The 71,429-nt window shown below is 43.9% G+C and overlaps 15 non-coding genes across 15 annotated transcripts; 6 read left to right on the forward strand and 9 right to left on the reverse strand.

Moving 5' to 3' along the window:
• Positions 1-6,841: 6,841 nt before the first annotated feature.
• trnat-agu (transfer RNA threonine (anticodon AGU)) lies at positions 6,842-6,915 on the reverse strand. The gene has a single exon. It is a non-coding gene; the product is annotated as a tRNA-Thr (tRNA).
• A 1,592-nt stretch (positions 6,916-8,507) lies between these two features.
• trnai-aau (transfer RNA isoleucine (anticodon AAU)) lies at positions 8,508-8,581 on the reverse strand. The gene has a single exon. It is a non-coding gene; the product is annotated as a tRNA-Ile (tRNA).
• A 1,583-nt stretch (positions 8,582-10,164) lies between these two features.
• On the reverse strand, positions 10,165-10,238 carry trnat-agu (transfer RNA threonine (anticodon AGU)). Its single transcript has one exon. It is a non-coding gene; the product is annotated as a tRNA-Thr (tRNA).
• Positions 10,239-11,829: 1,591 nt separating this feature from the next.
• On the reverse strand, positions 11,830-11,903 carry trnat-agu (transfer RNA threonine (anticodon AGU)). The gene has a single exon. It is a non-coding gene; the product is annotated as a tRNA-Thr (tRNA).
• A 3,252-nt stretch (positions 11,904-15,155) lies between these two features.
• trnat-agu (transfer RNA threonine (anticodon AGU)) lies at positions 15,156-15,229 on the reverse strand. Its single transcript has one exon. It is a non-coding gene; the product is annotated as a tRNA-Thr (tRNA).
• Positions 15,230-18,483: 3,254 nt separating this feature from the next.
• trnat-agu (transfer RNA threonine (anticodon AGU)) lies at positions 18,484-18,557 on the reverse strand. The gene has a single exon. It is a non-coding gene; the product is annotated as a tRNA-Thr (tRNA).
• Positions 18,558-21,809: 3,252 nt separating this feature from the next.
• Positions 21,810-21,883, reverse strand: trnat-agu (transfer RNA threonine (anticodon AGU)). The gene has a single exon. It is a non-coding gene; the product is annotated as a tRNA-Thr (tRNA).
• A 3,254-nt stretch (positions 21,884-25,137) lies between these two features.
• Positions 25,138-25,211, reverse strand: trnat-agu (transfer RNA threonine (anticodon AGU)). The gene has a single exon. It is a non-coding gene; the product is annotated as a tRNA-Thr (tRNA).
• Positions 25,212-26,804: 1,593 nt separating this feature from the next.
• On the reverse strand, positions 26,805-26,878 carry trnat-agu (transfer RNA threonine (anticodon AGU)). Its single transcript has one exon. It is a non-coding gene; the product is annotated as a tRNA-Thr (tRNA).
• Positions 26,879-31,979: 5,101 nt separating this feature from the next.
• trnak-uuu (transfer RNA lysine (anticodon UUU)) lies at positions 31,980-32,052 on the forward strand. Its single transcript has one exon. It is a non-coding gene; the product is annotated as a tRNA-Lys (tRNA).
• Positions 32,053-37,015: 4,963 nt separating this feature from the next.
• On the forward strand, positions 37,016-37,088 carry trnak-uuu (transfer RNA lysine (anticodon UUU)). The gene has a single exon. It is a non-coding gene; the product is annotated as a tRNA-Lys (tRNA).
• Positions 37,089-37,539: 451 nt separating this feature from the next.
• trnat-cgu (transfer RNA threonine (anticodon CGU)) lies at positions 37,540-37,613 on the forward strand. The gene has a single exon. It is a non-coding gene; the product is annotated as a tRNA-Thr (tRNA).
• Positions 37,614-46,973: 9,360 nt separating this feature from the next.
• trnak-uuu (transfer RNA lysine (anticodon UUU)) lies at positions 46,974-47,045 on the forward strand. The gene has a single exon. It is a non-coding gene; the product is annotated as a tRNA-Lys (tRNA).
• Positions 47,046-48,644: 1,599 nt separating this feature from the next.
• Positions 48,645-48,717, forward strand: trnak-uuu (transfer RNA lysine (anticodon UUU)). Its single transcript has one exon. It is a non-coding gene; the product is annotated as a tRNA-Lys (tRNA).
• Positions 48,718-49,171: 454 nt separating this feature from the next.
• Positions 49,172-49,245, forward strand: trnat-ugu (transfer RNA threonine (anticodon UGU)). Its single transcript has one exon. It is a non-coding gene; the product is annotated as a tRNA-Thr (tRNA).
• The last annotated feature ends 22,184 nt before the right edge of the window (positions 49,246-71,429 follow it).

The raw sequence follows: 71,429 nt of genomic DNA on the forward strand, positions 1-71,429 counted from the left end.
AATACGTTCACCACAAGGACAAAGTAAGTTGCGTGAAAAATGGGAGCTAAGGAAGGTTTGAATAAAGTTTGACATAAAGCAAACTTCAAGGTCGGTGCCACAGAGATTTTGCCAACAATTTCTGCATTCATCATTAAATTGGGAGCATTGCTTCACAGGCTACTTGCTTGGACCTAAAGGCATGAAAGCACTGCTTAAATTTGAAGTCAGGATCTCCTGTTTACAAGACAGGCGCTTTAACCATCTAAGCCACAGCACCAATCTGCAAGACAACTTTGCAAGTGTAGAACAGATTTCAATTGTTTTGATTAAACATCGGTATTGTTGATTTCTCCTGCTGACTTTGAGAGTGCAAACTAAAATATTCATCGTCACTGGGCTTTTGAAACTGTAAAGATTGCAGTTATTTCTGAAAGTTATTAATTTAAAAGCAGTTCTGCAGGAAAGAAGTATACAAACAGGAAATATTTTGTGAATTGGGAAGTGATTAAACATGGCCAGAAAACTACAGTGGTATAATGCAGGACAAGACAAGGAGAGAGTTTTACATTCACTGAAAATCTAGCAAAAATTCTTGAAAATTCTGGACGGCTGTTGCAATTTGGCAAACACGACGTTGTCACGGTTCATCCACTTTCCCAAAAGCACCCTGCATTCTTTATTCTTTTTTCCTGTCGTTCATTGGGAACAAAAACACCTTGAGACAAAGTTGAAGCCCAGGCAGGGACTTAAACCCATCGATCTTCAGATTAAAAGTCAGATGCTCTACCGACTGCGCTTCCAGGGCCCATTCCAAACGCAGTCTTATAGCTCACTTCAAAGTCTCATATTGTATATTTTGAATTTCCTTCAATGGTAATTCAGCCTCACCAGCACATTTCCCTCGCAAGCAGACCGGCAGCCTCCCTTTGGCTTCCTTTCTCAAATTCTACAGCTTATACTCGCTTTTTACCAGTGACTTGTGATGTGACAACTGTTTACTCAGGGACCTGCACTGAGACTTCAAAACTTTGAAGATTACGTTTAGTTCGGTGAGATCTGAGTGGGAAGCTACAGAGACAAAGGTTGTATTTTCAGAGAGGGAATAAAAGGTATCATCTGGTGTTTGTTGTGGCAGAGTGTGAACGTAAATAAATTCATCTAGTAAACTAGCAAATTATGCAAATCGCAAAGTTTCAGGATATAAATAGATCTGTCAGCACCACATCATCATGGAAAATAACCCCAAACTTTATTTCGCCCGAGTCGTTCTTGCAAACGTGCAGCAACATAAATCGTTCAATATAAAAGCAAATTACTGCGGATGTAAAATCTGAAAGAAAAACAGGAAATGATGGAAAATCTCAGCGGGTCTGGTACCACCTGTGAAGAGAGAACCGAGTTAACATTTCGAGTCTGGGTTACTCTTCGTCACAGTAAATGAATTAATCATTCAATCGTTGCTCACAGATGTCGCTAAAAAACATTCAAAATGTTCCTTCAGGATTACCGGAGGTAAATCCTGTCATGCATTCAAAGAAAATACTGCGGATGTTGCGAATCTGCAGGAGAAGCTAAACATGATAGGATTGAAGCTCAAAAAATCAGAGGATATATGTGGAGCCAGACACAGAGTTAACATTTCAAATCCGTGTGATCCTTAATCAGAGCTGAAGTGAGGAGTAAATGCAATGGATTAGATGATAAAATGGAAGTTGCGTGAAAAATGGAGCTATGAAAGGTTTGACGTAAGAGGAGAGAAAACACCTTCAAGGTTAGTGCCATGGAGATTTTGCCAAGACATTCTGCATTCACAAATAAATTGGGAGCTTTTCGTCACAGGTTACCTGTTTTGACGTAAAGGTGTAAAGGCATTGCTGAGATTCGATCTCAGGATCGCCTGTTTATTAGACAGGCACTTTAACCATCTAAGCCACAGTACCAACTTGCAAATTTGCTCTGCAAGTTTGGAACAGATTTCCATTATTTTGATTACACCTCAGTATTGTTGATTTCTCATGCTGACTTTCAGAGTGCAAATTAAAATATTCATCGGCACTGGACTTTTGAAACTGTAAAAATTGCAGTTATTTCTGAAAGTTATTAGATTATAGCATTCTGCAGGGAAGAAGTAAACAAACAGGAAATATTTTGTGAAATGGAAGTAATTAAACATGACCACAAAACTATAGTGTTATAATGCAGGACAAGACCAGGAGAGAGTTTTTACATGAACTGAATATCTAGCAAAAATTCTTGAAATTTGTCGACGGCAATTGCAATTTGACAACACGACGTTGTCACGGTTCATCCACTTTCCCAAAATCACCCTGCATTCTTTATTTTTTTTTCCTGTCGTTCATTGGGAACAAAAACGGCTTGAGACAAAGTTGATGCCCAGGCAGGGACTTAAACCCATCGATCTTCAGATTAAAAGTCAGATGCTCTACCGACTGCGCTTCCAGGGCCCATTCCAAACGCAGTCTTATAGCTCACTTCAAAGTCTCATATTGTATAATTTGAATTTCCTTCAATTGTAATTCAGCCTCACCAGCACATTTCCCTCGCAAGCAGACCGGCAGCCTCCCTTTGGCTTCCTTTCTCAAATACTTCAGCTTGTACTCGCTTTTTACCAGTGACTTGTGATGTGACAACTGTTTACCCAGGGACCTGCACTGGGACTTCAAGACTTTGAAGATTACGTTTAGTTCGGTGAGATCTGAGTGGGAAGCTACAGAGACAAAGATTGTATTTTGAGAGAGGGAATAAAAGGTATCATCTGGTGTTTGTTGTGGCAGAGTGTGAACGTAAATAAATTCATCTAGTAATCTAGCAAATCATGCAAATCGCAAAGTTTCAGGATATAAATAGATCTGTCAGCACAACATCATCATGGAAAATAAACCCATCCTTTATCCCGCCCGAGTCGTTCTTGCAAAGGTGCAGCAACATAAATCGTTCAATATAAAAGCAAATTACTCGGATGTAAAATCTGAAGGAAAAACAGGAAATGATGGAAAATCTCAGCGGGTCTGGCACCACCTGTGAAGACAGAACCGAGTTAACATTTCGAGTCCGGGTCACTCTTCGTCACAGTAAATCAATTAATCATTCAATCGTTGCTCACAGATGTCGCTAAAAAACATTCAAAATGTTCCTTCAGGATTACCGGAGGTAAATCCTGTCATGCATTCAAATAAAATACTGCGGATGTTGCGAATCTGCATGAGAAGCGAAACAGGATAGGATTGAAGCTCAAAAATTCAGAGGATATATGTGGAGCCAGACACAGAGTTAACATTTCAAATCCGTGTGATCCTTAATCAGAGCTGAAGTGAGGAGTAAATGCAATGGAGTAGATGAGAAAATGGAAGTTGCGTGAAAAATGGAGCTATGAAAGGTTTGACATAAGAGTAGGGAGAGCATCTTCAAGGTTCGTGCCATGGAGATTTTGCCAATAAAATCAGCATTCACCATTAAATTGGGAGCTTTTCATAACAGGTTACTTGTTTTGACGTAAAGGTATAAAGGCACTGCTGAGATTTGAACTCAGGATGTTCTGAGTTCAAATCAGGCGCATTAACCATCTAAGCCACAGCACCTACTGGCAGACCAGCTCTGCAAGTTTGGAGCAGATTTCCATTATTTTGATTACCGCTCAGTATTGTTGATTTCTCATGCTGACTTTGAGAGTGCAAATTTCATTGGCACTGGACTTTTGAAACTGCAAAAATTGCTGTTATTTCTGAAAGTTATTAGATTATAGCATTCTGCAGGGACTAGTAAACAAACAGGAAATATTTTGTGAATTGGAAGTAATTAAACATAACCACAAAACTATAGTGGTATAATGCAGGACAAGACCAGGAGAGAGTTTTGACATTAACTGAAAATCTAGCAAAAATTCTTGAAAGTTGTCGGCGGCAATTGCAATTTGGCAAACACGATGTTGTCACGGTTCATCCACTTTCCCAAAATCACCCTGCATTTTTTACTTTTTTTTCCTGTCGTTCATTGGGAACAAAAACACCTTGAGACAAAGTTGAAGCCCAGGCAGGGACTTAAACCCATCGATCTTCAGATTAAAAGTCAGATGCTCTACCGACTGCTCTTCCAGGGCCCATTCCAAACGCAGTCTTATAGCTCACTTCAAAGTCTCATATTGTATAATTTGAATTTCCTTCAATTGTAATTCAGCCTCACCAGCACATTTCCCTCGCAAGCAGACCGGCAGCCTCCCTTTGGCTTCCAGTCTCAAATTCTTCAGCTTGTACTCGCTTTTTACCAGTGACTTGTGATGTGACAACTGTTTACCCAGGGACCTGCACTGGGACTTCAAGACTTTGAAGATTACGTTTAGTTCGGTGAGATCTGAGTGGGAAGCTACAGAGACAAAGATTGTATTTTGAGAGAGGGAATAAAAGGTATCATCTGGTGTTTGTTGTGGCAGTGTGTGAACGTAAATAAATTCATCTAGTAATCTAGCAAATTATGCAAATCGCAAAGTTTCAGGATATAAATAGATCTGTCAGCACCACATCATCATGGAAAATAACCCCATCCTTTATCCCGCCCGAGTCGTTCTTGCAAACGTGCAGCAACATAAATCGTTCAATTTAAAAGCAAATTACTGCGGATGTAAAATCTGAAAGAAAAACAGGAAATGATGGAAAATCTCAGCGGGTCTGGCACCACCTGTGAAGAGAGAACCGAGTTAACATTTCGAGTCCGTGTCACTCTTCGTCACAGTAAATCAATTAATCATTCAATCGTTGCTCACAGATGTCGCTAAAAAACAATCAAAATGTTCCTTCAGGATTACCGGAGGTAAATCCTGTCATACATTCAAAGAAAATACTGCGGATGTTGCGAATCTGCATGAGAAGCTAAACAGGATAGGATTGAAGCTCAAAAATTCAGAGGATATATGTGGAGCCAGACACAGAGTTAACATTTCAAATCCGTGTGATCCTTAATCAGAGCTGAAGTGAGGAGTAAATGCAATGGAGTAGATGAGATGGAGTAGATGAGAAAATGGAAGTTGCGTGAAAAATGGAGCTATGAAAGGTTTGACATAAGAGTAGGGAGGGCATCTTCAAGGTTAGTGCCATGGAGATTTGGCCAATAGACTCTGCATTCAACATTAAATTGGGAGCTTTTCATAACAGGTCACTTGTTTTGACGTAAAGGTATAAATGCACGGCGGAGATTTGAACTCAGGATCTCCTGTTTACTAGACAGGCGCTTTAACCATCTAAGCCACAGCGCCTACTTGCCCATCAGCTCTGCAAGTTTGGAGCAGATTTCCATTATTTTGATTACCGCTCAGTATTGTTGATTTCTCATGCTGACTTTGAGAGTGCTAATTTCATTGGCACTGGACTTTTGAAACTGCAAAAATTGCAGTTATTTCTGAAAGTTATTAGATTATAGCATTCTGCAGGGAAAAGTAAACAAACAGGAAATATGTTGTGAATTTGAAGTAATTAAACATGACCACAAAACTATTGTGATACAATGCAGGACAAGACCAGGAGAGAGTTTATACATTAACTGAAAATCTAGCAGAAATTCTTGAAAGTTGTCGACGCCAATTGCAATTTGGCAAACATGACATTGTCACAGTTCATCCACTTTCCCAAAATCACCCTGCATTCTTTATTCTTTTTTCCTGTCGTTCATTGGGAACAAAAACGGCTTGAGACAAAGTTGAAGCCCAGGCAGGGACTTAAACCCATCGATCTTCAGATTAAAAGTCAGATGCTCTACCGACTGCGCTTCCAGGGCCCATTCCAAACGCAGTCTTATAGCTCACTTCAAAGTCTCATATTGTATATTTTGAATTTCCTTCAATGGTAATTCAGCCTCACCAGCACATTTCCCTCGCAAGCAGACCGGCAGCCTCCCTTTGGCTTCCTTTCTCAAATTCTTCAGCTTGTTCTCGCTTTTTACAAGTGACTTGTGATGTGACAACTGTTTACCCAGAGACTTGCACTGGGACTTCAAGACTTTGAAGATTACGTTTAGTTCGGTGAGATCTGAGTGGGAAGCTACAGAGACAAAGATTGTATTTTGAGAGAGGGAATAAAAGGTATCATCTGGTGTTTGTTGTCGCAGTGTGTGAACGTAAATAAATTCATCTAGTAAACTAGCAAATTATGCAAATCGCAAAGTTTCAGGATATATATAGATCTGTCAGCACCACATCATCATGGAAAATAACCCCATCCTTTATCCCGCCCGAGTCGTTCTTGCAAACGTGCAGCAACATAAATCGTTCAATATAAAAGCAAATTACTGCGGATGTAAAATCTGAAAGAAAAACAGGAAATGATGGAAAATCTCAGCGGGTCTGGCACCACCTGTGAAGAGAGAACCGAGTTAACATTTCGAGTCCGGGTCACTCTTCGTCACAGTAAATCAATTAATCATTCAATCGTTGCTCACAGATGTCGCTAAAAAACATTCAAAATGTTCCTTCAGGATTACCGGAGGTAAATCCTGTCATGCATTCAAAGAAAATACTGCAGATGGTGCGAATCTGCATGAGAAGCTAAACATGATAGGATTGAAGCTCAAAAATTCAGAGGATATATGTGGAGCCAGACACAGCGTTAACATTTCAAATCCGTGTGATCCTTAATCAGAGCTGAAGTGAGGAGTAAATGCAATGGAGTAGATGAGATGGAGTAGATGAGGAAATGGAAGTTGCGTGAAAAATGGAGCTATGAAAGGTTTGACATTCGAGGAGGGAGGGCATCTTCAAGGTAAGTGCCATGGAGATTTTGTCAATAAACTCTGCATTCACCATTAAATTGGGAGCTTTTCATAACGCGTTCCTGGCTTTGACAGAAAGGTATAAAGGCACTGCTGAGATTTGAACTCAGGATCTCCTGTTTACTAGACAGGCGCTTTAACCATCTAAGCCACAGCGCCTACTTGCACACCAGCTCTGCAAGTTTGGAGCAGATTTCCATTATTTTGATTACGCTCAGTATTGTTGATTTCTCATACTGACTTTGAGAGTGCAAATTTCATTGGCACTGGACTTTTGAAACCGCAAAAATTGCAGTTATTTCTGAAAGTTATTAGATTATAGCATTCTGCAGGGAGAAGTAAACAAACAGGAAATATTTTGTGAATTGGAAGTAATTAAACATGACCACAAAACTATTGTGATACAATGCAGGACAAGACCAGGAGAGAGTTTATACATTAACTGAAAATCTAGCAGAAATTCTTGAAAGTTGTCGACGCCAATTGCAATTTGGCAAACACGACGTTGTCACAGTTCATCCACTTTCCCAAAATCACCCTGCATTCTTTATTCTTTTTTCCTGTCATTCATTGGGAACAAAGACGCCTTGAGACAAAGTTGAAGCCCAGGCAGGGACTGAAACCCATCGATCTTCAGATTAAAAGTCAGATGCTCTACCGACTGCGCTTCCAGGGCCCATTCCAAACGCAGTCTTATAGCTCACTTCAAAGTCTCATATTGTATATTTTGAATTTCCTTCAATGGTAATTCAGCCTCACCAGCACATTTCCCTCGCAAGCAGACCGGCAGCCTCCCTTTGGCTTCCTTTCTCAAATTCTTCAGCTTGTTCTCGCTTTTTACCAGTGACTTGTGATGTGACAACTGTTTACCCAGGGACCTGCACTGGGACTTCAAGACTTTGAAGATTACGTTTAGTTCGGTGAGATCTGAGTGGGAGGCTACAGAGACAAAGATTGTATTTTGAGAGAGGGAATAAAAGGTATCATCTGGTGTTTGTTATGGCAGAGTCTGAACGTAAATAAATTCATCTAGTAAACTAGCAAATTATGCAAATCGCAAAGTTTCAGGATAAAAATAGATCTGTCAGCACCACATCATGATGGAAAATAACCCCATCCTTTATACCGCCCGAGTCGTTCTTGCAAACGTGCAGCAACATAAATCGTTCAATATAAAAGCAAATTACTGCGGATGTAAAATCTGAAAGAAAATCAGGAAATGATGGAAAATCTCAGCGGGTCTGGCACCATGTGTGAAGAGAGAACCGAGTTAACATTTCGAGTCCGGGTCACTCTTCGTCACAGTAAATCAATTAATCATTCAATCGTTGCTCACAGATGTCGCTAAAAAACATTCAAAATGTTCCTTCAGGATTACCGGAGGTAAATCCTGTCATGCATTCAAAGAAAATACTGCGGATGTTGCGAATTTGCATGAGAAGCTAAACATGATCGAATTGAAGCTCAAAAATTGAGAGGATATATGTGGAGCCAGACACAGCGTTAACATTTCAAATCCGTGTGATCCTTAATCAGAGCTGAAGTGAGGAGTAAATGCAATGGAGTAGATGAGATGGAGTAGATGAGAAAATGGAAGTTGCGTGAAAAATGGAGCTGTGAAAGGTTTGACATTAGAGTAGGGTGGGCATTTTCAAGGTTAGTGCCATGGAGATTTTGCCAATAACCTCTGCATTCACCATTAAATTGGGAGCTTTTCATAACAGGTCACTTGTTTTGACGTAAAGGTACAACTGCACTGCTGAGATTTGAACTCAGGATCTCCTGTTTATTAGATAGGCGCTTTAACCACCTAAGCCACAGCGCCTACTTGCACATCAGCTCTGCAAGTTTGGAGCAGATTTCCATTATTTTGATTACCGCTCAGTATTGTTGATTTCTCATGCTGACTTTGAGAGTGCTAATTTCATTGGCACTGGACTTTTGAAACTGCAAAAATTGCTGTTATTTCTGAAAGTTATTAGATTATGGCATTCTGCAGGGAAAAGTAAACAAACAGGAAATATGTTGTGAATTTGAAGTAATTAAACATGACCACAAAACTATTGTGATACAATGCAGGACAAGACCAGGAGAGAGTTTATACATTAACTGAAAATCTAGCAGAAATTCTTGAAAGTTGTCGACGCCAATTGCAATTTGGCAAACATGACATTGTCACAGTTCATCCACTTTCCCAAAATCACCCTGCATTCTTTATTCTTTTTTCCTGTCGTTCATTGGGAACAAAAATGGCTTGAGACAAAGTTGAAGCCCAGGCAGGGACTTAAACCCATCGATCTTCAGATTAAAAGTCAGATGCTCTACCGACTGCGCTTCCAGGGCCCATTCCAAACGCAGTCTTATAGCTCACTTCAAAGTCTCATATTGTATATTTTGAATTTCCTTCAATGGTAATTCAGCCTCACCAGCACATTTCCCTCGCAAGCAGACCGGCAGCCTCCCTTTGGCTTCCTTTCTCAAATTCTTCAGCTTGTTCTCGCTTTTTACCACTGACTTGTGATGTGACAACTGTTTACCCAGGGACCTGCACTGGGACTTCAATTCTTTGAAGATTACGTGAGATCTGAGTGGGAAGCTACAGAGACAAAGATTGTATTTTGAGAGAGGGAATAAAAGGTATCATCTGGTGTTTGTTGTCGCAGTGTGTGAACGTAAATAAATTCATCTAGTAAACTAGCAAATTATGCAAATCGCAAAGTTTCAGGATAAAAATAGATCTGTCAGCACCACATCATCATGGAAAATAACCCCATCCTTTATCCCGCCCGAGTCGTTCTTGCAAACGTGCAGCAACATAAATCGTTCAATATAAAAGCAAATTACTGCGGATGTAAAATCTGAAAGAAAAACAGGAAATGTTGGAAAATCTCAGCGGGTCTGGCACCACCTGTGAAGAGAGAACCGAGTTAGCATTTCGAGTCCGGGTCACTCTTCGTCACAGTAAATCAATTAATCATTCAATCGTTGCTCACAGATGTCGCTAAAAAACATTCAAAAAGTTCCTTCAGGATTACCGGAGGTAAATCCTGTCATGCATTCAAAGAAAACACTGCAGATGGTGCGAATCTGCATGAGAAGCTAAACATGATAGGATTGAAGCTCAAAAATTCAGAGGATATATGTGGAGACAGACACAGCGTTAACATTTCAAATCCGTGTGATCCTTAATCAGAGCTGAAGTGAGGAGTAAATGCAATGGAGTAGATGAGATGGAGTAGATGAGGAAATGGAAGTTGCGTGAAAAATGGAGCTATGAAAGGTTTGACATTAGAGTAGGGAGGGCATCTTCAAGGTAAGTGCCATGGAGATTTTGCCAATAAACTCTGCATTCACCATTAAATTGGGAGCTTTTCATAACACGTTCCTGGTTTTGACAGAAAGGTATAAAGGCACTGCTGAGATTTGAACTCAGGATCTCCTGTTTACTAGACAGGCGCTTTAACCATCTAAGCCACAGCGCCTACTTGCACACCAGCTCTGCAAGTTTGGAGCAGATTTCCATTATTTTGATTACGCTCAGTATTGTTGATTTCTCATACTGACTTTGAGAGTGCAAATTTCATTGGCACTGGACTTTTGAAACTGCAAAAATTGCAGTTATTTCTGAAAGTTATTAGATTATAGCATTCTGCAGGGAGAAGTAAACAAACAGGAAATATTTTGTGAATTGGAAGTAATTAAACATGACCACAAAACTATTGTGATACAATGCAGGACAAGACCAGGAGAGAGTTTATACATTAACTGAAAATCTAGCAGAAATTCTTGAAAGTTGTCGACGCCAATTGCAATTTGGCAAACACGACGTTGTCACAGTTCATCCACTTTCCCAAAATCACCCTGCATTCTTTATTCTTTTTTCCTGTCATTCATTGGGAACAAAGACGCCTTGAGACAAAGTTGAAGCCCAGGCAGGGACTGAAACCCATCGATCTTCAGATTAAAAGTCAGATGCTCTACCGACTGCGCTTCCAGGGCCCATTCCAAACGCAGTCTTATTGCTCACTTCAAAGTCTCATATTGTATATTTTGAATTTCCTTCAATGGTAATTCAGCCTCACCAGCACATTTCCCTCGCAAGCAGACCGGCAGCCTCCCTTTGGCTTCCTTTCTCAAATTCTTCAGCTTGTTCTCGCTTTTTACCAGTGACTTGTGATGTGACAATGTTTACCCAGGGACCTGCACTGGGACTTCAAGACTTTGAAGATTACGTTTAGTTCGGTGAGATCTGAGTGGGAGGCTACAGAGACAAAGATTGTATTTTGAGAGAGGGAATAAAAGGTATCATCTGGTGTTTGTTATGGCAGAGTCTGAACGTAAATAAATTCATCTAGTAAACTAGCAAATTATGCAAATCGCAAAGTTTCAGGATAAAAATAGATCTGTCAGCACCACATCATCATGGAAAATAACTCCATCCTTTATCCCGCCCGAGTCGTTCTTGCAAACGTGCAGCAACATAAATCGTTCAATATAAAAGCAAATTACTGCGGATGTAAAATCTGAAAGAAAATCAGGAAATGATGGAAAATCTCAGCGGGTCTGGCACCATGTGTGAAGAGAGAACCGAGTTAACATTTCGAGTCTGGGTCACTCTTCGTCACAGTAAATCAATTAATCATTCAATCGTTGCTCACAGATGTCGCTAAAAAACATTCAAAATGTTCCTTCAGGATTAGCGGAGGTAAATCCTGTCATGCATTCAAAGAAAATACTGCGGATGTTGCGAATTTGCATGAGAAGCTAAACATGATCGAATTGAAGCTCAAAAATTGAGAGGATATATGTGGAGCCAGACACAGCGTTAACATTTCAAATCCGTGTGATCCTTAATCAGAGCTGAAGTGAGGAGTAAATGCAATGGAGTAGATGAGATGGAGTAGATGAGAAAATGGAAGTTGCGTGAAAAATGGAGCTGTGAAAGGTTTGACATTAGAGTATGGTGGGCATTTTCAAGGTTAGTGCCATGGAGATTTTGCAAATAAACTCTGCATTCACCATTAAATTGGGAGCTTTTCATAACAGGTCACTTGTTTTGACGTAAAGGTACAACTGCACTGCTGAGATTTGAACTCAGGATCTCCTGTTTACTAGATAGGCGCTTTAACCACCTAAGCCACAGCGCCTACTTGCACATCAGCTCTGCAAGTTTGGAGCAGATTTCCATTATTTTGATTACCGCTCAGTATTGTTGATTTCTCATGCTGCCTTTGAGAGTGCAAATTTAATTGGCACTGGACTTTTGAAACTGCAAAAATTGCTGTTATTTCTGAAAGTTATTAGATTATCGCATTCTGCAGGGAAAAGTAAACAAACAGGAAATATCTTGTGAATTTGAAGTAATTAAACATGACCACAAAACTATTGTGATACAATGCAGGACAAGACCAGGAGTGAGTTTTTACATTAACTGAAAATCTAGCAGAAATTCTTGAAAGTTGTCGACGCCAATTGCAATTTGGCAAACATGACGTTGTCACAGTTCATCCACTTTCCCAAAATCACCCTGCATTCTTTATTCTTTTTTACTGTCGTTCATTGGGAACAAAAACGGCTTGAGACAAAGTTGAAGCCCAGGCAGGGACTTAAACCCATCGATCTTCAGATTAAAAGTCAGATGCTCTACCGACTGCGCTTCCAGGGCCAATTCCAAACGCAGCCTTATAGCTCACTTCAAAGTCTCATATTGTATATTTTGAATTTCCTTCAATGATAATTCAGCCTCACCAGCACATTTCCCTCGCAAGCAGACCGGCAGCCTCCCTTTGGCTTCCTTTCTCAAATTCTTCAGCTTGTACTCGCTTTTTACCAGTGACTTGTGATGTGACAACTGTTTACCCAGGGACCTGCACTGGGACTTCAAGACTTTGAAGATTACGTTTAGTTCGGTGAGATCTGAGTGGGAAGCTCCAGAGACAAAGATTGTATTTTGAGAGAGGGAATAAAAGATATCATCTGGTGTTTGTTGTGGCAGTGTGTGAACGTAAATAAATTCATCTAGTAAACTAGCAAATTATGCCAATCGCAAAGTTTCAGGATATAAATAGATCTGTCAGCACCACATTATCATGGAAAATAACCCCATCCTTTATAGCGCCCGAGTCGTTCTTGCAAACGTGCAGCAACATAAATCGTTCAATATAAAAGCAAATTACTGCGGATGTAAAATCTGAAAGAAAAACAGGAAATGATGGAAAATCTCAGCGGGTCTGGCACCACCTGTGAAGAGAGAACCGAGTTAACATTTCGAGTCCGGGTCACTCTTCGTCACAGTAAACCAATTAATCATTCAATCGTTGCTCACAGATGTCGCTAAAAAACAATCAAAATGTTCCTTCAGGATTACCGGAGGTAAATCCTGTCATACATTCAAAGAAAATACTGCGGATGTTGCGAATCTGCATGAGAAGCTAAACATGATAGGATTGAAGCTCAGAAATTCAGAGGATATATGTGGAGCCAGACACAGAGTTAACATTTCAAATCCGTGTGATCCTTAAACAGAGCTGAAGTGAGGAGTAAATGCAATGGAGTAGATGAGATGGAGTAGATGAGAAAATGGAAGTTGCGTGAAAAATGGAGCTATGAAAGGTTTGACATAAGAGGAGGGAGGGCATCTTCAAAGTTAGTGCCTATGAGATTTTGCCAATAAACTCTGCATTCACCATTAAATGGGAGCTTTTCATAACAGGTTACTTGTTTTGACGTAAAGGAATAAATGCACTGTTGAGATTTGAAGTCAGCATCTCCTGTTTACTAGACAGGCGCTTTTACCATCTAAGCCACAGCACCTACTTGCACACCAGCGCTGCAAGTTTGGAGCAGATTTCCATTATTTTGATTACCGCTCAGTATTGTTGATTTCTCATACTGACTTTGAGAGTGCAAATTTCATTGGCACTGGACTTTTGAAACTGCAAAAATTGCAGTTATTTCTGAAAGTTATTAGATTATAGCAGGGACTAGTAAACAAACAGGAAATATTTTGTGAATTGGAAGTAATTAAACATGACCACAAAACTACAGTGGTATAATGCAGGACAAGACCAGGAGAGAGTTTTTACATTAACTGAAAATCTAGCAGAAATTCTTGAAAGTTGTCGACGGCAATTGCAATTCGGCAAACACGACGTTGTCACGGTTCATCCACTTTCCCAAAATCACCCTGCATTCTTTATTTTTTTTTCCTGTCGTTCATTTCGAACAAAAACACCTTGAGACAAACTTGAAGCCCAGGCAGGGACTTAAACCCATCGACCTTCAGATTAAAAGTCAGATGCTCTACCGACTGCGCTTCCAGGGCCCATTCCAAACACAGTCTTATAGCTCACTTCAATGTCTCATATTGTATATATTGAATTTCCTTCAATGGTAATTCAGCCTCACCAGCACATTTCCCTCGCAAGCAGACCGGCAGCCTCCCTTTGGCTTCCTTTCTCAAATTCTTCAGCTTGTACTCGCTTTTTACCAGTGACTTGTGATGTGACAACTGTTTACCCAGGGATCTGCACTGGGACTTCAAGACTTTGAAGATTACGTTTAGTTCGGTGAGATCTGAGTGGGAAGCGACAGAGACAAAGATTGTATTTTGAGAGAGGGAATAAAAGATATCATCTGGTGTTTGTTGTGGCAGTGTGTGAACGTAACAAAATTCATCGAGTAAACTAGCAAATTATGCAAATCGCAAAGTTTCAGGATATAAATAGATCTGTCAGCACCACATTATCATGGAAAATAACCCCATCCTTTATACCGCCCGAGTCGTTCTTGCAAACGTGCAGCAACATAAATCGTTCAATATAAAAGCAAATTACTGCGGATGTAAAATCTGAAAGAAAAACAGTAAATGATGGAAAATCTCAGCGGGTCTGGCACCACCTGTGAAGAGAGAACCGAGTTAACATTTCGAGTCCGGGTCACTCTTCGTCACAGTAAATCAATTAATCATTCAATCGTTGCTCACAGATGTCGCTAAAAAACATTCAAAATGTTCCTTCAGGATTACCGGAGGTAAATCCTGTCATGCATTCAAAGAAAATACTGCGGATGTTGCAAATCTGCATGAGAAGCTAAACATGATAGGATTGAAGCTCAAAAATTCAGAGGATATATGTGGAGCCAGACACAGAGTTAACATTTCAAATCCGTGTGATCCTTAAACAGAGCTGAAGTGAGGAGTAAATGCAATGGAGTAGATGAGATGGAGTAGATGAGAAAATGGAAGTAGCGTGAAAAATGGAGCTATGAAAGGTTTGACATAAGAGTAGGGAGAGCATCTTCAAGGGTAGTGCCATGGAGATGTTGCCAATAAACTCCGCATCCACCATTAAACTGGGAGCTTTTCGTAACAGGTTACTTGTTTAGACGTAAAGGTATAAAGGCACTGCTGAGATTTGAATTCAGGATCTCCTGTTTACTAGACAGGCGCTTTTACCATTTAAGCCACAGCACCTACTTGCAGACTCGCTCTGCAAGTTTGGAGCAGATTTCCATTATTTTGATTACCGCTCAGTATTGTTGATTTCTCATGCTGACTTTGAGAGTGCAAATTTCATCGGCACTGGACTTTTGAAACTGCAAAAATTGCAGTTAATTCTGAAAGTTATTAGATTATAGCATTCTGCAGGGACTAGTAAACAAACAGGAAATATTTTGTGAATTGGAAGTAATTAAACATGACCACAAAACTATAGTGGTATAATGCAGGACAAGACCAGGAGAGAGTTTTTACATTAACTGAAAATCTAGCAGAAATTGTTGAAAGTTGTCGACGGCAATTGCAATTTGGCAAACACGACGTTGTCACAGTTCATCCACTTTCCCAAAATCACCCTGCATTCTTTATTCTTTTTTCCTGTCGTTCATTGGGAACAAAAACGGCTTGAGACAAAGTTGAAGCCCAGGCAGGGACTCAAAAACCCATCGATCTTCAGATTAAAAGTCAGATGCTCTCCCGACTGCGCTTCCAGGGCCCATTCCAAACGCAGTCTTATAGCTCACTTCAAAGTCTCATATTGTATATTTTGAATTTCCTTCAATGATAATTCAGCCTCACCAGCACATTTCCCTCGCAAGCAGACCGGCAGCCTCCCTTTGGCTTCCTTTCTCAAATTCTTCAGCTTGTACTCGCTTTTTACCAGTGACTTGTGATGTGACAACTGTTTACCCAGGGTCCTGCACTGGGACTTCAAGACTTTGAAGATTACGTTTAGTTCGGTGAGATCTGAGTGGGAAGCTCCAGAGACAAAGATTGTATTTTGAGAGAGGGAATAAAAGATATCATCTGGTGTTTGTTGTGGCAGTGTGTGAACGTAAATAAATTCATCTAGTAAACTAGCAAATTATGCAAATCGCAAAGTTTCAGGATATAAATAGATCTGTCAGCACCACATCATCATGGAAAATAACCCCATCCTTTATCCCGCCCGAGTCGTTCTTGCAAACGTGCAGCAACATAAATCGTTCAATATAAAAGCAAATTACTGCGGATGTAAAATCTGAAAGAAAAACAGGAAATGATGGAAAATCTCAGCGGGTCTGGCACCACCTGTGAAGAGAGAACCGAGTTAACATTTCGAGTCCGGGTCACTCTTCGTCACAGTAAATCAATTAATCATTCAATCGTTGCTCACAGATGTCGCTAAAAAACATTCAAAATGTTCCTTCAGGATTACCGGAGGTAAATCCTGTCATACATTCAAAGAAAATACTGCGGATGTTGCGAATCTGCATGAGAAGCTAAACATGATAGGATTGAAGCTCAGAAAATCAGAGGATATATGTGGAGCCAGACACAGAGTTAACATTTCAAATCCGTGTGATCCTTAATCAGAGCTGAAGTGAGGAGTAAATGCAATGGAGTAGATGAGATGGAGTAGATGAGAAAATGGAAGTAGCGTGAAAAATGGAGCTATGAAAGGTTTGACATAAGAGTAGGGAGGGCATCTTCAAAGTTAGTGCCTATGAGATTTTGCCAATAAACTCTGCATTCACCATTAAATGGGAGCTTTTCATAACAGGTTACTTGTTTTGACGTAAAGGAATAAATGCACTGCTGAGATTTAAAGTCAGCATCTCCTGTTTATTAGACAGGCGCTTTTACCATCTAAGCCACAGCGCCTACTTGCACACCAGCTCTGCAAGTTTGGAGCAGATTTCCATTATTTTGATTACCGCTCAGTATTGTTGATTTCTCATGCTGACTTTGAGAGTGCAAATTTCATTGGCACTGGACTTTTGAAACTGCAAAAATTGCAGTTATTTCTGAAAGTTATTAGATTATAGCAGGGACTAGTAAACAAACAGGAAATATTTTGTGAATTGGAAGTAATTAAACATGACCACAAAACTACAGTGGTATAATGCAGGACAAGACCAGGAGAGAGTTTTTACATTAACTGAAAATCTAGCAGAAATTCTTGAAAGTTGTCGACGGCAATTGCAATTCGGCAAACACGACGTTGTCACGGTTCATCCACTTTCCCAAAATCACCCTGCATTCTTTATTTTTTTTTCCTGTCGTTCATTTCGAACAAAAACGCCTTGAGACAAACTTGAAGCCCAGGCAGGGACTTAAACCCATCGACCTTCAGATTAAAAGTCAGATGCTCTACCGACTGCGCTTCCAGGGCCCATTCCAAACACAGTCTTATAGCTCACTTCAATGTCTCATATTGTATATATTGAATTTCCTTCAATGGTAATTCAGCCTCACCAGCACATTTCCCTCGCAAGCAGACCGGCAGCCTCCCTTTGGCTTCCTTTCTCAAATTCTTCAGCTTGTACTCGCTTTTTACCAGTGACTTGTGATGTGACAACTGTTTACCCAGGGACCTGCACTGGGACTTCAAGACTTTGAAGATTACGTTTAGTTCGGTGAGATCTGAGTGAGAAGCTCCAGAGACAAAGATTGTATTTTGAGAGAGGGAATAAAAGATATCATCTGGTGTTTGTTGTGGCAGTGTGTGAACGTAACAAAATTCATCGAGTAAACTAGCAAATTATGCAAATCGCAAAGTTTCAGGATATAAATAGACCTGTCAGCACCACATCATCATGGAAAATAACCCCATCCTTTATCCCGCCCGAGTCGTTCTTGCAAACGTGCAGCAACATAAATCGTTCAATATAAAAGCAAATTACTGCGGATTTAAAATCTGAAAGAAAAACAGGAAATGATGGAAAATCTCAGCGGGTCTGGCACCACCTGTGAAGAGAGAACCGAGTTAACATTTCGAGTCCGGGTCACTCTTCGTCACAGTAAATCAATTAATCATTCAATCGTTGCTCACAGATGTCGCTAAAAAACATTCAAAATGTTCCTTCAGGATTACCGGAGGTAAATCCTGTCATGCATTCAAAGAAAATACTGCGGATGTTGCGAATTTGCATGAGAAGCTAAACATGATCGAATTGAAGCTCAAAAATTGAGAGGATATATGTGGAGCCAGACACAGCGTTAACATTTCAAATCCGTGTGATCCTTAATCAGAGCTGAAGTGAGGAGTAAATGCAATGGAGTAGATGAGATGGAGTAGATGAGAAAATGGAAGTTGCGTGAAAAATGGAGCTGTGAAAGGTTTGACATTAGAGCATGGTGGGCATTTTCAAGGTTAGTGCCATGGAGATTTTGCCAATAATCTCTGCATTCACCATTAAATTGGGAGCTTTTCATAACAGGTCACTTGTTTTGACGTAAAGGTACAACTGCACTGCTGAGATTTGAACTCAGGATCTCCTGTTTACTAGATAGGCGCTTTAACCACCTAAGCCACAGCGCCTACTTGCACATCAGCTCTGCAAGTTTGGAGCAGATTTCCATTATTTTGATTACCGCTCAGTATTGTTGATTTCTCATGCTGCCTTTGAGAGTGCAAATTTAATTGGCACTGGACTTTTGAAACTGCAAAAATTGCTGTTATTTCTGAAAGTTATTAGATTATCGCATTCTGCAGGGAAAAGTAAACAAACAGGAAATATCTTGTGAATTTGAAGTAATTAAACATGACCACAAAACTATTGTGATACAATGCAGGACAAGACCAGGAGTGAGTTTTTACATTAACTGAAAATCTAGCAGAAATTCTTGAAAGTTGTCGACGCCAATTGCAATTTGGCAAACATGACGTTGTCACAGTTCATCCACTTTCCCAAAATCACCCTGCATTCTTTATTCTTTTTTCCTGTCGTTCATTGGGAACAAAAACGGCTTGAGACAAAGTTGAAGCCCAGGCAGGGACTTAAACCCATCAATCTTCAGATTAAAAGTCAGATGCTCTACCGACTGCGCTTCCAGGGCCCATTCCAAACGCAGTCTTATAGCTCACTTCAAAGTCTCATATTGTATATTTTGAATTTCCTTCAATGATAATTCAGCCTCACCAGCACATTTCCCTCGCAAGCAGACCGGCAGCCTCCCTTTGGCTTCCTTTCTCAAATTCTTCAGCTTGTACTCGCTTTTTACCAGTGACTTGTGATGTGACAACTGTTTACCCAGGGACCTGCACTGGGACTTCAAGACTTTGAAGATTACGTTTAGTTCGGTGAGATCTGAGTGGGAAGCTCCAGAGACAAAGATTGTATTTTGAGAGAGGGAATAAAAGATATCATCTGGTGTTTGTTGTGGCAGTGTGTGAACGTAAATAAATTCATCTAGTAAACTAGCAAATTATGCAAATCGCAAAGTTTCAGGATATAAATAGATCTGTCAGCACCACATTATCATGGAAAATAACCCCATCCTTTATAGCGCCCGAGTCGTTCTTGCAAACGTGCAGCAACATAAATCGTTCAATATAAAAGCAAATTACTGCGGATGTAAAATCTGAAAGAAAAACAGGAAATGATGGAAAATCTCAGCGGGTCTGGCACCACCTGTGAAGAGAGAACCGAGTTAACATTTCGAGTCCGGGTCACTCTTCGTCACAGTAAACCAATTAATCATTCAATCGTTGCTCACAGATGTCGCTAAAAAACAATCAAAATGTTCCTTCAGGATTACCGGAGCTAAATCCTGTCATACATTCAAAGAAAATACTGCGGATGTTGCGAATCTGCATGAGAAGCTAAACATGATAGGATTGAAGCTCAGAAATTCAGAGGATATATGTGGAGCCAGACACAGAGTTAACATTTCAAATCCGTGTGATCCTTAATCAGAGCTGAAGTGAGGAGTAAATGCAATGGAGTAGATGAGATGGAGTAGATGAGAAAATGGAAGTTGCGTGAAAAATGGAGCTATGAAAGGTTTGACATAAGAGTAGGGAGGGCATCTTCAAAGTTAGTGCCTATGAGATTTTGCCAATAAACTCTGCATTCACCATTAAATGGGAGCTTTTCATAACAGGTTACTTGTTTTGACGTAAAGGAATAAATGCACTGCTGAGATTTGAAGTCAGCATCTCCTGTTTACTAGACAGGCGCTTTTACCATCTAAGCCACAGCGCCTACTTGCACACCAGCTCTGCAAGTTTGGAGCAGATTTCCATTATTTTGATTACCGCTCAGTATTGTTGATTTCTCATGCTGACTTTGAGAGTGCAAATTTCATTGGCACTGGACTTTTGAAACTGCAAAAATTGCAGTTATTTCTGAAAGTTATTAGTTTATAGCAGGGACTAGTAAACAAACAGGAAATATTTTGTGAATTGGAAGTAATTAAACATGACCACAAAACTACAGTGGTATAATGCAGGACAAGACCAGGAGAGAGTTTTTACATTAACTGAAAATCTAGCAGAAATTCTTGAAAGTTGTCGACGGCAATTGCAATTCGGGAAACACGACGTTGTCACGGTTCATCCACTTTCCCAAAATCACCCTGCATTCTTTATTTTTTTTTCCTGTCGTTCATTTCGAACAAAAACGCCTTGAGACAAACTTGAAGCCCAGGCAGGGACTTAAACCCATCGACCTTCAGATTAAAAGTCAGATGCTCTACCGACTGCGCTTCCAGGGCCCATTCCAAACACAGTCTTATAGCTCACTTCAATGTCTCATATTGTATATATTGAATTTCCTTCAATGGTAATTCAGCCTCACCAGCACATTTCCCTCGCAAGCAGACCGGCAGCCTCCCTTTGGCTTCCTTTCTCAAATTCTTCAGCTTGTACTCGCTTTTTACCAGTGACTTGTGATGTGACAACTGTTTACCCAGGGACCTGCACTGGGACTTCAAGACTTTGAAGATTACGTTTAGTTCGGTGAGATCTGAGTGGGAAGCTCCAGAGACAAAGATTGTATTTTGAGAGAGGGAATAAAAGATATCATCTGGTGTTTGTTGTGGCAGTGTGTGAACGTAACAAAATTCATCGAGTAAACTAGCAAATTATGCAAATCGCAAAGTTTCAGGATATAAATAGATCTGTCAGCACCACATTATCATGGAAAATAACCCCATCCTTTATACCGCCCGAGTCGTTCTTGCAAACGTGCAGCAACATAAATCGTTCAATATAAAAGCAAATTACTGCGGATGTTAAATCTGAAAGAAAAACAGGAAATGATGGAAAATCTCAGCGGGTCTGGCACCACCTGTGAAGAGAGAACCGAGTTAACATTTCGAGTCCGGGTCACTCTTCGTCACAGTAAATCAATTAATCATTCAATCGTTGCTCACAGATGTCGCTAAAAAACATTCAAAATGTTCCTTCAGGATTACCGGAGGTAAATCCTGTCATGCATTCAAAGAAAATACTGCGGATGTTGCAAATCTGCATGAGAAGCTAAACATGATCGGATTGAAGCTCAAAAATTCAGAGGATATATGTGGAGCCAGACACAGAGTTAACATTTCAAATCCGTGTGATCCTTAAACAGAGCTGAAGTGAGGAGTAAATGCAATGGAGTAGATGAGATGGAGTAGATGGGAAAATGGAAGTAGCGTGAAAAATGGAGCTATGAAAGGTTTGACATAAGAGTAGGGAGAGCATCTTCAAGGGTAGTGCCATGGAGATGTTGCCAATAAACTCTGCATCCACCATTAAACTGGGAGCTTTTCATAACAGGTTACTTGTTTAGACGTAAAGGTATAAAGGCACTGCTGAGATTTGAACTCAGGATCTCCTGTTTACTAGACAGGCGCTTTTACCATTTAAGCCACAGCACCTACTTGCAGACTCGCTCTGCAAGTTTGGAGCAGATTTCCATTATTTTGATTACCGCTCAGTATTGTTGATTTCTCATGCTGACTTTGAGAGTGCAAATTTCATCGGCACTGGACTTTTGAAACTGCAAAAATTGCAGTTAATTCTGAAAGTTATTAGATTATAGCATTCTGCAGGGACTAGTAAACAAACAGGAAATATTTTGTGAATTGGAAGTAATTAAACATGACCACAAAACTATAGTGGTATAATGCAGGACAAGACCAGGAGAGAGTTTTTACATTAACTGAAAATCTAGCAGAAATTGTTGAAAGTTGTCGACGGCAATTGCAATTTGGCAAACACGACGTTGTCACAGTTCATCCACTTTCCCCAAATCACCCTGCATTCTTTATTCTTTTTTCCTGTCGTTCATTGGGAACAAAAACGGCTTGAGACAAAGTTGAAGCCCAGGCAGGGACTCAAAAACCCATCGATCTTCAGATTAAAAGTCAGATGCTCTCCCGACTGCGCTTCCAGGGCCAATTCCAAACGCAGTCTTATAGCTCACTTCAAAGTCTCATATTGTATATTTTGAATTTCCTTCAATGATAATTCAGCCTCACCAGCACATTTCCCTCGCAAGCAGACCGGCAGCCTCCCTTTGGCTTCCTTTCTCAAATTCTTCAGCTTGTACTCGCTTTTTACCAGTGACTTGTGATGTGACAACTGTTTACCCAGGGACCTGCACTGGGACTTCAAGACTTTGAAGATTACGTTTAGTTCGGTGAGATCTGAGTGGGAAGCTCCAGAGACAAAGATTGTATTTTGAGAGAGGGAATAAAAGATATCATCTGGTGTTTGTTGTGGCAGTGTGTGAACGTAAATAAATTCATCTAGTAAACTAGCAAATTATGCAAATCGCAAAGTTTCAGGATATAAATAGATCTGTCAGCACCACATTATCATGGAAAATAACCCCATCCTTTATACCGCCCGAGTCGTTCTTGCAAATGTGCAGCAACATAAATCGTTCAATATAAAAGCAAATTACTGCGGATGTAAAATCTGAAAGAAAAACAGGAAATGATGGAAAATCTCAGCGGGTCTGGCACCACCTGTGAAGAGAGAACCGAGTTAACATTTCGAGTCCGGGTCACTCTTCGTCACAGTAAATCAATTAATCATTCAATCGTTGCTCACAGATGTCGCTAAAAAACAATCAAAATGTTCCTTCAGGATTACCGGAGGTAAATCCTGTCATACATTCAAAGAAAATACTGCGGATGTTGCGAATCTGCATGAGAAGCTAAACATGATAGGATTGAAGCTCAGAAAATCAGAGGATATATGTGGAGCCAGACACAGAGTTAACATTTCAAATCCGTGTGATCCTTAATCAGAGCTGAAGTGAGGAGTAAATGCAATGGAGTAGATGAGATGGAGTAGATGAGAAAATGGAAGTTGCGTGAAAAATGGAGCTATGAAAGGTTTGACATAAGAGGAGGGAGGGCATCTTCAAAGTTAGTGCCTATGAGATTTTGCCAATAAACTCTGCATTCACCATTAAATGGGAGCTTTTCATAACAGGTTACTTGTTTTGACGTAAAGGAATAAATGCACTGCTGAGATTTGAAGTCAGCATCTCCTGTTTACTAGACAGGCGCTTTTACCATCTAAGCCACAGCACCTACTTGCACACCAGCTCTGCAAGTTTGGAGCAGATTTCCATTATTTTGATTACCGCTCAGTATTGTTGATTTCTCATGCTGACTTTGAGAGTGCAAATTTCATTGGCACTGGACTTTTGAAACTGCAAAAATTGCAGTTATTTCTGAAAGTTATTAGATTATAGCAGGGACTAGTAAACAAACAGGAAATATTTTGTGAATTGGAAGTAATTAAACATGACCACAAAACTACAGTGGTATAATGCAGGACAAGACCAGGAGAGAGTTTTTACATTAACTGAAAATCTAGCAGAAATTCTTGAAAGTTGTCGACGGCAATTGCAATTCGGCAAACACGACGTTGTCACGGTTCATCCACTTTCCCAAAATCACCCTGCATTCTTTATTTTTTTTTCCTGTCGTTCATTTCGAACAAAAACGCCTTGAGACAAACTTGAAGCCCAGGCAGGGACTTAAACCCATCGACCTTCAGATTAAAAGTCAGATGCTCTACCGACTGCGCTTCCAGGGCCCATTCCAAACACAGTCTTATAGCTCACTTCAATGTCTCATATTGTATATATTGAATTTCCTTCAATGGTAATTCAGCCTCACCAGCACATTTCCCTCGCAAGCAGACCGGCAGCCTCCCTTTGGCTTCCTTTCTCAAATTCTTCAGCTTGTACTCGCTTTTTACCAGTGACTTGTGATGTGACAACTGTTTACCCAGGGACCTGCACTGGGACTTCAAGACTTTGAAGATTACGTTTAGTTCGGTGAGATCTGAGTGGGAAGCTACAGAGACAAAGATTGTATTTTGAGAGAGGGAATAAAAGATATCATCTGGTGTTTGTTGTGGCAGTGTGTGAACGTAACAAAATTCATCGAGTAAACTAGCAAATTATGCAAATCGCAAAGTTTCAGGATATAAATAGACCTGTCAGCACCACATCATCATGGAAAATAACCCCATCCTTTATCCCGCCCGAGTCGTTCTTGCAAACGTGCAGCAACATAAATCGTTCAATATAAAAGCAAATTACTGCAGATGTAAAATCTGAAAGAAAAACAGGAAATGATGGAAAATCTCAGCGGGTCTGGCACCACCTGTGAAGAGAGAACCGAGTTAACATTCCGAGTCTGGGTCACTCTTCGTCACAGTAAATCAATTAATCATTCAATCGTTGCTCACAGATGTCGCTAAAAAACATTCAAAATGTTCCTTCAGGATTACCGGAGGTAAATCCTGTCATGCATTCAAAGAAAATACTGCGGATGTTGCAAATCTGCATGAGAAGCTAAACATGATAGGATTGAAGCTCAAAAATTCAGAGGATATATGTGGAGCCAGACACAGAGTTAACATTTCAAATCCGTGTGATCCTTAAACAGAGCTGAAGTGAGGAGTAAATGCAATGGAGTAGATGAGATGGAGTAGATGAGAAAATGGAAGTAGCGTGAAAAATGGAGCTATGAAAGGTTTGACATAAGAGTAGGGAGAGCATCTTCAAGGTTAGTGCCATGGAGATGTTGCCAATAAACTCTGCATTCACCATTAAATTGGGAGCTTTTCATAACAGGTTACTTGTTTTGACAGGAAGGTATAAAGGCGCTGCTGAGATTTGAACTCAGGATCTCCTGTTTACTAAACAGGCGCTTTAACCATCTAAGCCACAGCACCTACTGGCACACCAGCTCTGCAAGTTTGGAGCAGATTTCCATTATTTTGATTACCGCTCAGTATTGTTGATTTCTCATGCTGACTTTGAGAGTGCAAATTTCATTGGCACTGGACTTTTGAAACTGCAAAAATTGCAGTTATTTCTGAAAGTTATTAGATTATAGCATTCTGCAGGGAGAAGTAAACAAACAGGAAATATTTTGTGAATTGGAAGTAATTAAACATGACCACAAAACTACAGGGGTATAATGCAGGACAAGACCAGGAGAGAGTTTTTACATTAACTGAAAATCTAGCAGAAATTCTTGAAAGTTGTCGACGGCAATTGCAATTTGGCAAACACGACGTTGTCACGGTTCATCCACTTTCCCAAAATCACCCTGCATTCTTTATTTTTTTTTCCTGTCGTTCATTGGGAACAAAAACGCCTTGAGACAAAGTTGAAGCCCAGGCAGGGACTTAAACCCATCGACCTTCAGATTAAAAGTCAGATGCCCTACCGACTGCGCTTCCAGGGCCCATTCCAAACACAGTCTTATAGCTCACTTCAATGTCTCATATTGTATATTTTGAATTTCCTTCAATGGTAATTCAGCCTCACCAGCACATTTCCCTCGCAAGCAGACCGGCAGCCTCCTTTTGGCTTCCTTTCTCAAATTCTTCAGCTTGTACTCGCTTTTGACCAGTGACTTGTGATGTGACAACTGTTTACCCAGGGACCTGCACTGGGACTTCAAGACTTTGAAGATTACGTTTAGTTCGGTGAGATCTGAGTGGGAAGCTACAGAGACAAAGATTGTATTTTGAGAGAGGGAATGAAAGGTATTATCTGGTGTTTGTTGTGGCAGTGTGTGAACGTAAATAAATTCATCGAGTAAACTAGCGAATTATGCAAATCGCAAAGTTTCAGGATATAAATAGATCTGTCAGCACCACATTATCATGGAAAATAACCCCATCCTTTATACCGCCCGAGTCGTTCTTGCAAACGTGCAGCAACATAAATCGTTCAATATAAAAGCAAATTACTGCGGATGTAAAATCTGAAAGAAAAACAGGAAATGATGGAAAATCTCAGCGGGTCTGGCACCACCTGTGAAGAGAGAACCGAGTTAACATTTCGAGTCCGGGTCACTCTTCGTCACAGTAAATCAATTAATCATTCAATCGTTGCTCACAGATGTCGCTAAAAAACATTCAAAATGTTCCTTCAGGATTACCGGAGGTAAATCCTGTCATGCATTCAAAGAAAATGCTGCGGATGTTGCAAATCTGCATGAGAAGCTAAACATGATAGGATTGAAGCTCAAAAATTCAGAGGATATATGTGGAGCCAGACACAGAGTTAACATTTCAAATCCGTGTGATCCTTAATCAGAGCTGAAGTGAGGAGTAAATGCAATGGTGTAGATGAGATGGAGAAGATGAGAAAATGGAAGTTGCGTGAAAAATGGAGCTATGAAAGGTTCGACATAAGAGTAGGGAGAGCATCTTCAAGGGTAGTGCCATGGAGATGTTGCAAATAATCTCTGCATTCACCATTAAATTGGGAGCTTTTCACAACAGGTGACTTGTTTTGACGTAAAGGTATAAAGGCACTGCTGAGATTTGAACTCAGGATCTCCTGTTTACTAGACAGGCGCTTTAACCATCTAAGCCACAGCGCCTACTTGCACACCAGCTCTGCAAGTTTGGAGCAGATTTCCATTATTTTGATTACCGCTCAGTATTGTTGATTTCTCATGCTGACTTTGAGAGTGCAAATTTCATTGGCACTGGACTTTTGAAACTGCAAAAATTGCAGTTATTTCTGAAAGTTATTAGATTATCGCATTCTGCAGGGAGAAGTAAACAAACAGGAAATATTTTGTGAATTGGAAGTAATTAAACATGACCACAAAACTACAGTGGTATAATGCAGGACAAGACCAGGAGAGGGTTTTTACATTAACTGAAAATCTGAAAATTTCCCAATTCGCAAAATATTTCCTGTTTGTATACTTCTTTCCTGCAGAACTGCTTTTAAATTAATAACTTTCAGAAATAACTGCAATTTTTCAGTTTCAAAAGCCCAGTGCCGATGAATATTTTAATTTGCACTCTTAAAATCAGCAGGAGAAATCAACAATACTGATGTTTAATCAAAACAATTGAAATCTGTTCCACACTTGCAAGCATGTCTTGCAGCTTGGTGCTGTGGCTTAGCTGGTTAAAGCGCGTGTTTTGTAAACAGGAGATCCTGAGATCAAATCTCAATAGTGCCTTTATACATTCAGGTCAAAGCATGTTTCCTGTGAAGAATGGTGAACATATTAAATGTTGACAACATTTCTGAGGTCCTGACCTTCAAGATTGTTTTCGCTTGTTTTATGTCAAACTTGATTCAAACTTCCATATCTCCCATTTTTCACGCAACTTCCATTTTCCTCATCTACTCCATTGCATGTAACCTCGCTTCAGCTCTGAATAAGGATCACACGGATTTGAAACATTAACTTTGTGTCTGGCTCCACAGGCATCCTCAAATTTTATGAACTTTAATCCAAGCATTTTTAGTTTCTCATGCAGATTCACAATATGTGCAGTATTTTCCTTTGAATGCACGACAGGATTGACCTCAGGAAATCCAGTAGGAATATTTTGAATGTTTGTCAGCGATGTCTATGAGCAAAGATTGAATGATTAAATGATTTACTCTGATGAAGAGTGACCCAACTTCGAAACGTTAGCTCGGTTCTCCCTTCACAGATGCTGCCAGACCTACTGAGATTTTCCATCATTTCCTGTTTTAATTCAGATTTCACATCCGCAGTAATTTGCTTTTTTATTGGACGATATATGTTGCTGCATTTTAGCAAGAACGATTCGGGCGGGATAAATTGTTGGGCATTTTCCATGAAGATGTGGTGTTGACAGATCTATTTACACCCTGAAATTTGCGATTTGCAGAATTTGCTACTTTACTAGATGAGCTTACTTGCGTTCACACTCTGCCACAACAAACAACAGATGACACGCTTTATTCCCTCTCTCAAAATACAACCTGTATCTCTGCAGCTTCTCACTCACATCTCAGCGAACTAAACATAATCTTCAATGTTGTGAAGTCCCAGTGCATGTCCCTGGGTAACAACAGTTGTCACATCACAGGTCATTGGTAAAATGCGAGTCCAAGTTGAAGAATTTGAGAAAGAAGGCCGAAGGGAGGCTGCCAGTCTACTTGCGAGGGAAATGAGCTGGAGAGGTTGAATGACCAGTGAAGGAAATTCAAAAGATACAATATGAGACTTTGAAGTCAGCTATGAGCATATTTTTATAATGGGCCCTGGTAGCTCAGTAGGTAGAGCATCAGGCTTTTAATCTGAGGGTCCAGGGTTCAAGTTGCTGTCAGGGCTATGAATTTGGCTCAAGGCGTTTGCTTCCCAATGAACGGTCGGAAATAAAAATAAAGAATGCAGGATGCTTTATGGAAAGTGGAAAAACCGTGACAACGTTGTGTTTGCCAAATTGCAACAGCTGTCCAGAATTTTCAAGAATTTTTGCTAGATTTTCAGTTAACGTAAAAACTCTCTCCTGTTCTTATCCAGCATTATACCACTATAGTTTTCTGGCCATTTTTCTCCCCTGTGATTGTCCCCCTCTCGAACAGATATACCCCTTTGGATACTGTCGGGGGGGATAGCCTATCAGGGGAAAACAGCAGCAGCCAGAGCAGTGGCACCACGGCTGGCTCTGATGTTCAGAAGGGAGGGTCAAAGCGCAGAAGAGTAATAGTAATAGGGGACTCTATAGTCAGGGGCACAGATAGGTGCTTCTGTGGACGTCAAAGAGACTCCAGGATGGTATGTTGCCTCCCTGGTGCCAGGGTCCAGGATGTCTCCGAACGGGTAGAGGGAATCCTCAAGGGGGAGGGCAAACAGGCAGAGGTCGTTGTACATATTGGTACTAACGACATAGGCAGGAAGGGGCATGAGGTCCTGCAGCAGGAGTTCAGGGAGCTAGGCAGAAAGTTAAAAGACAGGACCTCGAGGGTTGTAATCTCGGGATACTCCCTGTGCCACGTGCCAGTGAGGCTAGAAATAGGAAGATAGAGCAGATAAACACGTGGCTAAACAGCTGGTGTAGGAGGGAGGGTTTCCATTATCTGGACCACTGGGAGCTCTTCCGGGGCAGGTGTGACCTGTATAAGAAGGACGGGTTGCATCTAAACCGGAGAGGCATAAATATCCTGGCCGCGAGGTTTGCTAGTGTCACACGGGAGGGTTTCAACTAGTATGGCAGGGGGGTGGGCACGGGAGCAATAGGTCAGAAGGTGAGAGCATTGAGGGAGAACTAGGGAATAGGGACAGTGTGGCTCTGAGGCAGAGCAGACGGGGAGAAGTTGCTGAACACAGCGGGTCTGGTGGCCTGAAGTGCATATGTTTTAATGCAAGGAGCATTACGGGTAAGGCAGATGAACTTAGAGCTTGGATTACTACTTGGAACTATGATGTTGTTGCCATTACAGAGACCTGGTTGAGGGAAGGGCAGGCTTGGCAGCTAAACGTTCCAGGATTTAGATGTTTGAGGAAGGATAGAGGGGGATGTAAAAGGGGAGGTGGAGTTGCGCTACTTGTTCGGGAGAATATCACAGCTATACTGCGAGAGGACACCTCAGAGGGCAGTGAGGCTATATGGGTAGAGATCAGGAATAAGAAGGGTGCAGTCACAATGTTGGGGGTATACTACAGGCCTCCCAACAGCCAGCGGGAGATAGAGGAGCAGATAGGTAGACAGATTTTGGAAAAGAGTAAAAACAACAGGGTTGTGGTGATGGGAGACTTCAACTTCCCCAATATTGACTGGGACTCACTTAGTGCCAGGGGCTTAGATGGGGCGGAGTTTGTATGGAGCATCCAGGAGGGCTTCTTAAAACAATATTGCCACCCAGGTTGATAGGGTTGTGAAGAAGGCCTATGGAGTGTTGGCCTTTATTGGTAGAGGGATTGAGTTCCGGAGTCGGGAGGTCATGTTGCAGCTGTACAGAACTCTGGTGCGGCCGCATTTGGAGTATTGCGTACAGTTCTGGTCACCGCATTATAGGAAGGACGTGGAGGCTTTGGAGCGGGTGCAGAGGAGATTTACCAGGATGTTGCCTGGTATGGAGGGAAAATCTTATGCGGAAAGGCTGACGGACTTGAGGTTGTTTTCGTTGGAGAGAAGAAGGTTAAGAGGAGACTTAATAGAGGCATACAAAATGATCAGGGGGTTGGATAGGGTGGATAGTGAGAGCCTTCTCCCGCGGATGGATATGGCTGGCACGAGGGGACATAACTTTAAACTGAGGGGTAATAGATATAGGACAGAGGTCAGAGGTAGGTTCTTTACGCAAAGAGTAGTGAGGCCGTGGAATGCCCTACCTGCTACAGTAGTGAACTCGCCAACATTGAGGGCATTTAAAAGTTTATTGGATAAACATATGGATGATAATGGCATAGTGTAGGTTAGATGGCTTTTGTTTCGGTGCAACATCGTGGGCCGAAGGGCCTGTACTGCGCTGTATTGTTCTATGTTCTATGTTCTATGTTCTAATATGTAAACAGTCCAACTAGGGAAGGGGCGGTACTGGACCTGGTATTGGGGAATGAGCCCGGCCAGGTGGTAGATGTTTCAGTAGGGGAGCATTTCGGTAACAGTGACCACAATTCAGTAAGTTTTAAAGTACTGGTGGACAAGGATAAGAGTGGTCCGAGGATGAATGTGCTAAATTGGGGGAAGGCTAATTATAACAATATTAGGCGGGAACTGAAGAACATAGATTGGGGGCGGATGTTTGAGGGCAAATCAACATCTGACATGTGGGAGGCTTTCAAGTGTCAGTTGAAAGGAATACAGGACTGGCATGTTCCTGTGAGGAAGAAAGATAAATACGGCAATTTTCGGGAACCTTGGATGACGAGTGATATTGTAGGCCTCGTCAAAAAGAAAAAGGAGGCATTTGTCAGGGCTAAAAGGCTGGGAACAGACGAAGCCTGTGTGTCATATAAGGAAAGTAGGAAGGAACTTAAGCAACGAGTCAGGAGGGCTAGAAGGGGTCACGAAAAGTCATTAGCAAATAGGGTTAAGGAAAATCCCAAGGCTTTTTACACGTACATAAAAAGCAAGAGGGTAGCCAGGGAAAGGGTTGGCCCACTGAAGGATAGGCAAGGGAATCTATGTGTGGAGCCAGAGGAAATGGGTGAGGTACTAAATGAATACTTTGCATCAGTATTCACCAAAGAGAAGGAATTGGTAGATGTTGAGTCTGGAGAAGGGGGTGTAGATAGCCTGGGTCACATTGTGATCCAAAAAGACGAGGTGTTGGGTGTCTTAAAAAATATTAAGGTAGATAAGTCCCCAGGGCCTGATGGGATCTACCCCAGAATACTGAAGGAGGCTGGAGAGGAAATTGCTGAGGCCTTGACAGAAATCTTTGGATCCTCACTGTCTTCAGGGGATGTCCCGGAGGACTGGAGAATAGCCAATGTTGTTCCTCTGTTTAAGAAGGGTAGCAAGGATAATCCCGGGAACTACAGGCCGGTGAGCCTTACGTCAGTGGTAGGGAAATTACTGGAGAGAATTCTTCGAGACAGGATCTACTCCCATTTGGAAGCAAATGGACGTATTAGTGAGAGGCTGCCGGTCTGCTTGCGAGGGAAATGAGCTGGAGAGGCTGAATGACCAGTGAAGGAAATTCAAAAGATACAATATGAGACTTTGACGGGAGCTATGAGAGGATTATTGAAATGGGCCCTGATAGCTCAGTCGGTAGAGCATCAGACTTTTAATCTGAGGGTCCAGGGTTCAAGTCCCTGTCAGGGCTTTGATTTTGGCTCAAGGCGTTTGCTTCCCAATTAACGGCCGGAAATAAAAATAAAGAATGCAGGATGCTTTATGGAAAGTGGAAGAACCGTGACAACGTCGTGTTTGCCAAATTGCAACAGCCGTCCAGAATTTTCAAGAATTGTTGCTCGATTTTCAGTTGATGTTTAAACTCTCTCCTTGTCTTGTCCTGCATTATATCACTATAGTTTTCTGGCCATGTTTAATCACTTACCAATTCGCAAAATATTTCCTGTTTGTATACTTCTTTCCTGCAGAACTGCTTTTAAATTAATAACTTTCAGAAATAACTGCAATCTTTACAGTTTCAAAAGGCCAGTGACGATGAATATTTTAATTTGCACTCTCAAAGTCAGCAGGAGAAATCAACAATACTGATGTTTAATCAAAATAATTGAAATCTGTTCTACACTTGCAAAACTGTCTTGCGCATTGGTGCTGTGGCTTCGATGGTTAAAGTGCTCTGTCTTGTAAACAGGAGATCCTGAGTTCAAATCTCAGCAGTACCTTTATACATTCAGGTCAAAGCATGTAGCCTGAGATGAATGTTTCTCAGTTAATGGTTACTACATTTCTGTGGTACTGACCTTCAAGATTGCTTTCCCCTGTTTTACGTCAAACTTCCATATCTCCCATTTTTCACGCAACTTCCATTATCCTCATCTACTCCATTGCATGTAACCTCGCTTCAGCTCTGACTAAGGATCACACGGATTTGAAACATTAACTTTGTGTTTGGCTCCACAGACATCCTCAAATTTTATGAGCTTTCATCCAAGCATTTTTAGTTTCTCATGCAGATTCACAATATGTACAGTATTTTCCTTTGAATGCACAACAGGATTGACCTCAGGAAATCCAGTAGGAACATTTTGAATGTTTGTCAGCGATGTCTGTGAGCAAAGATTGAATGATTAAATGATTTACTCTGATGAAGAGTGACCCAACTTCGAAACGTTAGCTCGGTTCTCTCTTCACAGATGCTGCCAGACCCACTGAGATTTTCCATCATTTCCTGTTTTAATTCAGATTTCACATCCGCAGTAATTTGCTTTTTTATTGGACGATATATGTTGCTGCATGTCCGCAAGAACGATTTGGGCGGGATAAATTGTTGGGCATTTTCCATGAAGATGTGGTGTTGACAGATCTATTTACACCCTGAAATTTGCAATTTGCATCATTTGTTAGTTTTCTATATGAGTTTACTTGCGTTCACTCTCTGCCACAACAAACACCAGATGACACCCTTTATTCCCTCTCTTAAAATACAATCTGTATCTCTGTAGCTTCCCACTCATATCTCAGCGAACTAACCGTAATCTTCAATGTCCTGAAGTCCCAGTGCATGTCCGTGGGCAACAACAGTTGCCACATCTCAAGTCATTGGTAAAATGCGAGTCCAAGTGAAGAATTTGAGAAAGGAATCCAAAGGGAGGCTGCCGGTCTGCTTGCGAGGGAAATGAGCTGGAGAGGCTGAATGACCAGTGAAGGAAATTCAAAATATATAATATGAGACTTTGAAGTGAGCTATGAGAACGTTTTGACGTTGGGCCCTGGTAGCTCAGTCGGTAGAGCATCAGGCTTTTAATCTGAGGGTCCAGGATTCAAGTCCCTATCAGGGGTTTCATTTTGGCTCAAGGCGTTTGCTTCCCAATGAACGGTAAGAAATAAAAATAAAGAATGCAGGATGCTTTTTGGAAAGTGGAAGAACCGTGACAACATCGTGTTTTCCAAATTGCAACAGCCGTCCAGAATTTTCAAGAATTTTTGCTAGATTTTCAGTTGATGTTTAAACTCTCTCCTGGTCTTATCCAGCATTATACCACTATAGTTTTCTGGCCATGTTTAATAACTTGCCAATTCGCAAAATATTTCCTGTTTGTATACTTCTTTCCTGCAGAACTGCTTTTAAATTAATAACTTTGAGAAATAACTGCAATCTTTACAGTTTCAAAAGCCCAGTGATGATGAATATTTTAATTTGCACTCTCAAAGTCAGCAGGAGAAATCAACAAGACGGATGTTTAATCAAAACAATTGAAATCTGTTCTAAACTTGCAAACCTGGCTTGCAGATTGGTGCTGTGGCTCAGATGGTTCAAACTCCTGTCTTGTAAACAGGAGATCCTGAGTTCAATACTCAGCAGTACCTTTATGCATTCAGGTCAAAGTATGAAACCTGTGAAGAATGGTCTTCATTTAATGGTGAACATAGAAAATGTTGACAACATTTCTGTTGTTCTGACCTTCAAGATTGTTTTTGCTTGTTTTATGTCAAACTTGATTCAAACTTCCATATCTCCCATTTTTCACGCAACTTCCATTTTCCTCATCTACTCCATTGCATGTACTCCATGCTTCAGCTCTGAATAAGGATCACACGGATTTGAAACATTAACTTTGTGTCTGGCTCCACAGACATCCTCAAATTTTATGAGCTTTCATCCAAGCATTTTTAGTTTCTCATGCACATTCACAACATGTGCAGTATTTTCCTTTGAATGCACGACAGGATTGACCTCAGGAAATCCAGTAGGAACATTTTGAATGTTTGTCAGCGATGTCTGTGAGCAAAGATTGAATGATTAAATGATTTACTCCGATGAAGAGTGACCCAACTTCGAAACGTTAGCTCGGTTCTCTCTTCACAGATGCTGCAGACCCTCTGAGAATTTCCATCATTTCCTGTTTTTTTTCAGATTTCACATCTGCAGTAATTTGCCTTTTTATTGGACGAGATATGTTGCTGCATGTCAGCAAGAACGATTTGGGCGGGATAAAGGATTTCCAGTAAGATGTGGCGTTGACAGATCTATTTACACCCTGAAGCTTTGCGATTTGCATAATTTGCTACTTTACTAGATGAGCTTACTTGCGTTCACACTCTGCCACAACAAACAACAGATGACACCCTTTATTCCCTCTCTTAAAATACAATCTGTATCTCTGTAGCTTCCCACTGATATCTCAGCGAACTAAACGTAATCTTCAATGTCTTGAAGTCCCAGTGCATGTCCCTGGGTAACAACAGTTGTCACATCACAGGTCATTGGTAAAATGCGAGTCCAAGTTGAAGAATTTGAGAAAGAAAGCCGAAGGGAGGCTGCCGGTCTGCTTGCGAGGGAAATGAGCTGGAGAGGCTGAATGACCAGTGAAGGAAATTCAAAAGATACAATATGAGACTTTGAACTGAACTATGAGAACATTTTTGTAATGTGCCCTGGTAGCTCAGTCGGTAGAACATGAGACTTTGAAATGAGCTGTGAGAAAGTTTTTGGAATGGGCATTGATAGCTCAGTCGGTAGAGCATCAGACTTTTAATCTGAGGGTCCAGGGTTCAAGTCCCTATCAGGGTTTTGATTTTGGCTCAAGGCGTTTGCTTCCCAATGAACGGTAGGAAATGATAAATAAAGAATGCAGGATGCTTTATGGAAAGTGGAAGAACCGTGACAACGTCGTGTTTGCCAAATTGCAACAGCTGTCCAGAATTTTCTAAAATTGTGCTAGATTTTCAATTGATGTAAAAACTCTCTCGTGGTCTTATCCAGCATTATACCACTATAGTTTTCTGGCCATGTTTAATAATTTCCCAATACGCAAAATATTTCCTGTTTGTATTCTCCTTTCCTGCAGAACTGCTTTTAAATTAATAACTATCAGAAATAACTGCAATTTTTACAGTTTCAAAAGCCCAGTGCCGATTAATATTTTAATTTGCACTCTCAAAGTCAGCAGGAGAAATCAACAATACTGATGTTCAATCAAAATAATTGAAATCTGTTCTACACTTGCAAAGTTGTCTTGCAGATTGGTGCTGTGGCTTAGATGGTTAAAGCGCTTGTCTTGTAATCAAGAAATCCTGAGTTTAAATCTCAGTAATACCTTTATACATTCAGGTCAAAGCATGTAGCCTGTGAAGAATGCTTCTCATTTAATGGTGAACACAGAAAATGTTGACAACATTTCTTTGGTACTGACCTTCAAGATTGCTTTCCCTTGATTCAAACTTCCATATCTTCCACTTTTCACGCAACTTCCATTTTCCTCATCTACTCCATTGCATGTAACCTCGCTTCAGCTCTGAATAAGGATGACACGGATTTGAAAAATTAACTTTGTGTCTGGCTCCACAGACATCCTCAAATTTTATGAGCTTTAATCCAATCATTTTTAGTTTCTCATGCAGAGTCACAACATGTGCAGTATTTTCCTTTGAATGCACGACAGGATTGACCTCAGGAAATCCAGTAGGAACATTTTGAATGTCTGTCAGCGATGTCTGTGAGCAAAGATTGAATGATTAAATGATTTACTCTGATGAAGAGTGACCCAACCTCGAAACGTTAGCTCGGTTCTCTCTTCACAGATGCTGCCAGACCCACTGAGATTTTCCATCATTTCCTGTTTTAATTCAGAATTCACATCTGCAGTAATTTGCCTTTTTATTGGACGATATATGTTGCTGCATGTCAGCAAGAACGATTTGGGCGGGATAAAGGATGGGGCGTTTTCCATGAAGATGTGGCATTGACAGATCTATTTACACCCTGAAACTTAGCGATTTGCAGAATTTGCTACTTTACTAGATGCGCTTCCTTGCGTTCACACTCTGCCACAACAAACAACAGGTGACATGCTTTGTTCCCTCTCTCAAAATACAATCTGTATCTCTGCAGCTTCCCACTGATATCTCAGCGAACTAAACGTAATCTTCAATGACTTGAAGTCCCAGTGCATGTCCCTGGGTAACAACAGTTGTCACATCTCAGGTCATTGGTAAAATGCGAGTACAAGCTGAAGAATTTGAGAAAGAAAGCCGAAGGGAGGCTGCCGGTCTGCTTGCGAGGGAAATGAGCTGGAGAGGCTGAATGACCAGTGAAGGAAATTCAAAAGATACAATATGAGACTTTGACGTGAGCTATGAAAGTATTTTTGAAGTCGGCCCTGATAGCTCAGTCGGTTGAGCATTAGACTTTTAATCTGAGGGTCCAGGGTTCAAGTCCCTGTCAGGGTTTTGATTTTGGCTCAAGGCGTTTGCTTCCCAATGAACGGTAGGAAGTAAAAATAAAGAATGCAGGATGCTTTACGGAAAGTGGAAGAACCGTGACAACGTCGTGTTTGCCAAATTGCAACAGCCGTCCAGAATTTTCAAGAATTTTTGCTAGATTTTCAGTGAATGTAAAACTCTCTCCTTGTCTTGTCCTGCATTATACCACTGGAGTTTTCTGGCCATGTTTAATCACTTCCCAATTCGCAAAATATTTCCTGTTTGTATACTTCTTTCCTGCAGAACTTCTTTTAAATTAATAACTTTCAGAAATAACTGCAATTTTTCAGTTTCAAAAGCCCAGTGCCGATGAATATTTTAGTTTGCACTCTCAAAGTCAGCAGGAGAAATCAACAATACAAAATTTAATCAAAACAATTGAAATCTGTTCTACACTTGCAAAGCTGTCTTGCAGTTTGGTGCTGTGGCTTAGATGGTTAAAGTGACTGTCTCGTAAATAGGAGATCCTGAGTTCAAATCTCAGCAGTACCTTTATATGTTCAGATCAAAGCATGTAGCCTGTGACGAATGCTCCTCATTTAATGGTGAACACAAAAAATGTTGACAGCAGTTCTGAGATACTGACCCTCAAGATTGCTTCCCCTTGATTTGTGTCAAACTTGATTCAAACTTCCATTTTTCACGCAACTTCCATTTTCCTCATCTAATCCTTTGCATGTAACCTCGCTTCAGCTCTGAATTAGGATCACACGGATTTGAAACATTAACTCTGTGTCTGGCTCCACAGACATCCTCTAATTTTCTGAGCTTTAATCCAATCATATTTAGCTTCTCATGCAGGTTCACAACATCTGCAGTATTTTCCTTTGAATGCACGACAGGATTGACATCAGGAAATCCAGTAGGAACATTTTTTTTTTTCATTTTAAAAAAATTCTCCTCCTTTTTCACATTTTCTCCCACATTTACATCCATCAACAATAAACAATAATCAGCAAGGTATGTCAATCCCCATAATAACAACAACGATCCCATCTACCCACCAACCCCCAATCCTCAACCCGCATGTTTACATAAACAAATGACAGAAATAAATCAGGGATTACCCATAGTCACCCTTAATGTTACACAGCAGCCCCCCCCCGCCCCCACAGCACCCCACCCCCCGCCCCCGCGCCCCCCCTACCGACGCCCCCGGTCTCCAGCTCCTCCCGTCCACTGCCTCTTGTAAAACTCCTCCCCCTACCCTCGGTTCCTTCCCCCCAACTTTCCACCCCGGCTCGACCACTCGGACCCTGTTCTGCCAGGCTCCGATGGCCGCAGCCCCTCCCCCCACCTCACTCCCGTTCACTGGCCGGCTTAAACCGGCCAGCGTGGAGGCCCCTGCCCGGGTCCCTTTCCCAATTGCCCGGCCCCAGGAAAGCCCGAAGATCCCCTTTTAGCACACAAACCCCACATATCCACCTACACCCCAAAGAACTCTCATTTCGAGTGAAAGTCCCGTCCCTTCCCTCGTCCAAATGTATACCACCTTGGCTCCTTTAATCTCTACACTCGCGCGCAGTGATACAAAAAAGAAGAAAATACAGTCATGAGGTTACATCGGCACATGGCCATTCCTCAGTTTGTCAGTTCTGCCACAGTCCTTCTGCTTTCGCAAACTCCTCCGCTGCTTCCGCCGTTCCAAAATAAAAGTCCCTGAGCTTATAAGTCACCCTCAGTTTCGCTGGATATACAATGCCGCACCGCACCTTGCTAACGTACAGTGCCCTCTTCACCCGGTTGAAGGCAGCCCGCTTCCTTGCCAGCTCCACCGTAAAGTCCTGGTATACACGCATACCAGCTCCAGCCCACTGCACCACCCGCTTCTGCTTGGCCCAGCTCCGGACCTTCTCTTTCACACTGTACTTACGGAAGCACAGAGTCACTGCCCTTGGCGGCTCACTCGCCTTTGGTACAGGCCTCCACGACCGATGAGCCCGATCCAGTTCATATCGGGAGGGGTCCTCTCCCTCCCCCAGTAGTTTTGCCAGCATCGCGGCAAAATACTCAGTCGGCTTCGGTCCTTCAACTCCTTCGGGCAGCTCCAGAATCCTCAAGTTCTGTCACCTGGATCTATTTTCCAGGTCTTCCATTTTTCCTCGCAGATCCTTGTTAGTATCCGTCACCTTCCGCATCTCTTTCCCCACCGAGGCAAGTTGATCACCGTGCTGCAATAACGTCTCCTCCACTTCCTTCAGCGCCTCTCCTTGCTCTCGCACCTCCGCCACTGCGCTCGCCACCTCCGTCCTCACTGGGGAAACCGCCTCCTCCACCAGCACACTCAAAACCTCCCTCATCTCCTTCCTCACCATCTCCATGCATTTCGCAATCTGCGCCAACTGCTTTTCAAATTCCGCAGCCATCACCTTGGTTATTTCTTCAGCCGTAAGCAGTGCGGCCTTCCCTGGTGCTCCAGCCTCCATTTCTCCTGGTGACCCCGTGGTGACCTTTCCACTCCCCGACGGACCTCCAACTGGTTTTTTTTCGGCCGTTTTTCTGCTCACCCTCGACATTTTTCTTTGTTCTTTTTTTCCTCCTGTGTCTTCTCAGTGCCTCCTCCGTGCCTTCTCCCTTCTTCTGCCGCCTCCGCGGACCTTGGGACTGGGCTTAAAGCCCTGAAATTGCCGTTCCCGAGCGGGGGCTCTCCATTGTGCGGCCGCCTCCCGCCCGCCATCACCGGAAGTCCCCAGTAGGAACATTTTGAATGTTTGTCAGCGATGTCTGTGAGCAAAGATTGAATGATTAAATGATTTACTCTGCTGAAGAGTGACCCAGCCTCGAAACGTTAGCTCGGTTCTCTCTTCACAGATGCTGCCAGACCCACTGAGATTTTCCATCATTTCCTGTTTTAATTCAGATTTCACATCTGCAGTAATTTGCCTTTTTATTGGACGATATATGTTGCTGCATGTCAGCAAGAACGATTTGGGCGGGATAAAGGATGGGGCGTTTTCCATGAAGTTGTGGCGTTGACAGATCTATTTACACCCTGAAACTTTGCGATTTGCATAATTTGTTACTTTACTAGATGAGCTTACTTGCGTTCACTCTCTACCACAACAAACAACAGATGACACCCTTTATTCCCTCTCTTAAAATACAATCTGTATCTCTGTAGCTTCCCACTGATATCTCAGCGAACTAAACGTAAGCTTCAATGTCTTGAAGTCCCAGTGCATGTCCCTGGGTAACAACAGTTGTCACATCACAGGTCATTGGTAAAATGCGAGTCCAAGTTGAAGAATTTGAGAAAGAAAGCCGAAGGGAGGCTGCCGGTCTGCTTGCGAGGGAAATGAGCTGGAGAGGCCGAATTACCAGTGAAGGAAATTCAAAAGATACAATATGAGACTTTGATGTGAGCTATGGGAATATTTTGATAATGGGCCCTGGTAGCTCAGTCGGTAGAGCATCAGACTTTTAATTTGTGGGTCCAGGGTTCAAGTTCCTGTCAGGGCTTTGATTTTGGCTCAAGGCGTTTGCTTCCCAATGAACGGTCGGAAATAAAAATAAAGAATGCAGGATGCTTTATGGAAAGTGGAAGAACCGTGACAACGTCGTGTTTGCCAAATTGCAACAGCCGTCCAGAATTTTCAAGAATTTTTGCTAGATTTTCAGTGAACGTAAAAACTCTCTCCTGTTCTTATCCAGCATTATACCACTATAGTTTTCTGGCCATGTTTAATAATTTCCCAATTCGCAAAATATTTCCTGTTTGTATACTTCTTTCCTGCAGAACTGCTTTTTAAATTAATAACTTTCAGAAATAACTGCAATTTTTCCGTTTCAAAAGCCCAGTGCCGATGAATATTTTTATTTGCACTCTCAAAATCAGCAGGAGGAATCAACAATACTGATGTTTAATCAAAACAATTGAAATCTGTTCCACGCTTGCAAGCCTGTCTTACAGATTGGTGTTGTGGCTTTGATGGTTAAAGCGCCTGTCTTGTAAACAGGAGATCCTGAGTTCAAATCTCAATAGTACTTTTATACATTCAGGTCAAAGCATGTAGTCTGTGAAGAATGGAGAACAAAGAAAATGTTGACAACATTTCTGTGGTACTGACCTTCAAGATTGTTTTCGCTTGTTTTATGTCAAACTTGATTCAAACTTCCATATCTCCCATTTTTCACGCAACTTCCATTTTCCTCATCTACTCCATTGCATGTAACCTCGCTTCAGCTCTGAATAAGGATCACACGGATTTGAAACATGAACTTTGTGTCTGGCTCCACAGACATCCTCAAATTTTATGAACTTTCATCCAAGCATTTTTAGTTTCTCATGCAGATTCACAATATGTGCATTATTTTCCTTTGAATGCACGACAGGATTCACCTCAGGAAATCCAGTAGGAATATTTTGAATGTTTGTCTGCGATGTCTGTGAGCAAAGATTGAATGATTAAATGAGTTACTCTGATGAAGAGAGACCCAACTTCGAAAAGTTAGCTCGGTTCTCTCTTCATAGATGCTGCCAGACCCACTGAGATTTTCCATCATTTCCTGTTTTAATTCAGATTTCACATCCGCAGTAATTTGCTTTTTTATTGGACGATATATGTTGCTGCATGTCAGCAAGAACGATTTGGGCGGGATAAAGGATGGGGCGTTTTCCATGAAGATGTGGCGTTGACAGATCTATTTACACCCTGAAATTTGCGATTTGCATAATCTGTTAGTTTTCTCGATGAGCTTACTTGCGTTCACACTCTGCCACAACAAACAACAGATGACACGCTTTATTCCCTCTGTCAAAATACAACCTGTATCTCTGCAGCTTCCCACTCACATCTCAGCGAACTAAACATAATCTTCAATGTCTTGAAGTCCCAGTGCATGTCCCTGGGTAACAACAGTTGTCACATCACAAGTCACTGATAAAATGCGAGTCCAAGTTGAAGAATTTGAGAAAGAAGGCCGAAGGGAGGCTGCCAGTCTACCTGCGAGGGAAATGAGCTGGAGAGGCCGAATTACCAGTGAAGGAAATTCAAAAGATACAATATGAGACTTTGAAGTGAGCTATGAGCACGTTTTTATATTGGGCCCTGGTAGCTCAGTCGGTAAAGCATCTGACTTTTAATCTAATGGTTCAGGGTTCAAGTCCCTGTCAGGGGTTTGATTTTGGCTCAAGGCGTTTGCTTCCCAATGAACGGTCGGAAATAAAAATGAAGAATGCAGGATGCTTTATGGAAAGTGGAAGAACCGTGACAACGTCGTGTTTGCCAAATTGCAACAGCCGTCCAGAATTTTCAATAATTTTTGTTAGATTTTCAGTTGATGTTTAAACTCTCTCCTGGTCTTGTCCTGCATTATACCACTGTTGTTTTCTGGCCATGTTTAATCACTTACCAATTCGCAAAATATTTCCTGTTTGTATACTTCTTTCTTGCAGAAATGCTTTTAAATTATTAACTTTCAGAATAACTGCAATTTTTACAGTGTCAAAAGCCCAGTGCCGATGAATATTTTAATTTGCACTCTCAAAGCCAGCAGGAGAAATCAACAATACTGATGTTTCATCAAAACAATTGAAATCTGTTCCACACTTGCAAGCTTATCTCGCAGATTGGTGCTGTGGCTTAGATGGTTAAAGTGCTTGTCTTATAAACAGGAAATCCTGAGTTCAAATATCAACAGTACTTTTATACATTCAGGTCAAAGCATGTAGCCTGTGAAGAATGCTCCTCATTTAATGGTGAACACAGAAAATGTTGACAACATTTCTGTGGTACTGACCTTCAAGATTGCATTCCCCTGTTTTATGTCAAATTTGATTCAAACTTCCATATCTCCCATTTTTCACGCAACTTCCATTTTCCTCATTTACTCCATTGCATGTAACCTCGCTTCAGCTCTGAATAAGGATCACACGGATTTGAAACATTAACTTTGTGTTTGACATCCTCAAATTTTATGACCTTTAATCCAATCATTTTTAGTTTCTCATGCAGATTCACAACATGTGCAGTATTTTCCTTTGAATGCATGACAGGATTGTCCTCAGGAAATCCAGTAAGAACATTTTGAATGTCTGTCAGCGATGTCTGTGAGCAAAGATTGAATGATTAAATGATTTACTCTGCTGAAGAGTGACCCAGCCTCGAAACGTTAGCTCGGTTCTCTCTTCACAGATGCTGCCAGACCCACTGAGATTTTCCATCATTTCCTGTTTTAATTCAGATTTCACATCTGCAGTAATTTGCCTTTTTATTGGACGATATATGTTGCTGCATGTCAGCAAGAACGATTTGCGCGGGATAAAGGATGGGGCGTTTTCCATGAAGATGTGGCGTTGACAGATCTATTTACACCCTGAAACTTTGCTATTTGCATAATTTGCTACTTTACTCGATGAGCTTACTTGCGTTCACACTCTGCCACAACAAACACCAGATGACACCCTTTCTTCCCGCTCTTAAAATACAATCTGTATCTCTGCAGCTTCCCACTCACATCTCAGCGAACTAAACATAATCTTCAATGTCTTGAAGTCCCAGTGCATGTCCCTGGGTAACAACAGTTGTCACATCTCAGATCATTGGTAAAATGCGAGTCCAAGTTGAAGAATTTGAGAAAGAAAGCCGAAGGGAGGCTGCCGGTCTGCTTGCGAGGGAAATGAGCTGGAGAGGCTGAATTACCAGTGAAGGAAATTCAAAAGATTGGACAAATTAACAAGGGGTTTTGCTCACAGTTGGGCATACGCCAGCAGTTACACTGTGCTTATAGACCGCAGGCGGCCGGGTTGGTTGAGAGACACAATCAGACCCTCAAAACTAAATTGGCTAAATTAAGAGCAGACACGGGACTGACATGGCTTAAGTTGCTCCCCGTTGCCATCTTCCAGCTGCGGGTTACACCTGCGGGACCGGCCCGGCTCTCTCCCGCCGAGATTCTTTATGGCAGGCCTCTAAGAACTCCCTGGAGCCTGCAGGTTCCCAGACTGGTTCAGTTTCATCAGATGACTGAAGAGATGACCACCTATGTTCTAGCCCTCACGCAAGTGCTCAAGGAACTCCATGGCCAGGTCCACGCGGCTCACCAGCCATCGCCCCCAGTACCTAGCTCACTTTCAGTCCAGCCCGGTAGTTATGTCATGGTCAAAAATTGGACTAGGAAGGGGTCGGAGCCGCGATGGGACAGGCCCTTCCAAGTTCTCCTTACCACCCCCACAGCAGTTAAAGTGGAGGGGCGAAGTGCTTGGGTCCACCTACATCACTGTAAATTGAGTCCATCTCCACTACTGTAAAAGGTCGGATACTAAACTGCCTCCCTTCTCCAGTGCTATTTTACAGGTGTGGAGCATGATGGAGTGGCTACGCATCGTCTGTATGATATTTGGCCTCACTTCGCTTGGCGTGTTATTGGCGATGGACATGGAAAAGGGGAATATTATGTATCTGTGTAGCCCCAACCAATCTACAAGGTTACATCACCTCTGCAAAGGTGATGTTCTTCGCTGCCCCCATATACGAGGACATGGTATCGACTCATGGAAGGTCATCAAAGTTAAGGAGAATGCAGGAGTCATGAAGCAGTTGCACCGGTCCCGGCGATGGGAAGGGAACATTATATGGACATTGCCTTGTTTTTGGAATACATGTAAATTCGATTTTGGATGTGTTAAGAGTGGTGCAATAAAGGTAAAATCAGGCCGTCAGGAGAGCGTAGGAAGAGGCTATGAGAAAGTGAAAGGGACTAGAGAGAGGACGGGGCGTATGAGAAGGGAAGTACAGCTAGAACGTAGGTTACCGGGAGATACACTTAAGTTAATTAAAGGCCAAACTGAGGAAAACCCGGGTAGTATGAATCTCTTCTACCAGATTTACCACCGCTTGTATGGCCAGGGACGGGTTGTCTGCTACCCAAACCCCGCAGCGGTGTCTAGGTTATTTTCTGTTTCACCGCTTTGGGGCACTCCCCAAACGGTGGTTCATTGTCAGCATTCCGAGCCACTGCCCGATCAGGTCACTCTTCCTTACGATCCGGATTCAGCACCACCGGCTATTTGCCTTCCCCTTCCTCGGGATAATTCCCATTCACAGTACGATAGGCTGCGACGGTGGAGGGCGTACATACCTAGCCACTTCACTCCCAATAGGGATTCCCGGTCGTACGAGAATTGCTTCAGCAGTGAAGGATACGGCTGTTTGCTGGTAGAGGTGGACACAAATATAACATGTCTGTTTCCCACCTGTACGGACAGGAGGTGCCATATCACCCAGGCGTCTGGCCAATGCGTTTGTTACAACAACACTTGCGTTCCATTGAACGCCGGCCTCCAGCTCCTTTGTGGCTGGGCGAATGTCTCTCATATCACTGTTGGGACTAGGGCTTTCCGCATTGCTAGGCGGCCCGAATGGGCGTTTCAAAGTTGGATAAACTGGGCTACTGGAGGGTCCTTACGCACCCGATATGCTGATTGTGATGCTAGCCTGCACACGGAGCAAGGATACTACTTTTTATTTAATGGTACAGCGACCAATGTTTTGTCACCCCCATTTCCCCGCCGAATTGCTATAGGGACTCTAGTCCCTACCACAGTCCCCTGCCCTTCGGCGTGGAACCTGCATAATCAGTTAGCACGCTGGGCAGTCTCTGCTGAATTTTGCGAGAACTGGAAAAAACCTCAGGATCTTGCACCCAACCGGGGCCACTCAGCCGGGTGGGGCATTCTGGGCGTATTGACACTGGGAGGTGTGGGGGGTTCCTTGGCTGTCAGTGATCGGAATTATTTTATTTGCGGCCTTACCATCTTGGGAAATGAAACCTTGGGAGCCCTCGGGGCAATAACCAAGGAGTTGTCTCAGCTACGGTTGTTTGCAATGCAGAACCGGTATGCTCTTGACTATCTTCTGGCCCGTGAGGGTGGGGTATGCGCCATAGTGCAGGGCAAGTGTATCGTGGGAGTTCAAGACTTGACTGCTAACATCACTAAATTTATGGATCGCATACGGGATCACTTGGACGGTATGCAGGATCCTGGCTCTTGGGGTAACTGGGGATTTGGAGGTTGGAAGGACTGGTTGATAAATATGGCCATGTATCGAGTGGTAGCTATCGGCTGCATCTTTGTGGGCCTGGCCATCCTTAAATGTGTGATGGGTAGAATGCGGGGTGCACTGGATCAGATCACCGCCCCAAAAATTTTAACTGTTAAAATCCATGAGGGTGAAGCAGATGAAGGGGGGCTAAGACAGGAATTGGAAATGCAGCGACAGGTCTTTTTAGATGAGGAACCGTAGCTATGGATTGGATAGTTCGGTTATCATGGAATGATAAAAGGAGGGAATGACGAATGTGATATAAAATAGTTACTTTAGAGATATTAGTTAATGTAATGTAGAAATAAGCCACTTTGATTCTGGCAAGTAGAGACAAAGGATTTTAGACCGCATGGAAAAAAGCAGGAAGAGGTGTGTCTATGAGAGTGATGTTGAATTGATAGGGGCCGGAGAAAGGGATTGGAAGTGAGCCAATCAGAATAGATCAAACAAGTCAGGAGGGACATAGGATGACCTATGGGTGTCGAGTATGTGAAACTTGATGCCATTTGAATGTATCAGTACTGATCTCTTTGTCTGGGACATTCACTTAGTTCCCGGGGCTGCAGAGAGCAACATGTTATCTGTATCACTGTGGACTAGGTAGCTTGCAAGCTGAATAAAATAACTAATGTTATAACTGCAAATTCATCTCGACTTTTATTGAGGCCAGACTGACGGTTAAAGAAATTTGGGATTCAACATTTGCGAGGGAAATGAGCTGGAGAGGCTGAATTGCCAGTGAAGGAAATTCAAAAGATACAATATGAGACTTTGACGTGAGCTATGAGAGAATTGTTGAAATGGGGCCTGATAGCTCAGTCGGTTGAGCATCAGACTTTTCATCTGAAGGTTCAGGGTTCAAGTCCCTGTCAGAGCATTGATTTTGGTTCAAGGCGTTTGCTTCCCAATGAACGGTTGGAAATAAAAATAACGAATGCAGGATGTTTTATGGAAAGTGGAAGAACCGTGACAACGTCGTGTTGGCCAAATTGCAACAGCCGTCCAGAATTTTGAAGAATTTTTGCTAGATTTTCAGTGAATGTAAAAACTCTCTCCTGGTCTTATCCAGCATTATACCACTGTAGTTTTCTGGCCATGTTTAATCACTTCCCAATTCACAAAATATTTCCTGTTTGTATACTTCTTTCCTGCAGAACTGCTTTTAAATTAATAACTTTCAGAAATAACTGCAATTTTTACAGTTTCAAAAGCCCAGTGCCGATGAATATTTTAGTTTGCACTCTCAAAGTCAGCAGGAGAAATCAACAATACTGATGTTTAATCAAAACAATTGAAATCTGTTCTACACTTGCAAACATGTTATGCAGGTTGGTGCTGTGGCTTAGATGGTTAAAGTGCCTGTCTTGTAAACAGGAGATCCTGAGATCAAATCTCAGCAATACACTTACACTTTCAGGTCAAAGCATGTAGCCTGTGAAAAATGCTTGTCATTTAATGGTGAACACAGAAAATGTTGACAACATTTCTGTGGTGCTGACCTTCAAGATTGCTTTTCCTTGATTTATGTCAAACTTGATTCAAACTTCCATATCTCCCACTTTTCACGGAACTTCCATTTTCCTCATCTACTCCATTGCATGTAACCTCGCTTCAGCTCTGAATAAGGATCACACGGATTTGAAACATTAACTTTGTGTCTGGCTCCACAGACATCCTCAAATTTTATGAGCTTTAATCTAATCATTTTTAGTTTCTCATGTAGATTCACAACATGTGCAGTATTTTCCTTTGAATGCACGACAGGATTGACCTCAGGAAATCCAGAAGGAACATTTTGAATGTCTGTCAGCGATTTCTGTGAGCAAAGATTGAATGATTAAATGATTTACTCTGATGAAGGGTGACCCAGCCTCGAAACGTTAGCTCGGTTCTCTCTTCACAGATGCTGCCAGACACACTGAGATTTTCCATCATTTCCTGTTTTTTTTCAGATTTCACATCTGCAGTAATTTGCCTTTTTATTGGACGATATATGTTGCTGCATGTCAGCAAGAACGATTTGGGCGGCATAAAGGATGGGGCGTTTTCTCTGAAGATGTGCCGTTGACAGATCTATTTGCACCCTGAAACTTTGCGATTTGCATAATTTGCTACTTTACTAGATGAGCTTACTTGCGTTCACTCTCTGCCACAACAAACAACAGATGACACGCTTTATTCCCTCTCTTAAAATACAATCCGTATCTCTGCAGCTTCCCACTGATATCTCAGCGAACTAACCGTAATCTTCAATGTCTTGAAGTCCCAGTGCATGTCCCTGGGTAACAACAGTTGTCACATCACAGGTCATTGGAAAAATGCGAGTTCAAGTTGAAGAATTTGAGAAAGAAAGCCGAAGGGAGGCTGCCGGTCTGCTTGCGAGGGAAATGAGCTGGAGAGGCTGAATGACCAGTGAAGGAAATTCAAAAGATACAATATGAGACTTTGATGTGAGCTGTGAGAAAGTTTGAAATGGGCCTTGGTAGCTCAGTCGGTAGAGCATCAGACTTTTAATCTGAGGGTCCAGGGTTCATGTCCCTGTCAGGGCTTTGATTTTGGCTCAAGGCGTTTGCTTCCCAATGAACGGTCAGAAATAAAAATAAAGAATGCAGGATGCTTTATGGAAAGTGGAAGAACCGTGACAACGTCGTGTTTGCCAAATTGCAACAGCCGTCCAGAATTTTCAAGAATTTTTGCTAGATTTTCAGTTGATGTTTAAACTCTCTCCTGGTCTTGTCCTGCATTATACCACTATAGTTTTCTGGCCATGTTTAATCACTTACCAATTCGCAAAATATTTCCTGTTTGTATGCTCCTTTCCTGCAGAACTGCTTTTAAATTAATAACTTTCAGAAATAACTGCAATCTTTACAGTTTCAAAAGCCCAGTGACAATGAATATTTTAATTTGCACTCTCAAAGTCAGCAGGAGAAATCAACAATACTGATGTTTAATCAAAACAATTGAAATCTGTTCTACACTTGCAAAAAAGTCTGGCAGATTGGTGCTGTGGCTTAGATGGTAAAAGCGCTTGTCTTGTAAACAGGAGATCCTGAGTTCAAATCTCAGCAGTACCTTTGTACATTCAGGTCAAAGCATGTAGCCTGTGAAGAATGCTTCTCATTTAATGGTACTGACCTTCAAGGTTGCTTTCCCCTGTTTTACGTCAAACTTCCATATCTCCCATTTTTCACGCAACTTCCATTTTCCTCATCCACTCCATTGCATGTAACCTCGCTTCAGCTCTGAATAAGGATCACACGGATTTGAAACATTAACTTTGTGTTTGGCTCCACAGACATCCTCAAATTTTATGAGCTTTCACCCAAGCATTTTTAGTTTCTCATGCAGATTCACAATATGTGCAGTATTTTCCTTTGAATGCACGACAGGATTGACCTCAGGAAATCCAGTAGGAACATTTTGAATGTTTGTCAGCGATGTCTGTGAGCAAAGATTGAATGATTAAATGATTTACTCTGATGAAGAGTGACCCAACTTCGAAACGTTAGCTCGGTTCTCTCTTCACAGATGCTGCCAGACCCACTGAGATTTTCCATCATTTCCTGTTTTAATTCAGATTTCACATCCGCAGTAATTTGCTTTTTTATTGGACGATATATGTTGCTGCATGTTAGCAAGAACGATTCGGGCGGGATAAATTGTTGGGCATTTTCCATGAAGATGTGGTGTTGACAGATCTATTGCCACCCTGAAATTTGCGATTTGCATAATTTGTTAGTTTTCTAGATGAGCTTACTTGCGTTCACACTCTGCCACAACAAACAACAGATGACACCCTTTATTCCCCCTCTTAAAATACAATCTGTAGCTCTGTCGCTTCCCACTCATATCTCAGCGAACTAACCGTAATCTTCAATGTCTTGAAGTCCCAGTGCATGTCCCTGGGTAACAACAGTTGTCACATCACAGGTCATTGGTGAAATGCGAGTCCAAGTTGAAGAATTTGAGAAAGGAAACCAAAGGGAGGCTGCCAGTCTGCTTGCGAGGGAAATGAGCTGGAGAGGCTGAATGACCAGTGAAGGAAATTCAAAAGATACAATATGAGACTTTGAAGTGAGCTATGAGAACATTTTTACATTGGGCCCTGGTAGCTCAGTTGGTAGAGCATCAGTATCAATCTGATGGTCCAGGGTTCAAGTCCTTGTCAGGGCTTTGATTTTGGCTCAAGGCATTTGCTTCCCAATGAACGGTCGGAAATAAAAATAAAGAATGCAGGATGCTTTATGGAAAGTGGAAGAACCGTGACAACGTCGTGTTTGCCAAATTGCAACAGCCGTCCAGAATTTTCAAGAATTTTTGCTAGATTTTCAGTTGATGTAAAAACATTATCTTTGTGTCTGGCTCCGCAGACATCCTCAAATTTTATGAGCTTGAATCGAATCATTTTTAGTTTCTCATGCAGATTCACAACATGTGCAGTATTTTCCTTTGAATGCACGACAGGTTTGACCTCAGGAAATCCAGTAGGAACATTTTGCATGTTTGTCAGCGATGTCTGTGAGCAAAGATTGAATGATTACATAGAACATAGAACATAGAACGATACAGCGCAGTACAGGCCCTTCGGCCCACGATGTTGCACCGAAACAAAAGCCATCTAACCTACACTATGCCATTATCATCCATATGTTTATCCAATAAACTTTTAAATGCCCTCAATGTTGGCGAGTTCACTACTGTAGCAGGTAGGGCATTCCACGGCCTCACTACTCTTTGCGTAAAGAACCTACCTCTGACCTCTGTCCTATATCTATTACCCCTCAGTTTAAAGCTATGTCCCCTCGTGCCAGCCATTTCCATCCGCGGGAGAAGGCTCTCACTGTCCACCCTATCTAACCCCCTGATCATTTTGTATGCCTCTATTAAGTCTCCTCTTAACCTTCTTCTCTCCAACGAAAACAACCTCAAGTCCATCAGCCTTTCCTCATAAGATTTTCCCTCCATACCAGGCAACATCCTGGTAAATCTCCTCTGCACCCGCTCCAAAGCCTCCACGTCCTTCCTATAATGCGGTGACCAGAACTGTACGCAATACTCCAAATGCGGCCGTACCAGAGTTCTGTACAGCTGCAACATGACCTCCTGACTCCGGAACTCAATCCCTCTACCAATAAAGGCCAACACTCCATAGGCCTTCTTCACAACCCTATCAACCTGGGTGGCAACTTTCAGGGATCTATGTACATGGACACCTAGATCCCTCTGCTCATCCACACTTCCAAGAACTTTACCATTAGCCAAATATTCCGCATTCCTGTTATTCCTTCCAAAGTGAATCACCTCATACTTCTCTACATTAAACTCCATTTGCCACCTCTCAGCCCAGCTCTGCAGCTTATTTAAATCCCTCTGTAACCTGCTACATCCTTCCACACTATCGACAACACCACCAACTTTAGTATCGTCTGCAAATTTACTCACCCACCCTTCTGCGCCTTCCTCTAGGTCATTGATAAAAATGACAAACAGCAACGGCCCCAGAACAGATCCTTGTGGTACTCCACTTGTAACTGAACTCCATTCTGAACATTTCCCATCATCCACCACCCTCTGTCTTCTTTCAGCTAGCCAATTTCTGATCCACATCTCTAAATCACCCTCAATCCCCAGCCTCTGTATTTTCTGCAATAGCCTACCATGGGGAACATTATCAAACGCTTTGCTGAAATCCATATACACCACATCAACTGCTCTACCCTCGTTTACCTGTTCAGTCACCTTCTCAAAGAACTCGATAAGGTTTGTGAGGCATGACCTACCCTTCACAAAGCCATGCTGACTATCCCTGATCATATTATTCCTATCTAGATGATTATAAATCTTGTCTCTTATAGTCCCCTCCAAGACTTTACCCACTACAGACGTGAGGCTCACTGGTCTATAGTTGCCGGGGTTGTCTCTGCTCCCCTTTTTGAACAAAGGGACCACATTTGCTATCCTCCAGTCCTCTGGCACTATTCCTGTAGCCAATGATGACATAAAAATCAAAGCCAAAGGTCCAGCAATCTCTTCCCTGGCCTCCCAGAGAATCCTAGGATAAATCCCATCAGGACCCGGGGACTTATCTATTTTCAGCCTGTCCAGAATTGCCAACACCTCTTCCCTACGTACCTCAATGCCATCTATTCTATTAGCCTGGGTCTCAGCATTCTCCTCCACAACATTATCTTTTTCCTGAGTGAATACTGACGAAAAATATTCATTTAGTATCTCACCTAGCTCTTCAGACTCCACACACAACTTCCCATCCCTGTCCTTGACTGGTCCTACTCTTTCCCTAGTCTAAGAGTAGGGAGGGCACCTTCAAGGTTAGTGCCATGGAGATTTTGCCAATAAACTCTGCATTCACCATTAAATTGGGATCTTTTCATAACAGGTTACTTGTTTTGACGTAAAGGTATAAAGGCACTGCTGAGATTTGAACTTAGAATCTCCTGTTTACTTAGACAGGCGCTTTAACAATCTAAGCCACAGCACCAACTTAAACCAGTACTGAGCCGACTTCCAGTTGCGGCAGGGATGAGCTAGCCGCACGTTTCGGCGGCTCAAGCTCCGACGGAACTTCGGGCTCTTTTAAGAGCCCCAACGGGGACTTTGGCGGCCGAAAAACCCGGTGCGAGGCGCGAGGGAAGGGAGTCCCCCCCGAACGACGGAGGGAAAAACCGGCGGCGGCGTCTACAGCCCGAAGAATCTGCAGCCAGAAGGTCAGAGGGAGTGGAACAAAATGGCGGCGGAGAAACCACAGGTGACATGGGGGCCTGAGCAGGACGAGGTGGTGAGACAGTGCGTGGACCTGCTGAAGAAGGACGTAATGACCCCGTTGTTACAGGCAATTGAGGGGCTTAAGGAGACTTTAAAGACCCAGGAGACTGAACTTCGCGTGGTGGAGCAGAAGGTGTCAGGTATTGAGGACGAGGTCCTGGGCCTGGCGGTCAAGACTCAGACGCACGAGGCACTTCATAAAAAGTGTGCTGACAGGATTGAGGCCCTTGAAAATGGAGCACGAAGGAAGAACCTCAGGATACTAGGTCTCCCGGAGGGTGTGGAAGGAGTGGACTGTGGAGCGTACGCAAGTGAGATGCTGAGCTCACTGATGGGTGCTGAGGCCCCTGCGGGCCCCATGGAGGTGGAGTGGGCAAATCGGATCCCGGCGAGAAGACCAAAAGCGGGAGAGCCACTGAGGGCGATAATCGTGCGATTCTACCGCCTTAAGGACAGAGAAGAGGTCCTGAGATGGGCTAAAAAGGTGCGGAGTAGCAGATGGGAGAATGCGGTGGTAAGGGTCTACCAGGATTGGAGTGCGGAGGTGGCGAGAAGGAGGGCGAGCTTCAACCGAGCCAAAGAGGTTTTGCACAAAAGGAAGGTGAAGTTTGGGATGCTGCAGCCGGCAAGACTATGGGTCATGCATCAGGAGAGACACTATTATTTCGAGACGGCGGAGGAAGCATGGTCCTTCATCAATGAAGAGCAACTGGACCGGAACTGAGGGGCTGATGCTGCAGGGAACTGTTATTGTTGTTATTACTGTTTTTGTTAATGGGATGGTGAAAGTTAATCGAGAAGTAAACAGGGAAGGGGGGGGGACACTGGGGAAATGTGGGCGCCGGTGAGGGGGGAGAGGCGGGACATAGTCGGAGAATGGGGAAGGAGAGGGGGAGGGGAAAGGGAGCTGCGCCATAAGAGGCGGGTCAGGTAAAGGGATGTTCCCGCGCCAGAAAGAATAAGTCGGGAAAACAGGCGCAAGGCGGTTGGGAGTTCCCTCACACCGGGGGGGGGGGGGGGGGTCGAGGAGCGTGCAGGAGTAGCCGGGGTCAGTTGAAGTCAGCTGACTTACGGAAGTGATATGGGGGGAGCAATCAAGCTAGATAGGGATCTAGCGGGGCGGGGGTTGGGGGGGCGGGGGGGGGAGGGGGGAAGGGGACAACTGGGTTGCTGCTGCGGAAATCCAAAAGGAAATGGCTAAAGAGAGGGTGGTCGGGGGCGGAATGCGACGCTGGGGGAGCGAGCGGGAGCGCGGAGGCGGGATATGGGACTGGCCTAGAGAAGTTAATGGCTAGTCGACACGGGAGGGGGGCAGGTAGCCCCCCAGTGAGGTTGATCACGTGGAACGTGAGAGGCCTGAATGGACCGATAAAAAGGGGCCCGAGTGCTCGCGCATTTGAAAGGACTGAGGGCAGACGTGGCTATGCTCCAAGAGACGCACCTAAAGGTGGCAGACCAAGTTAGGCTAAGGAAAGGATGGGTGGAACAGGCGTTCCACTCAGGACTGGACGCAAAGAACAGAGGGGTGGCCATTTTGGTGGGGAAACGGGTAGCATTTGAAGCAAAGAACATCGTAGCAGATAGTGGAGGTAGATATGTAATGGTGAGTGCTAGGCTGGAGGGAATGGAGGTCGTGTTGGTTAATGTGTATGCCCCAAATTGGGACGATGCGGGGTTCATGAGATGGATGCTGGGGCGTATTCCGGACCTGGAGGCAGGAAATTTGATTTTAGGAGGGGACTTTAATACGGTGCTGGACCCGGGGCTAGATAGATCCAGCTCAAGGACTGGAAGAAGGCCGGCAGCGGCCAAGGTACTTAAGGGGTTTATGGACCAAATGGGGGGAGTGGATCCATGGCGATTTCTTAGACCCAGGGCTAGGGAGTATTCCTTCTTCTCCCACGTCCATAAAGTGTACTCCCGGATAGATTTTTTTAGTTTTAGGAAGGTCGTTGATCTCTAGGGTGGAAGAAGCTGAATACTCAGCCATAGCGGTTTCGGATCATGCCCCACATTAGGTGGACCTGGAAGTAGGAGAGGACAGAGAGCAGAGAACACTCTGGCGATTAGATGTGGGACTGATGGCGGATGAGGGAGTGTGTGCAAGTGTGAGGGGGTGTATCGAGAGATACCTGGAGGTCAATGACGACGGCGAGGTCCCTGTGGGAGTGGTCTGGGAAGCACTAAAAGCGGTGGTCAGAGGAGAGCTGATTTCTATTGGGGCCCACAAAAGGAAAACAGAGGCCAAGGAAAGGGATAGATTACTGGGGGAGATTTTAAGGGTGGACAGGGAATTTGCAGAGACCCCGGAGGAGGAGCTATACAGGGAGAGGAGACGACTCCAGACCGAGTTTGACCTTCTGACCACCAGAAAGGCGGAGGTACTGTGGAGGAAGGCACAGGGGAGGAGGTATGAATATGGGGAAAAGGCTAGTCGCCTGTTGGTGCACAAACTGCGAAAGAGGGCAGCAGCGAGGGAGATAGGAGGAATTAGGGATGAAAGGGGAGACACTGTGCGAAGGGCAGGAAAGATAAATGAGGTGTTTAAGACCTTTTATGAAGAACTGTATAGGTCTCAACCCCCAGAGGGAGAGGAGGGGATGCGGCAGTTCCTGGACCAGTTGAGGTTCCCGAAAGTGGAGGAGCAGGCGGTGGCAGGCCTGGGGGCGCCGATTGAGCTGGACGAGGTTATTAAGGGACTGGGAAGCATGCAAGCAGGGAAGGCCCCGGGGCCGGACGGGTTCCCGGTGGAATTCTACAGAAAATATGTGGACTTGCTGGCCCCGTTGTTGGCGAGGACGTTCAATGAGGCCAGGGAAGGGGGGACACTACCCCCGACAATGTCGGAGGCGACGATATCGCTAATTTTGAAGAGGGACAAAGATCCGATGCAGTGTGGGTCCTATAGACCTATTTCACTATTGAACGTGGACGCCAAACTGCTAGCAAAGGTGCTGGCATCGAGGATAGAGGACTGTGTCCCAGGGGTGGTGCACGAAGACCAGACAGGGTTCGTAAAAGGGAGACAATTGAATGTTAACGTGCGACGGCTATTAGGGGTGATAATGATGCCCTCAGTGGAGGGGGAGGCAGAGATAGTGGCGGCAATGGACGCAGAGAAGGCATTTTATAGGGTGGAGTGGGAGTATTTATGGGAAGTGTTAAGGAGGTTTGGGTTTGGGAATGGATTTATTCGCTGGGTTAGACTACTTTATGGGGCACCAACGGCAAGCGTAGTTACAGGTCGACATAGATCGGAGTATTTCCGATTATATAGGGGAACAAGACAGGGATGCCCGCTGTCTCCATTGTTGTTTGCGCTGGCAATTGAACCTCTGGCCATGGCGCTGAGAGACTCCAGGAAATGGAGAGGGGTGACTTGAGGGGGAGAAGAACACCGAGTCTCGTTATACGCGGATGACCTATTGCTATATGTGTTGGACCCAGTGGGGGGGATGATAGAGGTTATGCGAATCTTGAGGAGGTTCGGGGAATTTTCGGGGTATAGGTTAAACATGGGGAAGAGTGAATTATATGTGATAAATCCAGGGGACCAGAGTAGAGAGATAGAAGGCTTGCCGCAAAGGAAAGTGGAAAGAAACTTCCGATACTTGGGGATTCAGATCGCTAGGAGCTGGGGAACCTTGCACAGACTTAATCTGACACGGCTGGTAGAACAAATGGAGGAGGACTTTAAGAGGTGGGACATGCAGCCTTTATCGCTGGCGGGCAGGGTGCAGGCAATTAAGATGATGGTCCTCCCGAGGTTCTTATTTGTATTTCAATGTCTCCCTATTTTAATCACCAGGACCTTTTTTAATAAAATAGATAGGAGCATTACGAGCTTTGTGTGGGCAGGGAAAGTTCCGAGAGTAAGGAGGGGGTTCCTGCAGCGCAGGAGGGACAGAGGAGGACTGGCACTACCGAACTTGGGAGATTATTATTGGGCCGCCAATGTGGCAATGATACGTAGATGGATGATGGAGGGTGAGGGAGCGGCATGGAAAAGGCTGGAGAGAAGGTCCTGTAAAGGGACGAGTCTCGAGGCGCTGGTGACGGCGCCGCTACCGTTCTCACCGAAAAAGTACACCACGAACCCGGTGGTGGCGGCAACACTGAACATATGGGGACAGTGGAGGCGGCAGAGAGGGGTGCGGGGAGCCCTGGTGGGGTCCCCTATCAGGAACAACCATAGGTTCGCCCCAGGAAGAATGGATGGAGGATTTCAGAGCTGGTACCAGTTGGGAATTAGGAAGGTGGGAGATTTATTCATAGATGGGACTTTTGCGAGCTTGGGAGCACTGGAGGAAAAGTATAAGTTACCCCGGGGGAATTTCTTGAGATATATGCAGGTGAGGGCGTTTACTAGACAACAGGCGAGGGAATTTCCGCGGCTCCCGACACAGGGGATACAGGACAGGGTGCTTTCAGGGGTGTGGGTCGGAGAGGGCAAGGTGTCAGAGATTTATAGAGAGATGAGGGAAGAGGGGGAGGAGTCAGTGGGCGAACTAAAAAGAAAGTGGGAAGAAGAATTAGGGGAGGAGATAGAGGAGGGTATGTGGGCTGATGCCCTAAGCAGGGTAAATTCCTCTTCCTCATGCGCCAGGCTTAGCCTGATTCAATTTAAGGTGCTACATAGAGCACACATAACGGGGGCAAGATTGAGCAGGTTCTTTGGAGTGGAGGACAAATGTGGGAGGTGTGGCGGGAGCCCGGCAAACCACGCACATATGTTTTGGGCGTGCCCAGCACTGGAAGGGTATTGGAAGGGAGTGACGGGAGTGATTTCGCAGGTGGTGAAGGCCCGGGTCAAACCAGGCTGGGGGTTAGCTCTATTTGGAGTTGCGGAAGAGCCGGGAGTGCAGGAGGCGAAAGAGGCCGATGTCGTGGCCTTTGCGTCCCTCGTAGCCTGGCGCAGGATCCTACTCATGTGGAAGGAGGCGAAACCCCCCGGACTGGAGGCCTGGATAAACGATATGGCGGGGTTTATTAAACTGGAGCAGATAAAGTTTGCCCTGAGAGGATCGGCTCAAGGGTTCACCAGGCGGTGGCAGCCATTTCTCGACTACCGAGGGGAACGTTAGAGGGAAGACAGATGACCAGCAGCAGCAACCCAGGGGGAGGGGGAGGGGAGGGGGGGAGGAGGCTTAGTTGAGTATAGGTCAATAGAGTACGAGGTTTTGTTACTTGTATATTATTATTATTATTGTTAAAAAGTTAAAAAAAAATTCTGTTTTGTTATTGTTATCGTTTCGTTTGTTTTGTAAGCGGGAAAAATGTTGCTCAGGGAAAAAAAATTTCAATAAAACCAGTACTGAGCCTCTGACTGTGTGTAACTATCCCCAGTACTGAGCCTCTGACTGTGTGGCTCTATCCCCAGTACTGAGCCTCTGACTGTGTGGCACTATCCCCAGTACTGAGCCTCTGACTGTGTGGCACTATGCCCAGTACTGAGCCTCTGACTGTGTGGCACTATCCCCGGTACTGAGCCTCTGACTGTGTGGCACTATCCCCAGTACTGAGCCTCTGACCGTGTGGCACTATCCTCAGTACTGAGCCTCTGACTGTGGCACTATCCCCAGTACTGAGCCTCTGACTGTGTGGCACTATCCCCAGTACTGAGCCTCTGACCGTGTGGCACTATCCCCAGTACTGAGCCTCTGACTGTGTAGCTCTATCCCCAGTAGTGAGCTTCTGACTGTGTGGCACTATCCCCAGTACTGAGCCTCTGACTGTGTGGCACTATCCCCAGTACTGAGCCTCTGACTGTGTGGCACTATGCCCAGTACTGAGCCTCTGACTGTGTGGCACTATCCCCAGTACTGAGCCTCTGACTGTGTGGCCCTATCCCCAGTACTGAGCCTCTGACTGTGTGGCTCTATCCCCAGTACTGAGCCTCTGACTGTGTGGCACTAACCCCAGTACTGAGCCTCTGACTGTGTGGCACTATCCCCAGTACTGAACCTCTGACTGTGTGGCACTATCCCCAGTACTGAGCCTCTGACTGTGTGGCACTATCCCCAGTACTGAGCCTCTGACTGTGTGGCTCTACGCCCAGTACTGAGCCTCTGACTGTGTGACACTATCCCCAGTACTGAGCCTCTGACTGTGTGGCACTATCCCCAGCACTGAGCCTCTGTCTGTGTGGCCCTGTCCCCAGCACTGAGCCTCAGACTGTGAGTTGTTATTCACAGTACTAAACCTCTTGTTATGTGGAACTATCCCAAGTATTACGATCTGACAATGCGGCCGCTCTTCAATGCTGACTTGAACTCACACGGTTCTGATGCTAGAAACGGGCTGTGATGTGCAGATTGATTTAATAACACAATGGTTAAAATGGCTGAACTGGGAGTATGTACTCCAACATCGAATATTATCTTGAATAAATTAAAATAAATTAAGAATAATTGGCATCATGAATATAGTAATACACAGGATCAGCAATAGGCGATTCGGCCCATCGAGCAGCGAAACCGTGGATGGCCTGATTGTGATCTTAGTTCCACTTTCCTGACAGTCCCTCTGGTCAGAGCTTCCACTGCTGGCTGGGAAAGGGAATGGAAATACCAGCGACCCTCAGGTTGAACCAATTCCCACTCCGCTCCATCTTAAATTTAACCTCGCCCCGCTTTTAATGTTCACGAAGCTCCAGATTACTGAAATGAGAGGAACATCTTCTCCTAATCTTGCCTGCCACGCCTCCTCGGAATGGGACATGTTTCACGAGGATCACCTCTCATTCTTCAAAGATTTAATGAGTATTGCCCAACATGGGCAAAGTCTCCTCCTAACCAACACCTTCATAACAGGAAAAAGCCAAGTGAAACGATTCTGAGTGTCATCTAATTGGAGCTGACAAACACTGTGTTCTCTCCAATGCCATGTACATCAAGAAATCTCATCTTTTATACTTGTAATAAAGTTGAGCATCCGATTTGCATTTTGTGAGTCATGTACACTGCAAACATACTGCTCACCCATGTCAATCTAGTTCTGCTCTTCTGCAGTCCCTGTCCAAGTGAGCAACTCTGTGACCCTGTATGTAAGATTCTGTAGGATTTGGTGTATTCTCCTCCTCATCATGACCTTCCCTGTCGCCCCTCCGCTCTGCACAGATATTTGTTGTTCCTCGTCCCACATCTAGGGGTCCACGGCGAGCTTTACTTTGCACAGGTGGTTCCCCTGAACCAGGTTCAAGTGTGGCTGAAAGTGCATGCCTCAAATATCATGTTCATGTGTTCTCCTGTTCACGTGTCACGTGCTGTCCCAGCTGAGATTGTGATGATAATAACATGCAGAAAAGTAAGCCATGACTAAATATATCACAGGTCAGAGAATGCTCCTTAGGTTTTATTGTTATTTATTGGAAGGGGAAGAATTTGGATGGAACGCTGAGTACAAATATGTCCGCAGTGTTGACATTGAATACTCACGGGATGTATTTACACTCGATTATCCACAGAATAAATCTCCTTCTGCACCGCACTTATCAAATGCCCCCAAACACAGGGTTCGATACAAAGTAAAGCTAGCTCTACAATGTCCCTCCCAGGGAACATGGAGCTAGATACATCCAAAGCTCCCTCGATATTGTCCCTGTCAAGCACTCCCATCAAATGGTTCTCTAGAGATTGCAGTCCCCGAAACTGTCCAAAAACGACGTCCTGGGCAGGTGTATCAAGATGTAATTGAAGAGTAAATGCCCCTTTAGATTGTCCCATCAACATTTCCAGGGCAATTAAAGTGCCCATTAGATGCAGAATAAGGGTCTCTACACATTTTCGTTAGACCCATTCAGGGGCCTGCATTGGAAGAAACGCAATGGGTGTGGACAGATTGCAAGGAAGGGGAGAGACAGAGGGTGAGACTGAGAGAAAGGGGAGCAAGCAGTATGGTTGATAAATAGAGAGTGGGAGAGCGAAATAAAATAAAATGTGTGGAAATGATTATAGGGAGGCGAGAGGGACTGATTATGCTGGAGAGTGAGGAAAGGTAGTGGGAGAAGAATTCAGTGTGATGTTGAGTGAGAGATAAAGTAGGAGAGTGAGTATTGAGCAGGAGGCAGAAAGCAAAAGTGGAGCCTGAGGGTTGAAGGTGGGAACAATGGACTGTGAAGAGACATATTGGTGTTGGCAGTGAGAAGGAGAGTGGTGGATATCTGGTTAGAAACTTGTCTGATGTCAGATATGAACAGTCTGCAAACAGGCAGCGCCAGCTGCAGACAGTTCCCTGGAAGAGGGATGGAGTCGTCAAGAAAGCCCCAAGCTAAGTCTAAGGGTTGTCAGTACCGTTTGCCAATCCATTCACTGCCCTCGCATCCCTTACTGTTCTCAGCTCCCCACTGAGGTCCTTATAACCCCCCCCCTCCACCCACTGTCTGTCTATCCAGGGGAGAGGAGGGATAGAAAGAGAGAGAGAGAGTTCGCAATGATCAGGCGGGCGAATGAAAGTGGCACATATAAATAAATAGAATAATAAATAAATAAAATGTATTCACACAAGGTTTCCACAATGGGCAGCCTGTTGTATTTGTGAAAGCTCTATTCTTTCTTCTGAGACGACTGAAGGTGTTGAGAATCGAGACAGAGGAGGTGGAGGAGGCACGGGCCTGCTGTTGTATTTCCTGATGCATCAAGAAGTCCAGGTTAAAGCCCAACAGGTTTGTTTCAAATCAGTAGCTTTTGGTGAATGAAGAGGTGAGTTCCACATCCACATATACAGACAAAGTCAATGATGCAAGACGATACTTTGAATGCGAGTCTTTGCAGGTAATTATGTCTTTACAGGTTCAGATGGAGCAACTGGGGAGAAGTATCATCGCAGGTTAAACAGGTGTCAATTGTCTCAAGCCAGGACAGTTGGTAGGAGTTTGCAAGCCCAGGCCAGATGGTGGGGGATGAATGTAATGCAACATGAGTCCAAGGTTTCGGTTGAGGCTGTAGTGCAGAACCTGGCTATCAGTTTCTGCTCGGCGATTCTGCATTGTCGTGCATCCTGAAGACCGCCTTGGAGAACGCTTACCCGAAGATCAAAGGTTAAATACCCTTGACTGCTGAAGTGTTCCCCGACTGGAAGGGAACATTTCTGCCTGGTGATTGTCGCACGATGTCCGATCATTATTTGTCGCAGCGTCTGCATGGTCTCGCCAATGTGCCACGCTTCGGGACATCCTTTCCTGCAGCGTACGAGGTAGACAACGTTGGCCTGTTAGAGGCTGTGTGGTTGTCTGAAGGCAAGCAGTGGGGTATGGGGATGGCCTTGTCAAGATGTTCGTCTCCATTGATGGCATGTTAAAGGCTGCGAAGAATATGTCGTAGTTTCTCTGCCCTGGGGAAGTACTGGACGGTGAACGGTACTCTGTCGGTTGTGTCCCATGTTTGTCTTCTGTGGAGCTTGTTGCGGTTTTTTGCTGTGGCACGTTGGAACTGTTGATCGATGAGTCGTGCACCATATCCTGTTCTTACGAGTGCGTCTTTCAGTGTCTATAGATGTCTGTTACGTTCCTCCTTGACTGAACAGATCCTGTGCATATGGAGGGCTTGTCCATAGGGGATGGCTTCTTTAATGTGTTTAGGGTGGAAGCTGGAGAAGTGGAGCATCGTGAGATTGTCCTTGGGCTTGCGGGAAGTGCTGAGGTGACCGTCCTTGATGGAGAAGCATGTGTCCAAGAATGCAACTGATTCTGGAGAGTAGTCCATGATGAGTCTGATGGTGGGATGGAACTTATTAATGTCATTGTGTTGTCATTTCAGTGATTCATCGCTGTGGGTCCAAAGGAAAAAAATGTCATCAATGTGTCTGGTGTTGAAGGTCCTGTGCAGTGAGGAGGTCTTGTTCGAACTTGTGCGTGATGATGTTGGCGTATTGGGATGCAAATCTGATCCCCATGGCTGTTCCGTGAGTCTGGACGAAGAACTTGTTGTCGATGGTGAAGACGTTGTGATCCAGGATGAAGCGGATGAGTTGCAGAATTGCGTCTGGAGATTGGTAGTTGTTGGTGTTGAGGACTCAGGCTGTTGCAGCAATGCCGTCGTCATGGGGGATGCTGGTGTCGAGTGATTTTGTCAATGTATGGGTTGTGGAACCCACCTCTTCACTCACCTGCTGAAGGAGCAGTGCTCTGAAAGCTAGTGATTCGAAACAAACCTGTTGGATTTAACCTGGTGTTGTCAGACTTCTTACTGTGCCCACCCCAGTCCAACGCCAGCATCTCCACATCAGTATTTCCTGATATTCAGAGACTGTGCTGTCTGCCCTCCTGGCCCCTTTACAGCCGCTCCTCTGAATGTCAGCGCTTATCCATCGTGACCCGATCTGTCGTATTCCCTCCTCGGGGGGTTTCCTTCCAGTCCTCCTGCATTCCTCTGTTACCCTTGAGCACTGGGCCATTGAGCTCCTCTCAGTGTTTCTGTTTCTTCATTAATTTAATAATTGACACAGCCGGATATCTCACTAACTTCACAGCCTGTTCTCTAAATTTGGACTGAGTCAACACATAAATAAACGCATTGGTGCAGCAATTTAAATTCCGCAGCATGTATGAGACTTTTTCAAAGATATAAGAAGAACTATTATCTAAATATCCATCGACATCAAAAAAATATAAAATATACATAAACCACAGGAGTATGAAGCTGCCCGATAGAGTGAAGAGTAATATCATAGATTTCCTTCTGCTCTCCATCTCTGGGTCACTGACATTCTCTCTCTTCCTCTGACCCCTTAGTGCCTTCCGGGCTCGACTGGCCACTAAAATGTGTCTGACTGTCAGAGCGTTGAGCAGCAGAATTAAACCGAATGGCAGCAAAGGAGTTAAAACCTTATCAAACATTCTGAATCCAATCCAAACCGGGTCAGTAAAGTAGCTTGGCTTATTAGAACATCTGATTTCAACATTGTTAACTATCCTGCTGGGTTCAAATCTGAAGTACAGGGGAATGTTTTTTAAACAGAGAAAAATGCCGGTTGTTGCTAGTATCACCTCCGCAGTTGTCTTGGTGCAATATTTAGATTTCAGCTTCTGACAACAAATAAGGACAAATCGATCAAAAGTGAAGGTGACGGTGAACCATACAGAACAGTCGATGCCTATACGGAGCAGGACATATCGCACTCGACACGCAGGGGTGAATTCCATTAAAACCATTGGGAAATAATAATTATTGATTCGGTTGAGTATGACCTCAGTGATAATTGACAGGAGATCTGCCATTGCCATGGCTACCAGGTAACGAACGGTACCAGCGGAGAGGCCACACTTTCCCTGCGACACGACCACAATTACCATTAAATTTGCTGTCAGAGAAAGAGAGAAGACTGAAAATTACCAATAAACATTCCTGGTTTCTGAGCCCATGTAGTAAGGACTGCTTTTGTCACGCAAACATTGGATTTGGGATTGCTTAAGAGGTAAAAAAATCGCAATAATGACCTCACCTTGTCTCCGATCTAAACCTCCAGGCTGAACAGATAAGCAGCTGGGACATGCAGCAGATCACTTGCAGGTGGCAGGGGAAGGGGACGCAGACTGTTACCAGAATAGGGACAGAGTGTATCACAGAAAAACAATCAAGTCAGAGGGAATACAGTGGCAGTAAGTTGCAGGAGAGTAAGAGAAGGCTGAATGGCCTCTGCTTTATTAACGGAGTATTACAGGTAAAACGGATGAGTTAAGGGCGAGGATTGACACGTGGAATTATGATATAGTAGCCATCGCAGACACGTGGTTGAGAGAGGGGCAGGATTGGCAGCTTAACCTCCCGGGATACAGAATCTTCAGGACGGACAAGGGAGGGGGCAAAAGAGGGGGAGGATTTGCACTATTAGTTACGAAGACAATTACTGCAGTAAGGAGAGATGAGAGAGAACATACAGTGCAGAAGGAGGCCATTCGGCCCATCGAGTCTGCACTGACCCACGTAAGCCCTCACTTCCACCCTATCCCCGTAACCCAATAACCTCCCGAACCTTTTTTGGTCACTAAGGGCAATTTATCATGGCCAATCCATCCAAGCTGCACGTCTTCGGACTGTGGGAGGGAACCGGAGTAAACTTACACGGACACGGGAAGAAGGTGCAGACTCCGTACAGAAAGTGACCCAGTGGGGAATCGAATCTGGGACCCTGGTGCTGCGAAGCCACAGAGCTATCCACTTCTGATACCGTGCTGCCTAGGGTTGCATCTTGGGGGTTGCATTAATTGAAGCTTTGTGGGTAGAGCTTAGAATAAAAAAGGGACAGCCACATTGCTAGGTGTTTATTATAGACCCCCGAATAGCCAGAGGGAAATTGAGAAGCAAATATGGGCGTAATATGCAGATGTAAAAATAACAGAGTAATTATACGGGGGTGAATTCAACTTTCCCAACATTAACTGGCGTAGTCATTGTGTTAAGGGCTTAGATGGAGCAGAGTTCATAAAACTTATGTGTGGAGGGTCCAACAAGTGATGTTGCAGTGCTGGACCTAATGCTGGGGAATGAAGCCAGACAGAGTGGTAGACGTGATGGCGGGGGAGCATTTTTGTGATAGCGACCTCAACATGGTGCAATGTCAATTTATTATGTACAAGGAAATAAGCAAATTGCAGAAAATCCTTTTGGATTGGGGAAGAGCAGACTTTAATAAAATAAGGCCGGATCTGGCCAAGGTAGATTGGGAAAAGTTACTGGCGGGGAGATCTATGGAAGAGCAGTGGGGGGTGGGTTCAAAGAGGAAATGGGGAGGGTACAGGCCCAACATGTTCCCTTTAGGGTAACAGGAAGGAGTAACAAGCCCAGAGAAGCATGGATGGCCAGAGATATTCAGGATACAATGAGAAGGAAGAGAGAGGCCCTTAATAAGTACAAGGGAAACAAATCAACATACACATTCGTGGAGTACAGAAAGGGCAGGATTGAGCTTAAGAAAGCAAAGAGGGGATATGAGAAATCTCTAGCTGGTAAAAGTAGGGAAAATCCCAGGATATTCTCTCAGTATATCAATGGGAAGAGGATAACTAGAGAAACAGTAGGGTCCATTCGGGACCAAGGGGGGAATCTGTGGTGGAGCCAGAGGGATTGGTAGTGTGTTAAATTAATATTTCACATTTATCTTCACCCAGGAGAATGAGGAGGCAGCTATGGAACTCTGGGAGAGAGATTGTGAGGTTATTGAGCAAGTTGTCACAGGGAGGGAAAGTTATCGGAAAGTGTGAGGCGTTACATTTTGGAAGGAGCAAGTTGACAAGGAAATATTCAATGAATGACACCACACTGGGAAGTCCTGTGGAACAAGGAGACCTTGGCGTGTTTGTAATTAGATCTCTGAAGGCAGAAGGGCAGGTTAATAGGGTGGTGAAAAAGGCATATGGTACACTTGCAATTATCAATCGAGGCATAGATAGTAAAAGCACGGAAGTCATGTTGGAGTTATGTAGAGCATTGGTGATGCCACAGCTGGAATACTGTGTGCAGTTCTAGTAATCGTATTATAGTAAGTATGTGTTTGCACTGGAGCGCCTGAAGAGGCGTTTCAACAGATGTTGCCTGGGATGGGACATTTTAGTTATGAAGAGAGGTTGGATAGGTTTGGATTGTGTTCACTAGAGCAGAGAATACTGAGGGGTGACCTAATCAAGGTGTACAAGATTATGAGGCGCATGGACAGGGTGGATGGAGAACAGCTGTTCCCTGTAGCTGAAGGCTTGGTTACGAGGGGACACAAGTTCAAGGTGAGGAGCAGATGGTTCAGGGAGGGTTTGAGGAAAAACCTTTTTACCCAGAGGGTGATGACGGTCTGGAATGCACTGCCTGGGAGAGTAGTAGAGGCAGGTTGCCTCACATCCTTCAAAACTACCGGGATGAGCACTTGGCATCTCTTAACATTCGAGGCTATGAGCCAAGTGCTGGTAAATGGGATTAGGATGGGCAGACCATGCGGCGGTGCAGACTCGATGGGCCGAAGGGCCTTTTCTACACTGTATTTTTCTGTGATTCTGTGAGGCATGTTTAATATTCTAATCATGAAACAAAGAAACTGATCGGTTGGCAAACCCTTCTCTGGACTTCGGTCACTCCCGAGGTTGTAACCCATCCAGGATTCGGATCAGTCCCCGGAATAGGAGACATTCCTCCCTGGCTCAAATCATTCAGTTAGACAGTGGACTCTCATTTGAATCACTGACTATTATTAGGATACCGGGGTTGCAAATGCATCAATTATTGAAATGAAAGCGAGTTTATTTTGATTATGTTAATATGCTCAAAGCACTGGGTCCATGCCTACAAGAAGATCATTAAAAGAAACAAGGTCATATTAGCTTATGTAAAACCAAGGTTATAGCACATTTAGCACAGTATATACGGTCCTAGTCTACAAATCATGTCGAGGCATTGAAGTAGGTGCACACGGTATTTTCAGTAATAATGCCACCATTGGAAATGATAGGTGTGGTGAAATATTGAACCGACTGAGGCACTATTCTAAGGATGGGAGAAGACTGCGTGATGACCCAATAGATTACCCTAAAATTATAGACTGGTTTGAGAGGGGCATATGTAGAAGTTATTTCCGCATGTGAGCGTGTCTATTTAGAAAGTAAAGGCAGAACTGTTTGTTCCGAGTGGTGAGAATGGGGAATTCTTGGGAAACGGAATAGTTCAGAATCGAAACATTTAAAGGACGTGAGCTCAGTGCATGAAGGAGACAGGGATGGAAATGCATTCTGATGGGATTCGATGAGCTGGAACAGAGGAGGCAGGTGCGCAGCACAAAGTCAGATGGAACTCAGTTGGCACAAATGCCGAGTTTCTCTGCTGTAACATCTGTAACTTCATAATCATCAGAGTTTTAACTGCATAATGTTGAAGTCATTTAAAATTTAATACAGTTCATTCCTGACTCAGCCACTCTCTGGACTGAAGAAGGCAATTATTCAGTTGCAAAAGGTGCTGTCATTAACCCTACCCAGAGTAAGAATAAGATGGTTCCCCACACCGAACGTAATTGAACAATGGAAGATTCTGCAGGAACAATATCCTAACCGTGGTGAGGTGTTACACACCAGTTAGTGATCCACACTCTGTGCTTTGTAACATTGACAGATACTCCCGGTAGCATACACTAACTGCGGTCAGATATTCCACTCTGGTTAATGATCCACACATAGTCCAATTCTACACGGACAGATAGTCCCAATGATACATTTTCACTGGAGTCAGGTATTCCACTCTGAATAGCGACAAACACAGTTGAATTATTCCCTGAAGGAACTCCCAGTAATAAATGGTCACTACTGTCAGGTATTCATTCTGATTAGTGGCCCACATTCTAGACAGACAGTAAATCTCAGTAATACATCATCAGTAGGGTCAGGTCTTCCACTATTACTCATGATTCACAGTCAAGACAATTCTACATCAACAATGGGAAATAGGAAAATATCAAGACATTTCTCTTCATACGTGCACTGCCACACATCACGAGCCAACAGAAAAGCTCTTCCTGTTTTTAAACTATTGTATTGGTGAAACACAGATGGAGCTCCATTAATTGGAGAGATACTCTCCAAATAAAGTGTTATTTCAAAATAGGGTCACCCTATTCCACTTGTATTAGTGCCTTACAGTCAGCAAAATTTAGGTGCTCCCAGTAACACATGCTAACTGGGGACCGGTATTACACTATAGTTCGTGTCTCACACTCGGTACAATTCTACACTGACAGCTGCTCCCAGTAACACATGGCAACCGGGGTCATGTAATCCACTCTTGTTCGTGACCCACACTGAGTACAATTCTACACTGACAGGTGAACCCAGAAACATATGGGGTCAGGGAGGCACTGTTGTTAGTGACCCGCAATCTGTACAATTCTGCTCCCAAAAATAGCCACAGTAACACAGGGTCATTGAGATCAGGGGCGTCATTCTCGGACCCCCCAGCGGGTCGGAGAATGGCCGTTGGCCGCCGTGAATCCCGCCCCAACGGTTGCCGAAGTCTCCGGTACCGGAGATTGGGCGGGGGCGGGAATTGGGCTGCGCCAGTTGGCGGGCCCCCCCGCTCGATTCTCCGGCCCGGATGGGCCGAAGTCCCGCCAATAAATTGGCTGTCCCGCCGGCTTAAATTAGAGTAGCTATTTACCGGCGGGACAAGGCGGCGTGGGCGGGCTCCGGGGTCCTGGGGGGGGGGCGCGGGGCGATCTGACCCCTGGGGGTGTCCCCACGGTGGCCTGGCCCGCGATCGGGGCCCACCGATCCGCGGGCGGGCCTGTGCCGTGGGGGCACTCTTTCCCTTCTGCCTCCGCAACGGTCTCCACCATGGCGGGGGCGGAAGAGACTCTCCCCACTGCACATGCGCGGGAAACTGTCAGCGGCCGCTGACACTCCCGCGCATGCACCACCCGGAGATGTCATTTCCGCGCCAGATGACGGGGCAACAAAGGCCGTTTCCGCCAGCTGGCGGGGCGGAAATCCCTCCGGCGCCGGCCTGGCCCCTCAATGTTGGGGCTTGGCACCCAAAGATGTGGAGCATTCCGCACCGCTGGGGCGGCGCGATGCCCGTCTGATTGGCGCCGTTTTGGGCGCCAGTCGGCGGACATCGCGCCGTTTGGGGAGAATTTCGCCGGGCCGCTGACAGTTTCCCGCGCATGCGCAGTGGGGAGAGTCTCTTCCGCCTCCGCCATGGTGGAGACCGTTGCGGAGGCGGAAGGGAAAGAGTGCCCCCACGGCACAGGCCCACCCGCGGATCAGTGGGCCCCGATCACGGGCTAGGCCACCGTGGGGGCACCCCCCGGGGTCAGATCGCCCCGCGCCCCCCCCCCCAGGACCCCGGAGCCCGCCCATGCCGCCTTGTCCCGCCGGTAAATAGCTGCTCTAATTTACGCCGGCGGGACAGGCAATTTATCGGCGGGACTTCGGCCCATCCAGGCCGGAGAATCGAGCGGGGGGACCCGCCAACCGGCGCGACCCGATTCCCTCCCCCGCCGAATATCCGGTACCGGAGACTTCGGCAACCGGTGGGGGCGGGATTCACGGCGGCCAACGGCCATTCTCCGACCCGCTGGGAGGTCGGAGAATGACGCCCCTGGTTAGTGACAGAAATCAGTATAATTCTGCATTCACAGATACTCTCAGTATAACACGTTTACAAGGGTGAAATGTTCCACTGCAATAATTCACCCACTGAATCCACAATTCAACAACTATAAATAATCCCAGTAATACTTACAACTCACAGGGTTTCCTGCTTTAAATTTGTTTCAATATTAAAGAATATTTCACTGAATGCAGTTACTTTATACTGTGGAGTGCCTGTGAACTAGAAACAATTGAGACAACAGAATAAAACAGCTCAGGTAATTCAGGTCATTTAATTAACGTTATTATATTACTGAGTGTGTGCCTTATAACTGTGAGAATTTAATCCGCTGGGACATTATCGTTCACAGCGTAATAACAGAAATCATTTCAAACAAAGGTTTACACAACTTCATTATTTATAATGTGGAGATGCCGGCGTTGGACTGGGGCCAGCACAGTAAGAAGTCTGACAACACCAGGTTAGAGTCCAACAGGTTTGTTTCGAATCACGAGCTTTTGGAGCACAGCTTCTTCCTCAGGTGAATGCAATTTGTTTATTTAATTATTATTATTTAGAGACACTTACCAGGTGCACCAATTATCGCAAGAATCGTATAGTATATTTTCCTGACCGGTATCATTATACGGTGCATTTTCCTGTGCGTAGGAAATCTTCTCTTCCGTGCAGGAGACAATATCTCTGAAATAAACTCAGGTTAGGCATTACAAGTCCACTTACTTTATACCCCGACGATCCCCACGGGGATATTGAGGTTGAAGAATTATTCCAAATGTGTTTTTTGAAGTTTGCTTAAACAGATGACGACAACTATGTTAATTCCCTGTGGTTGAAATGTAATCAAAGCTGAGAGTTAATTGGAACCTCAAGTCAGGACAAGTCTGATTATGCAGAATAGCAAATCATCATTGGAAGATGTGCTAAACAACCAAGGAAGTCTTCCTTCAAACATTAGACATCCCATCCCTGGTTCTCATATTGGTCCAGTGAATGGCCTGCACCCTTCATGTTCCTCAGAAATTAAGTTCCTAGTCTTACTGATATTGGTGATGTTCAGTCATACTCATGGACATGATTGCTCTCTTTCACCATGGTAATTTGTTGGGAAACATCAGTGAGACCAAAATATCATAGAATGGTTGCAATCCAGCAGTTGGGTATTGGGACTCGTCTGTCCGTATCTGCGCGCTGCACGAACACCACCTCTCATTTTCAAGTCTCCTCATAATCTCCTTGTTTTATTTTCTCGTCAGTTGCTTATCCAGTTCTCTCCTGATTAAGCCTGGATTCTCCACCCTTTCAGGCAGTTCATTTCAGACCCTAACCATGGACTGTCCAAAGATGAACCAGTCCACAAACGATGGTTGAGATTTAAATTCAAGATCAAGTCTTGA

This window comes from Scyliorhinus torazame, chromosome 4 (genome assembly GCF_047496885.1).
Source record: "Scyliorhinus torazame isolate Kashiwa2021f chromosome 4, sScyTor2.1, whole genome shotgun sequence".
NCBI classification, from domain to species: Eukaryota; Metazoa; Chordata; class Chondrichthyes; order Carcharhiniformes; family Scyliorhinidae; genus Scyliorhinus; species Scyliorhinus torazame.